At 32.1% G+C, this 71342-nt stretch overlaps 6 protein-coding genes across 13 annotated transcripts; 5 read left to right on the plus strand and 1 right to left on the minus strand.

Moving 5' to 3' along the window:
• Positions 1 to 3823: 3823 nt before the first annotated feature.
• Positions 3824 to 6772, plus strand: LOC107428299 (protein LAZY 1). Of its 2 annotated transcripts, none has more exons than XM_016038816.4 (5): positions 3824 to 4043; positions 4131 to 4197; positions 4709 to 5517; positions 5896 to 6184; positions 6471 to 6772. In XM_016038816.4, exons 1-5 carry the CDS (start codon positions 4038 to 4040, stop codon positions 6488 to 6490), a joined length of 1191 nt encoding a protein of 396 aa, XP_015894302.1. In that variant the 5' UTR covers positions 3824 to 4037; the 3' UTR covers positions 6491 to 6772. The 2 variants fall into 2 exon arrangements, with proteins under 2 accessions (XP_015894302.1, XP_015894303.1); XM_016038817.4 differs by having other exon boundaries at positions 3826 to 4043; positions 4733 to 5517.
• Positions 6773 to 8427: 1655 nt separating this feature from the next.
• LOC107428284 (sphingosine-1-phosphate lyase) lies at positions 8428 to 14045 on the minus strand. Of its 3 annotated transcripts, XM_016038795.4 has the most exons (15): positions 13689 to 14033; positions 13504 to 13549; positions 12644 to 12795; positions 12457 to 12516; positions 11736 to 11960; positions 11501 to 11642; positions 11250 to 11300; positions 11049 to 11140; positions 10715 to 10841; positions 10260 to 10275; positions 9634 to 9741; positions 9463 to 9517; positions 9209 to 9355; positions 8981 to 9059; positions 8428 to 8757 (listed from the first exon to the last, which is right to left on the minus strand). In XM_016038795.4, the coding sequence occupies exons 1-15, from the start codon at positions 13892 to 13894 to the stop codon at positions 8635 to 8637; spliced, it is 1629 nt and encodes a 542-aa protein (XP_015894281.1). In that variant the 5' UTR covers positions 13895 to 14033; the 3' UTR covers positions 8428 to 8634. The 3 variants fall into 3 exon arrangements, 2 of the variants coding, with proteins under 2 accessions (XP_015894281.1, XP_024934338.3); XR_003057626.3 differs by lacking the exon at positions 8428 to 8757 and having other exon boundaries at positions 8979 to 9059; positions 9463 to 9554; positions 13689 to 14038; XM_025078570.3 differs by lacking the exons at positions 8428 to 8757; positions 8981 to 9059 and having other exon boundaries at positions 9206 to 9355; positions 9463 to 9554; positions 13689 to 14045.
• A 17612-nt stretch (positions 14046 to 31657) lies between these two features.
• On the plus strand, positions 31658 to 34396 carry LOC107428282 (probable WRKY transcription factor 75). The gene is made up of 2 exons (XM_016038792.4): positions 31658 to 32126; positions 33746 to 34396. The coding sequence occupies exons 1-2, from the start codon at positions 31726 to 31728 to the stop codon at positions 33921 to 33923; spliced, it is 579 nt and encodes a 192-aa protein (XP_015894278.1). The 5' UTR covers positions 31658 to 31725; the 3' UTR covers positions 33924 to 34396.
• A 2172-nt stretch (positions 34397 to 36568) lies between these two features.
• Positions 36569 to 43816, plus strand: LOC107428322 (uncharacterized). 2 transcript variants are annotated; one of them, XM_016038845.4, is made up of 13 exons: positions 36569 to 36829; positions 37334 to 37398; positions 37942 to 38022; positions 38779 to 38860; positions 39363 to 39427; positions 39991 to 40092; positions 41202 to 41291; positions 41386 to 41460; positions 41572 to 41604; positions 41721 to 41801; positions 42029 to 42085; positions 42696 to 42758; positions 43221 to 43816. In XM_016038845.4, exons 1-13 carry the CDS (start codon positions 36787 to 36789, stop codon positions 43422 to 43424), a joined length of 1041 nt encoding a protein of 346 aa, XP_015894331.1. In that variant the 5' UTR covers positions 36569 to 36786; the 3' UTR covers positions 43425 to 43816. The 2 variants fall into 2 exon arrangements, with proteins under 2 accessions (XP_015894331.1, XP_048318745.1); XM_048462788.2 differs by lacking the exon at positions 37334 to 37398.
• A 645-nt stretch (positions 43817 to 44461) lies between these two features.
• Positions 44462 to 53667, plus strand: LOC107428297 (probable DNA primase large subunit). Of its 2 annotated transcripts, none has more exons than XM_060813244.1 (19): positions 44462 to 44792; positions 45261 to 45322; positions 45411 to 45514; positions 45648 to 45729; positions 45803 to 45862; positions 46014 to 46071; positions 46798 to 46817; positions 48299 to 48382; positions 48485 to 48549; positions 48635 to 48683; positions 48771 to 48818; positions 48908 to 48997; positions 49136 to 49195; positions 49579 to 49638; positions 50100 to 50174; positions 50454 to 50539; positions 50871 to 50964; positions 51076 to 51183; positions 53638 to 53667. In XM_060813244.1, the coding sequence occupies exons 1-19, from the start codon at positions 44657 to 44659 to the stop codon at positions 53650 to 53652; spliced, it is 1356 nt and encodes a 451-aa protein (XP_060669227.1). In that variant the 5' UTR covers positions 44462 to 44656; the 3' UTR covers positions 53653 to 53667. The 2 variants fall into 2 exon arrangements, with proteins under 2 accessions (XP_060669227.1, XP_015894300.1); XM_016038814.4 differs by lacking the exon at positions 53638 to 53667 and adding an exon at positions 52893 to 53076 and having other exon boundaries at positions 44465 to 44792.
• Positions 53668 to 54882: 1215 nt separating this feature from the next.
• On the plus strand, positions 54883 to 58480 carry LOC107428287 (squamosa promoter-binding-like protein 16). Of its 3 annotated transcripts, none has more exons than XM_060813092.1 (4): positions 54883 to 55791; positions 56472 to 57009; positions 57387 to 57523; positions 57670 to 58480. In XM_060813092.1, exons 2-4 carry the CDS (start codon positions 56711 to 56713, stop codon positions 58296 to 58298), a joined length of 1065 nt encoding a protein of 354 aa, XP_060669075.1. In that variant the 5' UTR covers positions 54883 to 55791; positions 56472 to 56710; the 3' UTR covers positions 58299 to 58480. The 3 variants fall into 3 exon arrangements, with proteins under 3 accessions (XP_060669075.1, XP_024933672.1, XP_015894287.1); XM_025077904.3 differs by having other exon boundaries at positions 56706 to 57009; XM_016038801.4 differs by having other exon boundaries at positions 54888 to 55791; positions 56718 to 57009.
• Positions 58481 to 71342: the final 12862 nt, after the last annotated feature.

The raw sequence follows: 71342 nt of genomic DNA on the forward strand, positions 1-71342 counted from the left end.
GGGTCACCTCCACATCCAGTGTAGCTTCCAACCGGGTGCATTAACATTTGGTAGTCGGTGATGTTAACCACTGCCTGTCCAAAATACATAATTTATCAAATCACAAAGGAAAGTAAACACAAATAAAGACCGTTGATCAATAAAATGGACCACATTGAAATCTGGGGTCCCCTGCATGACGTCCCATCGAATGGTGATGCTGCCATTTCGGTCACGAGAATTGTAGCTCTCGGCACAGGGGGATATTGCAGCCAATGAGAGTTAAAATCGTTAGCTTTCATTGTTTCACAGTCCTTTGTTTCCGAGTCACTTACCATTAAATGTACTAGCTGAACTTGACCTTTTACAATTGAGAAAATATATATATATATATATATATATATATTATTAAAAAACAGAAAGAAAAAAAAAAATCCTTCTAACAGACCAATAATGCAGATATTATGTAATTTCACAATGTCATATGTAATCAACAACATGTAATCCTCAAAAAAAAAAATTCTGAATTTTAATAAAATACACATGTATGATAGAATTTTTCAATATGCTTATATTAATTAATATATATCAATTAACGAACAATAAGTGTACCAATTTCAATTTGTGTACCAACTTTTTGGATATCAACTAATGTGATATTGTTTTATTGATTTATTTATTGTTAATTTATCTATAAATTTAGGTTATATTAATTTATCAACTATTTAATATATAAAAAGTTTTAATAGATGGAAAAGTTTGTACTGTAGCCTTACTTGATCGTTAGCAAATGTCACTTTGAACACGGTGTTGCATAGCGAGTTTGATTCCTCGCCTCACTTAATAAGTACTTATGATAAAAAATTTAAAAAAAAAAAAAAAAGGGGGGGAAAAAAAAAACGTACCATGTAATGTTCAATCAATGATAGACATATTCCAACCAAAAAAAAAAAAAACGTACCATATAATGTTCAATCAATGACAGACATATTCCATTATTATCAAAAAGAAAATAAAATTTGATAGACATATTCCATGAATTTGTCTAGTGCATATGTTTGGCTAATGAAGGTCGATGAAACCCCTGTGACAAGCAGCTATCAATGTTCGACCAGAATGATACTAAGTTGTCTAAGTTGTAAGTCTAAACATCCATAACCATAAAATTTGTGAGGTGGAAAACTAATATCAATTACTGCCCACAAAAGTGAAAGAAGAAGATGAAGAAAAAGGTCTCCTACTAGCTGCTAAGTTAAAACCGCATTATGATGACCAAACGACCAGCCGTCGATCCTACAATTAAGTGGAGAAAAAACAAGCCCCTACTAGATCTGAAATTGAAGGCATTGAGACAAACACAATGTGTAAAGAGGTATTAAAATCAAAGTGGGATTAAGGAGTTTTGTGTAATCTTTTAACGATGGGAAAAAAGTGCAAGTGGGGAAGAAGAACATAGCTTTATTAGTGTCTCCCAGAGAGTTGAATTCCCTCATGCTAGCAGCAAAAAACTGTGTTTTCAAATTTTCGTATTTTAGTTTCATGTTTTCTTCCAAAAAGAGGAGGCACAACATTTCAATTTGGACCCTACACTCTACAAAAAAATATATTACCTTTTTTCCACATATACGCTGACGTTTTTTTTTTTTTTTTTTTTCTTTCCTTCTGTCAGATTCAACTTCTAGTTTCTCAGCACCATCTTTGCACTTTCTCGGCGGCATATATGAATCTGAATCTGATTTTCCTCTCCATATCAACCGTAGTCTCTGTCTCAAGTTTCAACAGAGAAAATTATTTGGAAAGTGTTAAAATGAAACGGGCAGTAAGTATGAGTAAAAGTATATTTAAATTGTAACTCTCCATTTCAGAACTTATTGAACTAAAAGGACATAATCTACTTATAATGAATGTTTTTGAATCCATTTTGAGAATCCGTAATTTTCATGACTCAAATCATTTTCTATATGTCTTTATGGGCCATAAATTGACATGAAAAATTGTAAATAGATGATGCAGCTTTATGATAAACAGTCGGTAAGTAGATTGTATCCCAACGTTATCCAACTAATTTTGCTAGTCTTTTAAGCTTTAATTTATAAGTTCTTATTGGAAGAAACAAGTATCTAGCTCTCATCTTTAAGTTTTATGCAAGGTTTCATGGTATATGGCCCAGTTTTCATTGATCTGCTAGCTGGGAAAGTTAAATATCAATAAATCATGTCAATAAGAAAACAAAGCGATCTGTCAGCAGTACAATCATTTAGTACTGATAAAAGCTTATTTGTAAGCATCATTATCAAATCTTATAATTATTCTTCGTTTTTTGTGCATTAAGATTTTTGAAAATAGCAGACGTTAAATTCATAAAATCTTTATTGGTAGCAAAAAGCAACTCTCAAACAAAAACAAAAAATCCGCAGAAAAGAAAGATAATCAAGATACTGCTAGCCAGTCTTCAAGCTTTCTTCTCATTTATGAATGGATTTTGCTAAGTGACAAAAGAAGAAGTCTTAGCCAACTAAGGGCATGATAAACCTTGATACCTCTAGAGCTGCTGTTAGTTGGATCAACAATGAAAGAAGCTTAATTAAAGACTTTAAAATATGGTTTAGGTAGAAGACTGTATGTCCATAAATTTGGAGGAATCTCAAGACTGTTCAGTGAAGTGAAGGTACTGCATGAACAGTCTTTTCCTTACTTGTAATAAAGCTTGTAAAAGTATAGTTTTATTATCATTGTTATGTTTATATTAATAATATATATATATATATATATAGTCCTGTGTCTTTGTCTCTACACCTACAACCTTTTTCTCAACTCTCTTTTATTCAAAGAGATGCTCGTGGGGCATACTTGAAGGAAAATAACTAAGTCGTGGGGGCATACTTGAAGGAAAATAACTAAGTTTGCCAATGGCTCTTCTAACAGAAACACAATTTCTTTGATAATGATGGTTATAGAATATGAACATGAATGGCTAATAATGAGGAAGGATTACTTAATTCGGCATGGAAAGTTTGTTGTTGCACAGCAAAACGAGTGCTAGCACATTTTTGAAGTCATTAAGCTTCCTATTTCAGATTATTAAGCGACTCTGCTTGGACCTCTTTTCTCTTGATGTCTGCAATATGCTGGAACACAAATAGTAATAGACTAATAAATTTGCTCCTTAAACTATAACGAGGGGAAAGTAAACGGCAACACAAAGCTAAACATTATAATCTATGACCATATTTGTAGATATTTATCCAAAGAAATAAAAGAATTTATGCTGGTCTGCTTCGATTAAGGTCTTTTTAGGTTAGAAGTTCCTTCACCAGGGTAGTGGACCTACCAAAATACATAGAGAATACTAACTTTCAAGAGTCTTGAATGAGAAAGGATCTACTTCATTGTCCAATTATTCTTGACCCTATTGAGGTCTGACAAAATATTCCCTACTATTCCATGTGGGGTCTTCCAACCAGATAAATAGTGAGATAATAAAAACTTACAATAATGAAAACATACATCAGTATCCTGTGAAGAAAGTACATGTGCATGAACATGTTAAAGTGGAGAAGCCTAATAACACCTGACATGGGTATCTCTTCAACAATGAACGTGGTCAATTGCATAAAAAAAAAAACACAGTACCCATAAAACGTGACAAATATCAAGTGCTCTACACTATTCAACTAAATGTATAAATATATATATATATTATACGCATGGTGATCGACATTGAATTATGCAACAAATACAATTCATATCCTAAAATCAACTTTGCACATACAATCTGTGCATGACCGACGAATTGTCAAATTGGGAATGGGGAGGGTCCGGGGGTCAGGGGCTATCTTGCCATTTGGCCACTTGATTTGATCTTGACATGGAATAGCCAACCAAGTTTGTAACCATCTCCATGTATCGCTCTGCCAACCTCTTCTTAGAACAGCCTTTCATGAAATATTTGATATCTTTTTCATAAATAGCATTCTGAGAAACTCTGATAAGAAGCTAATTTCTCACCTTCTTCTCACAAACGAAGTGATCAAAGCTCAAATTGAGATATATTAAAGATGAAGGTAAAGTTCATGTTTTTGTTATACCTGGGAGAACCAAAACTTACACGATTCTAAATTTGTTGATCTTTTGCATGTCTTTATTTGCAGCTGCTAGGTTGGATGCATCGTAAGTTTCGCCAGAATAGCAACGAACCACTTAAAGATTTTGTCATCGGTAAGTCATGACTATCAGATGGTTTTTGCTCATATGTTCCATAAGGTGTACATTTCTAAAACAATGTCATCGAAATCATTGCTAAAACCATGCATGACCACATGATGCGCACTCTAGGTGCAGAGTCAACCATATACTTGTTTATGCATCTAGGATTGGACAATTGCGTAAATAATGTACTGTAAAACCTCTCGCTACTCAGGAATGACAGCACGAATACAATAAAAAGTTCATGATCTTAATAATGGAATTATGAACAGAAGAACTCTGCAAAAGATAGCACTTTCCACGCTGCATGCCTTCTTATAACTAAAAAACAAGATCACCAAAAGAAGCCCAACAAAAATCATATAGCCTAAGAACTGAATAGAAATTACTTAAAAGAGAAATCAATATTAGAAACAAAATTGAAGATTAACACCCCTGTGACATTCCCACAGATATTCAACAGTATTTCCTAGTTACTGGAAACCATCCAAGTCCTTTGTACATGTACTTTTTTTTGTGTCAGGGAATTCTTGTGCTTGTCTTTCAGGGCAGCCATCACTTGATGACCAACAGTACTACCCAAAACCAAATTATGGCTCTAAACCCTTCAAACAAACCCAGAGGGACCAAAATCTTCGAAAATCCTTCACTGGCCTAGAAGCAGTGAGGGTAGAAGAAGAAGACTATGAAGAGGAATCATCAGCTGAAATGTCTGAGCTCTTCCATGGCTTTCTTGCTATTGGTACTCTTGGCTCAGAACAAGTAATGGCAGATCCATCAACGCCAACCTTTGCCATATCAGTTGAAAATATAACTGAAAAAGAAACTGAGGTTACTGAGAACGAATTGAAGCTCATCAATGATGAGTTGGAGAAAGTGCTTGGAGCTGAAGCTAAGGATGATTGTTGCAATGAATCATCTGGAAGGAACAGTCATGTTAGCACTGGAAGAAGTAGTCATGGTAGCATCATTACTCTTAGTGGAAAGCCACTAGAAGGCTCAGACAATAACGGAAATGGAACCACAGTCTGCCCACTCCAGGGATATCTATTTGGGTCTGCAATTGAATTGTCTGAAACAACAGCAGTGGCAAAGAAGGAACATAGGACGTCTCTTGGTGAGCTGTTTCAGAGGAGCAAATTAACAGAAGAAAATGGCGGTGGGAAAAGTGAGCGGGAAGAGAAGCGACCAGACAAAGAAGCAGAAAAATCTGCTATGCATCTGATGAAAAAGAAGCTGAAGAAAAGAATACTCAATGCTGCTTCTCGTGGCTCAGCGGCAGCTGCTGGTGGACCTGTTGATTCTGCTTCAGCAGAAACAAAACTGCACAAGGTACATATACTACACACAGCTTCTATATTCGTAATACTTTACTTAATTTGTTATCCTGAGTTATCATGGAGAAATTTATGTTTCAATTAAATAAAAATAGATTCTAGGACAATCTGTCTTGTGTTCTTCCTTGAAATATGAACATTGAAAGACACTGATGACCATCACAATGTGGACAATAGAGGATCAACAGATAAAAACAATAATTTCTTATATTTAATGTAATTGTTCTTGTTCTTATGTCCATGCATAGTTAACATATAGATGTATGCTTCAAACTCTTGCCTGAACAGGGTAGTTTTCTAATAAGTTTCTTTGGGGTCTCATAGTCTTGGTCATGAACTTCTGGTTGAGTTTCTTTGATATTTTGTTTGGTAGATCCTTCAAATGTTCCACAGGAAAGTTCATCCGGAAAACTCTAAAGTTGCACAGAAGTCTGGGAAAGCTCAAAAGAATGAAAAACAAAAGAAAATTCCCCATGAGGGCAGTGGCAACAATATTGGAGATCAGGTCCTCCAAGATGAAGACATCATCTTATGTCCTCAACGAGCTCTTCTAAAGCAGAATATACGACGCTACAAGAGCCAATCTAACCCACCCCAATTCATGCTTAGCAGCATTGATTCAAATGGGAACAGAGAACACTGGATCAAAACAGATGCAGAGTGTAAGAATTTCTACAGAAAATTTTTTTTTTTTTCTTTTCTTTGTCTATCTGTTTTATTAAATTGGAAACCGGTCTAGTTGAGGTTCAATCTTGCATCTTATCCAGAAGTAAAAAAATGTGAACACTAATCCTTTCAGATTAATTCAAACCCTTGCTGAAAACGCTGCATCTAAAACAAACTTTTGACTCAAAAAAAAAATTTGATTCCAAACTATTTGAGTACTAATGCCAAACTTCTGTGCCTTAAACTATACTGATTTTCACTTGTGTTTGTGGTTTGTTGTAGACCTAGTGTTGGAGCTGTGAAAAAGCAGAGAAGCAAGTTGGTTGGGTTTGAAATGCAAGCTTGAATGAGTAACAAGTAAAAGTAATATTGTGTTTGTAAGATTTTCCTTAAATGGCTAATATTATTGGCGATTAGTATGCAGAGTTGTGGTTGTCAAAGAGCTAAAATGTGGTCCATTTGGAAGAATAAATAGAAAGAGGTACTCCTCTTCCTAAGCTATACCTGTGACTGTGAGTGGTTGGTTTATATGTAAATGCAAGGGTTTACATCCCATGCAGTACTGAAAGCTTTATTTCTATGGATTTTGAAATGTCGTTTTACAAACAAGTTTCTTTGAAACTTCATTTCCCAAAAAATTCTTTTACCGGGCAACCAAGAATCATCATGAACGACATGCAAAAGGGCAAAGAGTACATTTCACTAGTATAATTACTCTGTGCTCTAAATTTCTATAAACATCACTAGTATCATTTTCCTTCTTTGATTCTTTTTTTTTTTTTTTAATAAATTCAATATATATATATATATAAAAGTAAAAAATCAATGCAAAGTTGCAGAAATTAGATTTGACACTGTAATAAATTATTATACCTTTCGAATCCGCACACGGCCATGGTCCACAGGTCAACTTTGTCGTTTCCTCCCAAAAGCAACAATCAGTTCAGGGTTGGATGTAGCTTTTGTTAGGGTTGGATGTATACGTTGCATCGAGCTTCATGATGAAAAATTGTGAATAGATTTTAAATTTGCACAATCAGAATTCAGAAAACGATTTTCTTTTTTTTATCTTTTTTTTTTGGCTAAAACAGAAAACGAGAAGTTTGATTATGTATATACATATATATATATATATATATATATATATAAACGAAATTTTGTTGTTCGCTATATGTGACACATTATTTCTCCTAAATGCGTATATCCTTTCCACTTGTAGCATAGAAGCAAAATGCTAGAGAAAGACGACGTTTGGTTACTGAGAAAGTACAGGAAAGTAAGAGAAGAGTGCGAAAGTTAAATAATATTTAACACTGTTTCCTTTAAAAAAAAAAAAAAAGCTTAAATATAATATTTAGCTCCAAATTTATGTTCTCGATTGAAAAAGCAAAACTCATACAAAGATTTTATTTTATTTTATTTTTTCAAATTTACTTTTAAAAAGACATTTATCCAATAATGGATTCTAATATTTTTTTTATATACGTTGTTTCATGAGTTGAACCGAACGCAGTCAAAACACAATTAGGCGTGAAAAGAACCTTACGACATGAAACCTTTATCCCTATTTTGGAAGAAAATTGCCGGTACTAAACATAAGCAAGCAACCAAAGCAATAGATGACGATGATGATAATGATGATCTGGCTCAAACAAGTCAAATCAGCTTAAAATCCCATATGACCTCATTACTTTGAAAATCAGTGCCTTGGCGTATAAAGTTGGGGACGACTTATCCGCCTTCAAACCCAATATTTTTTTTCTCTCCTGTATACAGAAGCCTCCTATGCTGTGCTGGCCTAATTTATTTCAAGCAATCTATGCTTACCCTTACTTCCATTGTTTTCTTCATATGAAAAAATAATAATAAATCCAATAATTTAATCTAATTAAATAGTTCAGTCCAATCCAAACGAATCTTATGGTATTACAAATGGAGATTCGTTGCATAATATAATATATATATATATATATATATATAGATATTACCAAACTTTGTAATAAATTTAAGGCATTTATAAATATACATATAATATGAAAATGCATGGAATGAACACCAGCACAAATACAAACACATGCGTCCATAGATACATATTGACACACCAGACATTTGCACATTCATATGTAGGTATATATACTCGATAATAATAATAACAAAAACAAATAACACACACACCCTCACAGAAAAACACATTTAGGCATGTGTGCAGTGGCATAATCATATTATGGAATACAGTATGTCAGAGCTGATCACACATCCACTGATTTATTATATATTTTCGGGAAGGAAAAGAAATTAACAGGTTTATAAATCTTAATTAATAACAATGATTTAACAAAAAGGTTATATCTTTTACAACTTTGACCCAAGAATTTTGGTGTATGAACCAAAAGCAGATGTTTGAGAAATCAATCATAACCAAACCACAAGGAAACAGCACAAAGCACTAGCATGTGCCGTCCATGTAATTTACCAGCAGTTCCTGAACCATGCCTCTATCAGGAATCTTCCCTGCCGCACCATATATGGGAGCTAAACCTCCATCTTTTGGACCTGGATTTTCTTTCACCTAGAAGATAAAATAATTTAAAAATAAATAAATAAATAAATAGAACAGCTATAGCACAAATTGACATATGGAATAGATAACCCCAAAAAAAAAAAATTCTAAGCCTCCGACCAGTAATATGCCCTCAACAAAGCAATATAATCTAAACTTATTTATTAAAATCACACTCTGATCACGGGCAGAGATGCTCTCGTATTTCCATTATCTTGAAATGATCACTTACAGTTTTCACAGATTCCTTCATATCCCTAAGGAAGTCTTCAACAACTGGTACATGTTGAAGGGTTACGCATATATGAATGCTGATTCAGCCATAACAAGGAACAAATCAGGTTTTAGAAATAGATAACAGTCTGCTCAAGAAATGAAGTTATTTCCTGCTTTGCAAATGATATCTTGTTTTTTTTTTTTTTCGCACACACTTGTAAGAGAAGAAGAGAGATAGAGCCACCTGTTAGGTCTCTGCAATGCATTTAAATGCCAGCCTTTAGATGTCAATATATCATTAACTTCAAATATGTCCACTACGTTAGATCCAAATGCTACAATTGTCATATCTGGCCTTCCAACTATAAACAACTCTGGAATTTCCTTTATCCTGCGCACAGAATGGCAGAATACTCAAAAGTTGCATCTCCCTGACTCTGAAATAGAGGGTGAAAAAGCAACACTAAAAGAAATTAGACAAGTGAAAACAAATTATACCCTTTCTGTATTTGTTTTGACACATCCATAATTTGTTTGGTGTTTTCCAAGTACCCTGCAGAATGTCAGAATGCAATGGGAAAGATAATCACCTAAGTTGCCAAGCATTTAAATATAGTTAGGATTGCAATATATATGGGTACATTTGTAATTTGGTAAGCAACATTGCACCTTCTTCTCCCAAAGACATCATTGATGCCCAAGCTCCAGCTATTAAACCACCAGGCCTGCTTCCAGCAATGGTTGGAGACACATACAACCCACCCGACCACTCAGTAACTGCAACACGAATATAACATGATGGAACATCAAAGCCAGATCAAAAAAAAACTAGGAAGAAAACTGGTAGCAGAGTCTTTAAATTAATTTCAAACACCAAAGAAAGAAGCTTTCTACAAGCACTTATAGTTTATTCTCTTTAATTTATGATATTACATAATAAGATTTTCTTTCTCAAAATGAACATATACCTCGCACCAATTGTAACTTAATACTAAGTTTCTATACGTTCCTGAATGGATATGTGAAAAGCAACTCCATGCTCACAGGGTATATGAATCTATTCACAACATACAAAAAGGAACTAATAAGAAAGGAGTAAGGTGGTATTCAGAGAATCCATAAATTGCTCCTATGACTACAATATCCTAAAAATTAAGAAGGCTTCCATGGTTCAACGATTGATCCAATCAATATAATGCTCTGTAGAAGAAGAGTTCATCCGACTTAAGAAAAGATGCAACCATAATAAATACTAAAATGGTTAAAGAAATATAATAAGGAAAATGTAAGCTTACCAGCTACAAATTGATTCTGTTTATAAATAGAAAGCCAATTACCGCCCCCATCCAAAATGTCACAAATAGAAAAAGCACATTAGAAAAGGATTTACATAAAACTTAAAATAATAATAAGGCAATAACTAAATGAACAGTCCAAGAATCAGCTAGACAGAAACCAATCCAACATGCACATTGAAAAAAAATAAATAAATTATAGTTCTCCAAGTGGTCAATTAATTTAAAAAGCTTTGTCGCATTTCCTACGGTAATAGATTTGATACGGTAATAGATTTGAAAAGTACTACAGCTACAACACCACACATATAAGCAGACAGTAAGCTATAAGAGATGAGAAGTGGTAGTACAAGCATCTAAATTGGATTTTGAAAATATATGATCTTGCTGCATGCCAATCACCAGCTTAAAGATAAAACTAATGCCAAAAAAATCAACCAAAACCAAATGTTTACCTTTCTAATGTCATGATTTCGGTACAGAACCACACTCGTTCCTTTTGGAGCCAACCCATATTTATGCACATCCACTGATACTGAGGTCACTCCTTTCACAGAAAAATCAAATGGTGGAATAGGATACCTGAAGATAAAATTTACGAATTTGAATTTCAGCCTGACAAACTTATGAAAAAATACACACATGGCACCGGTTGCAGATATAAGTAGATATATTCTATACAAATACAATTAGCGAATGCACAGGCTTATGCTAAAAAAGGTAACATTAGAAAACATTGCATGAAACTTTATAACTAGATTCAAATAATAAAAATTCATGTAGACATACCCAAGCTTACGAGCAAAAGGTAACACAAAGCCACCAAGACAAAGGTCAACGTGAAGACATATTCCATATGTAGATGCTAATTCACCAAGCTCCTGTAAGGTAAAAGATAATGTCATATTTTCTTCAATCAAGGTAAATTAACTTGGTAAAAGGCCAAAAAAACACACATCAAAGATAAAAGAAACCAAAAAAAGACCACACCTCGATGGGGTCAATGATGCCATGAGGGAAACCAGGTGCTGATCCGACAATCTGCAGTGTCAGACAATCTAGAATGGTTCAACTGGTAAACTTAAATCTTAGTCGGGAAAGCTGCCATAATACACAAGAGAGGCCTAAATTTTCCCTTTTTTCAGAGGGACTGGAACCAAAAATGCTTATTTTCTTTAACAGAACCACATGGATCCAAAGATATATGAAGTATAGAGGAATAAACACTCTTCAATACATACCAAAATAGTATTTCGATTGATATATCTTCTAATTGCTTTGACATCTGCTTGAAACTCTTTATTTACAGGGACACGCCACAACTTAATGTTAAAATATTGTGCAGCCTTGTCATAAGCCGAATGAGCAGATACAGGTATTATCCTGAGCTTGAGAAGAAAATCTCTTACGTAATGAAGTGCTAAATAATAGAATACAAAACATATAATTAGTGAAATAAAGGTGAAAGGACAATACATTTCAGGTTTAGATATTCCTTTCATGGCTTTCATATAGTCACGTGATGATTTCATTGCTAATAATATGCTTTCAGTTCCGCCTGAGGTCATGTTTCCACATATTTGTCCTCCAGAAGACTTTTCCTTTCCTCCAAGCAGTGCAGCTGTCATTGCAACTACTTCTGCTTCATAACGTGCCACACTCTTGAATACATCCAAATGCAAGGGATTGGTATGTGCAAACCTGAATGAAGCTTCAAACATGAAATTCAGACAAGAGGTAAAGCCTGGCAACCACAATTGTGGATCACATAAAAAACCACTTTGGATTCACTGTCTTAACCGCACAAAATCATGATAATATCAACAAATCATGGTCCCAAACAGCATCTCAACAGACCACAAAATTTATTAATGTTGTCAATATGTTGTGAAATTCCAGGTATTTCGCAGTGGAAAATCCACAATCCAGGTTAGTACTTTCAAATTCTTAAACATCCTAAAAGCAGGCGCAAATTGAAAATTTTATGTTAATCCAAAAAGTTGATGCATGGTATTTGGGAATTTTTACATATCAAAGCAATAGGCAAAAAGTAACCCAATAAACCAGAAATACCCCAGTTAAAATGAATTAAAAAAATAAAATGAAAAACAACTTTTAGTTGAGAATCCCCAAGTAAATCCAGTTTATGCACAATCCGAAAAGTGAAAAATAATAGGAACATTAATATCTTACTGACATTGAACATGCCTCATTAATCACAGAAAAATGTCCTTCAGATTCGCTTCCTCCGATATAGCTGGGGTTAAAAAAAAAAAAAAAAAAAAAAAACTCAAAATTGTGAAGTTGAAGATAGTAGTAGGAAAATGTTTAATGTTGATCTGAAAACAAATATATAGTTTCAAACCTAACAATTATAGACATACACTGTACCAGAACATTTTCCTTGCCAACTCACGTCATTTCTTTTATCATCTTTCATTCTATCTAAGACTCCTGCACCTAACCCTGTGCTAGGCAACTCGGTCCTCCAACCTTCTCTTTTAGATTTACCACCAGATTGTAACTTATCCACAACCTGTTTGTCCCACAAAGAGGACGTCCACAAAACAGATACAATCTTTACTTTTCGATGAACTAAAATAAATAAATCAGGAAACATATATATTTTAAAGATATTGGAACAAAGATAGAGAGAGAGAGAGAGAGAGAGAGAGAGAGAGTTTTCGCACTCCAAATTTGGAGCAACCCCCAAAATAAGAAAAGAAAAGGTAGATTTTTAATTATGGTATTTGAAAACTTCAATAATTACCCTACCAAAGCCGCTGGGAGGCGGCAAAGCAATTTATTCAATAAAGTAGGGATCCCCAACCAAGTGCATGAATTTGATAAAGACCTAATTTGTCAGATATATCAAAGTGAAGGCGAACCCAGACTGTTTGATCATAGTCTTCCCACCATCATATTAAAAACCAAAAAAAAAAACCAAAAAAAATAAAATAAAATTTGATCCCTAATATTCCAAGCCCTTAAATTATTTAAATTTCGCTACAGGCTACACCCTCAACAATCTCTCAGTCTCTGACAAAACTACATTAAATGCTTTATCTCAGAAAAAAAAGAAAAGTGAAAATCTTCGTAATAAATGCATATTCTCATTCCAAACCCAATTCATATACAAATCGTACAATTGACATTCACAGCAGAAAATGAGCAAACACTTGGAATGCGAAAACATGAAGACAAAAAAATAATATTAATATAGCAAACGAATTTGAAATCAGACCTTCTGTTTTTCGGAATCGATGTAACGCTTGACGCCTGGAACTAATCTATTTCAAATGCAAACAAAAATGAACAATTTTAAAAGCAAAAAAATAAAAAATAAAAATCATTTTTCGGCAGAAATTAAAACCGATATTTATCCAAATCAGTCAGAAATGTAAGAGAGAAAAAAAAAAAAAAACTTACTTGATGGAGCTCATGACAAACCCTATGATGGTAGCTTTGAGACCTTTGTCGTGAAGAACATTAAGAAGCGATTGAACTATCCAAGCGACAAGGAGAGCAAAGAGAGGAGCTGAAACCAGAACCAGAGGCTCGTATTCCGACAAGAATGAATTGGCGGAATCTCTAGCGTGAAGCGTAAATGATTTCAGAGAGGAATAATAATCCATCGTTAACTCTCAGGCAACCAGACCAACAAGAACGACGACGATGAAGACGAACGCAAACGATACCAAATACAATATAATGGAAATAGAGGAAGATGAAGTGTCAGTTCAGAGATATTTATACATGGGTTTGTATATAAACTATGTAAATAAATATTTATATATAATTTTTATTTAAAAATTAAAATTAAAATTAAAAGAATTATTAATATAAATTTGTGGCTGTTGGTATAGCGTAGAAGTAATTGTCGTCGTTTTTGGCGGGATCGTGACTGATGAGTTGCGTTGCGTATCTTCAGCGACCTTCTCACTGAAATATTTTCACAGCTTTATTGTCTTCCATTTCGCGCAACAAAAACTACACAGTGTCCGGTGCAATTTTTTTTTTTAATTATTACGATTGAATCGCAAACGTTATTATAGCTTTGGATTATGAAGACAAATATATATATATATATATATATACATATTACATTCTATTTTCAGATTTTTAAACATTTTTAATATCTCTTCTCAAACCCCAAAAAAAAAAAAAAAAAAAAACATTATTAGAACATCATTAATAATAATAAATATGGATTGTTCTAAATTACATAAAATTAACTTTGATTTAAATCTGCAAAAACTTGTTCAAGTGCATTGCTTTTGAAAAACTGCAAGTTTAGAGATATAGGACTGTACACTTAAATGAAAATTTAGAAAATTAATGTTGTCAAAATCCCTAAAAACTATAAAAAGGTCCGAGTATGCGGTGGAATTTTTTATCTTTTACTCTCTTAATTTTTTTATAATTGGATTGCAAACGTAATAATTGTTTGACCACCCTTTGTTTGTTTCATGACTCTTTAGAAGTAGGACGACAAACAAAAATAAAATAAAATCACATTATCTGTATTTTACTATTTTTCTTCGGCCTCTGCATATATTTATATTTTCCAGTGATAAGTGATAAATGGTGATTCCTTATATGTGATATAAAATTAACATTATTTAAATTTAAATGACTTAAATATACAATTAATCATAAAATTGTTTAATTAATTAATTATATATTTTATTAATTTTTTGAAAAAAAATTAATTTTTAAGAAAAAATTTTGTTTTTTTGAAACTTTCCAATATATAAAGCGCCCTTGAAAATTGACATTTACATTGACAATACGCCATAACAATTTAACATTAATTTTATGCATTACAATTGAAGAGCAATTCTTTTAAAATATTATTTATATGGATGTAGCATATTTATTTTCACAACTTACAATTCTATTTGAAATATTCTTACTATTTCTCTTTTGCATTTTTTTTCTCTTTTTTTTTTTTTTTTAAACGCTTGCATTTTTTTCTTAGATGGAGAACTTTTGGTAAAAATATATTTATATATATATATATTTCATATATAGAAATTGTAAGTTTTCATTCAGGAAAATATATTTTAATTGAAAATATAAAATAAAAAAATGAGATGTTTATGAGGGCAATAGCGCCTTATTTTTTTATTTTTTTATTTTTCCCTTCTCGTTTTTTCTTCCTATTTTTTTACTTTTCAAATAGGTATTATCCATTTTTAGTTTTTGACGTCACACTCGATGAAAGCCCAATAGAAAAAAGCTTAATATTAATGAGTTGGGACCCATATGGCACTAGGCCATGGCATGGAATGGTCCAGTTAGTATTCATATTGGTCAACAAACAATGAGGCCCAGGATGTAATTAAGCATCGTTTTTTGTGTATACGGCATAAAATTTAAAAATATATTCAGTTTTTTCTTCTTTTTTTTTTTTAGAAGTGTTAATTACACTATCAAAATGAATTTCATATAAATCTATTATAAATTTATATTTTAATTTAAAATTATTATTAAAAATTTTTACTAATTAAATATATATGTGTTCAAAAATACAAGATTAAAAATTTCAAATATTTTTAGAAATATATAATTTAACTTATTAAATATATTTTAAAATATACAATTAAATATTTTTATATATGAATATCTCAGATGTATTGAAAAGTATGCAACTAAACATATCAAATACATTCAGAAATATGCGATTAAATGTCTTCAGATACGAACATTTTAAATAAGTTTAAAAATATACTGAACATTTTAAATGTATTCAGAAGTATACAATAAAATGTTTTTAGAGATATTCATAATTTTAAAATTGAATACTCCAGCGAAACATCTTCTCATTGCCCAAAAGAATTATAATTGGAAAGAAAATTTTGTGAAATTTGCATGACTATTAATTTTGTCCAAAAACATTATGAAAAATTTTCATAGATTGGTGTTTAATTTATAAGCAATTTAGGGGAAAAATATATTTTTCAACTTAATTAAGATTCTATGAATTGCGAATATTTTAGGTATTATAAATATTGTATAAAATTTATATTTTTAACTTAAAAATGTATTTTTCAATTTAATTAAGACTCTATGAATTACGAATGTTTTAGGTATTAAAAATATTGTATAAAATTTATATTTTTATATATTTAAATAGTAGTGTGTAAAAAATAATATTATGTAAAAAATTTTTAGAATTGTGAAAAGAACTTCTCTTTTCTTATAATGGATTTTTTTTTTTTTTAATTCAAACACGACACTTTTACAGTAAACATTTTTTTGAACAGTCGCTAGACATTTTTTATAATAATACTTATGATATCTCTAATGAGTTGTGGAATAATCCCTTATCCAAAAAGATATATATACATATATATATATATACACCTAATAACAACTAGTAATACTAAAAAAAAAAAAAAAAAGGGGCATCAACAAAAATATATACATATATATGGAACTATAAGTTAAAATTTACTTTTAAAAAGATAAGTTTCAGTATGTTTGCATATATGTACATGAAAAATTCTGTCAAGCATGGTAGTCTATTTTAGAGCAGAATTGTGGCCCTACAAAGTGTTGATTGCATGTAAACAACTTAGAAAAATTAAGCAAAAAATGGCTCTGCTTTGGTCAACCACAATTTTAGCTAGTGAGCAAAATCATGATCCTCTTTACATTGATCAAAGAAATTGGAAAATCTGTCTCAAGCACCATTACAAAGAGATTGTAATGCTACTGCTGATATCTTGATTAACCATCTAGTTGGAGATGGGTCACCACCCTTTTAAAGTCCCTCTTCAATGGTTTCCAAGTTTAATGAAAATTGAATTTGCCACACTACAATTCTACAAACAAACAAATCTCTGTTTTCCTTTAATGATAGCACTAATTTGTCATTGAATACCTGTTTTGTTATTTTACAATTATTTATCATTTTAAGATGTATTAAAACTTTGTTTAGAATAACTTTTGATTATGTTTCTTCACAATTTTTATTTTTTCAAAAGAGGTTTGCCATTTTGGTTTTAATTTTTTTTGGAAGCATAGAACTTTTGAAGAAAATTATTCAAATACTCATAAACTGTTTTTGAATTTTAGCCAAAACTAACATTTCCTAAATCATGGTATCAAACAATCACATAATTAACAGTCTTCACTGCGGAGTCCTAATGAGAAAGTGCTTTATCGTTAAAGCCGCACCAACCCCCCCCCCCCCCCCCCCCCAAAAAAAAAACAAAAAACAAACAAAAAATATATATATATAAAATAAAAAATCAATTGTATAATTCAACAAAAAGTGCTTGTTTATAATTTTTCGTTAAAAAAAAAAAAGAAAAAAACAGAGTGGAAATGTAACCCTACTCTTCTTGTCAAAATTTACTTATCCTTCCAAGTATCGTTCATGAAATAATAATAGCAAGAGGAGTAAAAGAAATAATAATAAAATAAGATAAAATTTTATTCACCTAATTTTAAATAATAAAAGCGAATAAAAAATTTACAAGAGTTTGAACTTTCAACAAGACCGTACCAAAATTTCTAATGTTGACCACCAACTACCCCTTCCACAATTAAGACCTTACGTGGTGGTTGGTTTTGATTTGACTGCCAACGTCAACCTCCCCTTTTCTTCTTCTTTGGTTTTTTTAACCCTTCAAGATTTGAAATTTCCAAGATTAATGTAAGCGATTGCGCATGCATAAACAATAGAAGACTAAAATATCATCTCCCTTTCAGTACTGATATATGTATATATGTGTGTATCATTCATCCCCAGCTACTCAGTAATTATCAATCTTCCAGAACTTTCAGAGTTTTCCGGCCGCCATGCCGGCTCAGCTCAGCCGCCAAGCCTGTGGATGTAATGAAAAATCCATGTTACAAGCTTTTCCATGGCGGCGCTCCATGGATTGGAAATTCTAACTTTATATTAATATTCATTGTTTTCTGGTCTCTTTCATACGACTGTCAGTAAAATCCATCATTTTCCCTTTTTTTTATTTTTTTTAAGTATTAAGTCTATATTCATAATTCCAAAAACCAATGAGTAAAAAAACAAAAAAAAATGTTAAATCACTTTGTAAGATTAAAAAAAAATATATATATATATACAGTTAGTATATATAAAAGAACAGCAAATACGACGACGTGCATACGGTGGTGAAAATGGTTAGGATCACGTAAACATCAAATGGCATGGCATCATTGGCATCATACACACAAGCGAGCCGCTGTCTCTCTCTCTTGGAGCTGATTTTGAAATTGAATTTGCAATTTTGTCAAATTGTTGACCAAAATATATTGGTTCCAATTAAGTTAGCCAAAAGAGGTACTCTGCTTTAATTTCATATATTTCGTATATCATACTTATGGTTAATTTCTTATCAAAACTACCAATCGACTGAAAATAGACTGAAATACACGCTGCCCATATGGAAAAAACAGAGCTGCTTTGGTTTTTGCTTGTAACAATTTTCTATCATGACTAATTAGAACCTAAAAAAGGACGATTCGACAGCTACAGGCTGAGGCCGGTCCCTAAATATTTGATATTGTGACAATATACAGCAGAAATCTTCACCACCAAGAATAGTTCTCTATCTATTTCTCTGTCAATGGTGATATTAATGTCCAATTGTTTACTAAGCCTTGCTAATGTAGTTGTTTTATTAACTAACATTGAGTTCACTGTATCTAGCTAGTTAATATCCATTTTTCAACCATTAAAGTTATAACATGCAATATTGCTATATCACTTAGTAATTAAGGATGGACTTGATAGTATTTTGTATTAACACTTAAATTTTCATTACATAATCAATGAGTTAATAAAGTTGATTCAATGGTATGCTCCTCACACTCTTTTATCTTTAAAAGTTAAAGATATGTTAAAATTGTATCATAATCTCGATAAAAAAAATCAATAAAATGTTTGGTTACATACAAATAAAAGTGCTTTTAAAGCTATTTTTGATATTTTGATTAATGTACTGTTTTTTTTTTTTTTTTTAATTTTGTCTTATCATTTTGTAGAATTTATCTGGAGAACCAATAGCCTTGGTGGAGTGCACATTTCTTATAAATAAAAAAAAAAATCATAATCTTTTTGTCAAACGTGTAGCCAAATTTTTTTTTCTTTTCAACAAATATTGGAATTCAAAAAACACTTTCCAACACTCAAGATAACATAATTTTCTATGTTAGCTTTGCGTCATCGAGCACGTGTGCATGCGTGTGTTACGGTATATATTCTGAAAATAGTTCTAATTTCCAAATACAAACAGGAGTAGGAGTCAAAAGAGAATATGAACATCGCACGTGCTAAGAAAAGGTTCTATTTAAATCCTGTTTTGTCTTTAAGTAGAAAAAATGACTCGTAGAATTTTAGAATCAGTCAATTCAAAGCTTATAAAACGTATACAAATGAAATCACATTCACATTGAAATTGTATGGAAGCAGTTAAATATATGTCATGTCTCGGATCAAACATAAAATGCCATATCTCATTGATTAACTAGACTGAATCAATATAAACAGTTCATTTATGGTGCGGACGGTCTTCATACGGACCACAGTATTGATGACGGTTTTTTATAGTATTAAGAAATCGTCATTAATACTATAAAAAACCGTCACTAATACTGCGGTACTCATGCGGACCATTCTTACCATAGAATATCCGTCAATATAAATATATATATATTCAACATAATCAATGAGAAAAAAAAGAAAAAGAAAAAACATAGTTACAATATATATAAACATATATAAAATGCATTCAATTACGATTTTAAATATTTATTTCACCAAAAAAATTGAAAAGATTTTATAGAATTTAAAAGTTTAAATTTATTCAATTTAAGTTTTTGAATATGGTATAAAAGTCATGAATAGGAATGTTCATCAGTTTAAAATTGATATAATTTGAAAATAATCAAATCAATCCAATTAGTAATAGATTATAACTTTTTCAATCCAAATTGATCTAATCAATACATGAACTCGATCAAAACCAATATTAGTTTTGAACTTAAGCATTATTTTTTTAAATAAGGCTCTTCTAAAAAAATTTTGGAATTTTGGAATTTTAATTTTGAATAGTAATCTTTAACTTTTGAACTTTTTCTTTATATAAAGTATTTAAAAATAATAATAATACATGAATATTAAAACAAAAAACAAAAAACATAAATTAAAGCATTGCATATTATATGACAATCATACAGTCGGTCAATAAAATTGCAGCTAATAACATGAAATTTAAATATATATATAATTTTATTATTTATATTGTTAATCGGTTTAATTTAAATCAATTTCATAAAATGCAAAAATTGTTTTATTATTATATTTTTTCTTTTCTTCTTCTTTTTTTTTAATAAAATGCAACAATTGTTTTTCTAATATATAAAAGTACCAAAGTGCCATAAATATATGATATGTTTTGGGCGCCCAAAAAAAAAAAATCATAAAAATATATTAAAATCCATATTAAATACATAGGATTTTATATGAATGGATTATATTGCCCATCTATTTGGTAGCCGACTATACGCAAATATTTTGTGGTTTCCCTTTTTTCTATAGAAGAAAATGAAATAAAAGTTAGATAATAAACATTTATTATATTCTCCAATGGAGAGTAATTTTAGTAAACTTATGTTTTGTTTTTGTGCTTCTTGCATGCGAGTAAGAATCTAAATACGAAAATGTTTACGAATACGAACAGAAGTGTGTCATCCAATTCTAAGTTCTCATTTGCAGCCGTCAAGATCAGGTTGGCCAGTTTTTTACCCTGTAAGAATATCCGCTCGTGAAGTCTCTCTTTGTCCCTCTCCCTCTTTTCACGCGTTATTTCTCTAAATAATGTCACAGATGGCAAATAAATCTGTCTAAGATGTTTGTTAATATATTTATATTTAATTGATTTTTATATGTTTAGTTATATTTATTTTTTAAAAATTTTATTTATCTATAGTTAATATTTCTGTTTTTATATTTAAAATGTTACGATTTAAATTTTTAAATTTCAATTTATTACATTTTGGTGTAATTGAATTTTTAACTAAATAATAGTTAACAGTTTAAAGTTATTAAAATGCAATTTGTTTTTGAAACTAAAAGGTTTAAATTGCAATTCAACACTACGCGAAAATTGATATCTAGCGACACTTATTTAGCGACGCTATGAAACAAACACGTCTGAAAAAACAAAACCGCGACTCTGAGGTTAATGCGTCAGTAAAAATTCAATAAATATACGACGTACTATATAGATTGTGCGTCGCCTGTTCTCTCCTCCACTTTTTTTTTTAGTTCTTTTAATTAATCTTAATTTAACAACAAATAATCCATAAAGATATTAGAGCAACATAACTGAGGTTGATTTTTTTTTTTTTTCGTTTTTGTTACACGTTTAACAGGCGACCCACAGGCGACGCACCAATAAGATTGTGCGTCGCCTGTTCTTTTTTTTTTTTCAATTTTTTTGTTTAAACATTTAAAAAAAAATCAAAATAGGACCATAACAAAAATTGAACCCAGGACCTCTTACACTCTCAAGAAATCACCACACCACTAGGCCAAATCACTTATATGTACTAATACAGCAAAAATTGGCTAATATAGTGTTAGGCGACGCATTATTCAAACAATGCGTCGCCAAATACAAGAACAGGCGACGCATTCTTCAACAAATGCGTCGCCTGTTCTTTTTTTTTTCAATTTTTTTGTTTAACCATTTAAAAAAAATAAAATCAAAATAAGACCAATTGAACCCAGGACCTCATTCACTCTCAGAAAATCACCACACCACTAGGTCAAATCACTTATATGTACTAATACAACAAAAATTGGCTAATAGAGTGTTAGGCGACGCATTATTGAAACAATGCGTCGCCAAATACAAAAACAGGGGACGTATTCCTCAACAAATGCGTCGCCTGTTCTTTTTTTTTTTTTCAATTTTTTTGTTTAAAGATTTAAAAAAAATAAAATCAAAATAGGACCATAACAAAAATTGAACCCAAGACCTCATACACTCTCAGGAAATAACCACACCACTAGGCCAAATCACTTATATGTACTAATACAGCAAAAATTGGCTAATATAGTGTTAGGCGACGCATTATTCAAACAATGCGTCGCCAAATACAAGAACAGGCGACGCATTCCTCAACAAATGCGTCGCCTGTTCTTTTTTTTTCCAATTTTTTTGTTTAAACATTTAAAAAAAATTAATGCGTCGCCTGTTCTTTTTTTTTCCAATTTTTTTGTTTAAACATTTAAAAAAAATAAAATCAAAATAAGACCATAACAAGAATTGAACCTAGGACCTCATTCACTCTCAAAAAATCACCACACCACTAGGCCAAATCACTTATATGTAATAATACAACAAAAATTGGCTAATAGAGTGTTAGGCGACGCATTATTGAAACAATGCGTCACCAAATACAAGAACAGGCGACGTATTCCTCAACAAATGCGTCGCCTGTTCTTTTTTTTTTTTCAATTTTTTTGTTTAAACATTTAAAAAAAATAAAATCAAAATAAGACCATAACAAAAATTGAACCCAAGACCTCATACACTCTTAGAAAATAACCACACCACTAGGCCAAATCACTTATATGTACTAATACAGCAAAAATTTGCTAATATAGTGTTAGGCGACGCATTATTGAATCAATGCGTCGCCAAATACAAGAACAGGCGACGCATTCCTCAACAAATGCGTCGCCTGTTCTTTTTTTTTTTTTTTCAATTTTTTTGTTTAAAGATTTAAAAAAAATAAAATCAAAATAGGACCATAACAAGAATTGAACCCAAGACCTCATACACTCTCAGGAAATAACCACACCATTAGGCCAAATCACTTATATGTACTAATACAGCAAAAATTGGCTAATATAGTGTTAGGCGACGCATTATTCAAACAATGCGTCGCCAAATACAAGAACAGGCGACGCATTCCTCAACAAATGCGTCGCCTGTTCTTTTTTTTTTCAAATTTTTTGTTTAAACATTTAAAAAAAATAAAATCAAAATAAGACCATAACAAGAATTGAACCCAGGACCTCATTCACTCTTAGAAAATCACCACACCACTAGGCCAAATCACTTATATGTAATAATACAACAAAAATTGGCTAATAGAGTGTTAGGCGACGCATTATTGAAACAATGCGTCGCCAAATATAAGAACAGGCGACGTATTCCTCAACAAATGCGTCGCCTGTTCTTTTTTTTTTTTCAATTTTTTTGTTTAAACATTTAAAAAAAATAAAATCAAAATAAGACCACAACAAGAATTGAACTCAAGACCTCATATACTCTCAGAAAATAACCACACCACTAGGCCAAATCACTTATATGTACTAATACAGCAAAAATTTGCTAATATAGTGTTAGGCGACGCATTATTGAATCAATGCGTCGCCAAATACAAGAACAGGCGACGCATTCCTCAATAAATGCGTCGCCTGTTCTTTTTTTTTTTTCAATTTTTTTGTTTAAACATTTAAAAAAAATAAAATCAAAATAGGACCATAACAAGAATTGAACCCAGAAACTCTTACACTCTCAAACAATCACCACACCACTAGGCCAAATCACTTATATGTACTAATACAGCAAAAATTGGCTAATATAGTGTTAGGTGACGCATTATTGAATCAATGCGTCGCCAAATACAAGAACAGGCGACGCATTCCTCAACAAATGCGTCGCCTGTTCTTTTTTTTTTTCAATTTTTTTTTTAAACATTTAAAAAAAAAAAAATCAAAATAGGACCATAACAACAATTGAACCCAGGACCTCTTACACTCTCAAGAAATCACCATACCACTAGGCCAAATCACTTATATGTACTAATACAGCAAAAATTGGCTAATATAGTGTTAGGCGACGCATTATTCAAACAATGCGTCGCCAAATACAAGAACAGGCGACGCATTCCTCAACAAATGCGTCGCCTGTTTTTTTTTTTTTTCAATTTTTTTGTTTAAACATTTAAAAAAAATAAAATCAAAATAAGACCATAACAAGAATTGAACCCAAAACCTCATTCACTCTCAGAAAATCACCACACCACTAGGCCAAATCACTTATATGTACTAATACAGCAAATATTTGCTAATATAGTGTTAGGCGACGCATTATTGAATCAATGCGTCGCCAAATACAAGAACAGGCGACGCATTCCTCAACAAATGCGTCGCCTGTTCTTTTTTTTTTTTCAATTTTTTTGTTTAAACATTTTTAAAAAAATCAAAATAGGACCATAACAAGAATTGAACCCAGGACCTCTTACACTCTCAAAAAATCACCACACCACTAGGCCAAATCACTTATATGTACTAATACAGCAAAAATTGGCTAATATAGTGTTAGGCGACGCATTATTCAAACAATGCGTCGCCAAATACAAGAACAGGCGACGCATTCCTCAACAAATGCGTCGCCTGTTTTTTTTTTTTTTTCAATTTTTTTGTTTAAACATTTAAAAAAAATAAAATCAAAATAAGACCATAACAAGAATTGAACCCAGAACCTCATTCACTCTCAGAAAATCACCACACCACTAGGCCAAATCACTTATATGTAATAATACAACAAAAATTGGCTAATAGAGTGTTAGGCGACGCATTATTGAAACAATGCGTCGCCAAATACAAGAACAGGCGACGTATTCCTCAACAAATGCGTCGCCTGTTCTTTTTTTTTTTTTCAATTTTTTTGTTTAAACATTTAAAAAAATAAAATCAAAATAAGACCATAACAAGAATTGAACCCAGGACCTCATTCACTCTCAGAAAATCACCACACCACTAGGCCAAATCACTTATATATACTAATACAACAAAAATTTGCTAATAGAGTGTTAGGCGACGCATTATTGAAACAATGCGTCGCCAAATACAAGAACAGGCGACGTATTCCTCAACTAATGCGTCTGTTCTTTTTTTTTTTTTCAATTTTTTTGTTTAAACATTTAAAAAAAATAAAATCAAAATAAGACCATAACAAGAATTGAACCCAGGACCTCATTCACTCTCAGAAAATCACCACACCACTAGGCCAAATCACTTATATATACTAATACAACAAAAATTGGCTAATAGAGTGTTAGGCGACGCATTATTGAAACAATGCGTCGCCAAATACAAGAACAGGCGACGTATTCCTCAACAAATGCGTCGCCTGTTCTTTTTTTTTTTTCAATTTTTTTGTTTAAACATTTAAAAAAAATAAAATCAAAATAGGACCATAACAAGAATTCAACCCAAGACCTCATACACTCTCAGGAAATAACCACACCACTAGGCCAAATCACTTATATGTACTAATACAGCAAAAATTGGCTAATATAATGTTAGGCGACGCATTATTCAAACAATGCGTCGCCAAATACAAGAACAGGCGACGCATTCCTCAACAAATGCGTCGCCTGTTCCTTTTTTTTTTTTTCAATTTTTTTGTTTAAACATTTAAAAAAAATAAAATCAAAATTGGACCATAACAAGAATTGAACCCATGACCTCATACACTCTCAGGAAATCACCACACCACTAGGCCAAATCACTTATATGTACTAATATAGCAAATATTGGCTAATATAGTGTTAGGCGACGCATTATTGAATCAATGCGTCGCCAAATACAAGAACAGGCGACGCATTCCTCAACAAATGCGTCGCCTATTCCTTTTTTTTTTAAAATTTTTTTTAAACATTTAAAAAAAATAAAATCAAAATAGGACCATAACAAGAATTGAACCCAAGACCTCCTACACTCTCAAGAAATCACCACACCACAGGCAATCCTTCTTGAAGAGAATACGTTGCCTATTCTCTCAATTAACAAAAACAAAAATTTTGAAAGACATGCAAATTTTATAATGAATAAAGGTGTACTTGAAAAACAGAAAAATAAACAGCAATCTTCGATATTTTGCTTCGCATTTTTAAGAAATATTTTCAGTTTTTATTTGTAGTTGAAAAATAAAAATATTAATCAAAGAAAAAAAATGCAATTGGGAGAAAAGGCGCGTTCTTGCCATTTTTTGAAAATTTTTGGCGCGTTTTTAAATTTTTACGCGCTCCTTTAAATCCATTTTTTCTTTTTTAAAACTACATCAAGTACACCACCTAATCGATATTAGATTTGGAAGCAATCTAAGAGAGACTTGAAGAGTGAGATATTCCAGGTTTCATTTTTCATTTGCCTACGTTGTCGTCGGCCGAGAAGCTAGATTTCTCTTTGTCGCCCTCGTGATTTTTTGGTTTTCTTCTTTCTTTATCTCCGTCGTTTAGGTGAGTTTCTTTTTTCTTAACATGAGGTGGGTTGTTTTTTTTTTTTTTTTTTTTTCATTTTAACTGCAGCTTAGGTTCATTGGGTTTTATTAATCTTGCTTTTTTAGAAATTATGTTTGTGATATTGCTTGACATTATTTTGCTAAGTTCAACAAGTATTTTGTGTTGAAGATTAACTTGAATCAAGATGGTCTATTGTTTTAACTTCACCACAACATCGTACGGTTGTTGAAGAAGATGTTCTTGGAGATACAAAGATGGCTCACAATCCATTTGTCATATAGTTGCTAAGTGTCGATGAAAATGATAATGAGGATGAATGTGAGAGTGACTATGTTTGTAATGACTATGAGGGGAGAAATGTGATTCGTTAAATCTTAAGAACAATGGTAATATTTTTTAAATTTTCATTTATACTAAATTACAAATTTAATAATGATTAATATTTTATTTATTTTGCATAAGTGCATGCTAATAACTTTTTTAATGTTTCCATATGCAGTATGAGGATGTAATATCGTCAACAAGAGGTCAACTTCCATCTCAATGAATATGCATTCATGGAAGTTTAATTAATATTAAATTTGTTATGAAAAATACAATAGCTTACAAATTATGTAAAAATATATCAATGAGATGATATTTAATTTATTTGATAATTAATTTGTTATGACAAAATATTTATTTAAAATTTTTGTATTCTATTTATTTTGGATGAAGCTAGTTTTCATTTTTTTGTATTTTAATTATTTTTATATTTTTACTATTTTAATCACTTTTCACAAAATTTAAAAAAATTAAAAAAAAAAGAAGGGGCGACGCATTAAGAAATAATGCGTCGCTAAAAGTGTCGATCCGTCGTTAAATAGGCGACTCTATTAATGCGTCTCTAAATAGGCAATTCTACTAATGCGTCGCTAAATAGTCAACTCTATTAATGCGTCACTAAATGGGCGACTCTATTAATGCGTCGCTAAATAGTCACTTTATTAATGCGTCGCTAAATAGACGACTCTACTAATGCGTCGCTAAATAGTAAAATGCGTCGCTAAATAGGCGACACTAATAATGCGTCTCTAAATAGTCAATGCGTCGCTAAATAGGCGACTCTATTAATGCGTCGCTAAAAGTAAATATGAGTCGCTAAAAAGTCAAAGATAGGCGACTCTTATAATGCGTCGCTTGTTGTCTTATAGATTTAGCGACAAGACATTAGGCGACACCGTGCGATACGTCGTTATTTATTTTGTGCGACGCATTTATTGCGTCAGTTATCAACGCGATTCTAGTAGTGCAATTAGACTAAATAGTAGTTAAACTTAAAAATTTAAATTGAAACATTTACTTTTTCATTTTGTATCATTCCAATAATTTCTAATAAAAGAAAAGAATATGGTGTTTCAAATACATTACTTTATAAATGGAAATGTAACTTTCACGAAACATTCTAAAATTGAAAGTAAAAATTATACCTAATTTTCTACTTAATTTTATTGGACAGCTTATGTTAGATTCCATCGTAGCTTATTACAAACATTAACATAAACTGATGTAACCTTCTCATTTGCAAAAGAATCCAAAAGAGATCGTCAAATTCATGGCTGGCTTGTCGACTTTGGAAACTAAAACAGGGTAATTAGTCATTAGAGAGGTCAAAGTTTTAGTTGTGTGTGTTATAAGATTTTTCACTGTGAAACGTATCCAAACAGAGGAAGTAGCTCCAGAATCCTGATGCTTTCATGGCAGGAAGGAAACTAGCGCAAGCTTGAAGATTACCGACAGATGAAACAAGTAGACGAAGTTGACACGTTTGTATTATTTGTTATAATGTATAAACCATGAAATATCCAAGCAATTAAGAGAGATAGAGATAGAGAGCGGGAAAGAGAGAGAGAGAGAGAGGTGGAGTACTATTATTGCTTTCTTGCACAGGAGGCTGCGCGCTGGGCTGCACAGTCACCACCTACCGTTTCAAACATTGTGCTGTCACGAGCTATGACTTTCTTTGCATGTTACAGAATATTCAAATCTAAACATAAAAATATACTAATTATTTGGCATGTGAGAGGAAGTTTAATTACTAAAATATAGCCATTTGGTCGAATCATGCAATTTAAAACTACCATGTTTCAATTTTCGGGAAAAAGAAACTATGACCAAAAAAACTTGTCAGATTAATCAAATCAATCAAAACGTTATAACAAATCTGCCGAACTAATTTTTTTGATTATTTAAATAATTAATGCTTCTTCACCTTACAATTTTGGCATAATTATTTTATTCTCTCTCTCTCTCTCTCTTTCTCTCTCTCTCTCTCTCTCTCTCTCTGTTTTTCTATGTGCATATGTTTAGTCAAACATCTTGGACTATGAATAGTTTCGGTTTCACACTTTTCCACAAATCCATTGAATCCTATTATTATTGAGATAAAGAAAATAATTACCTCAAATGTACAAATAAATAATATTTTTGCACTGCATAAAATACGTGAAAATTTAAAACTAAAAATATGAAATGTTCAATTCGTTACCATTTTCCAATTGGGTGTGGTCTGAATATAACTAATCTTCATTTGAACCAGTGAAAGACAATTCATGAGAAAGTCATTAATCATTTAGATAAGAAGTGTTTCAATAATTTTTATTTTGTGACAAACATTTTGGTTTCTAAAAGATTAAACTGACAAAGTCTCAACCACTTTTAATTGTTCTGTATATCGTTGTCTATATGATATGAAGATTGGAAATGTTATTTGCATTTGTGGTATTCAGTGAAGCTAATAGTTATTCTCGAATAATTTTATTTAAATTTTAATCAATTAATAATTCATTAGTTATTTTTTTTTTAAATAACTAAATATATATATATATATATATATATATATTATTTTATAAGCATAGTTCCCCCCTCCCCCTTGATAAGCGTGTCATCGAGTGTCATTGAATATTTACTCTCTAACATATTCCTCACCAGTAAACACTCCACATTGATATTTTATTTTCTTACCATCTTGACAGAATCTTTTTTTTTCTTTTTTTCTTTTTTTTTTTCGGTTGTGTTTTTAATGACTGTGTTTTTAATGTGGTAAAAAGTTTTTAACAATGGACTCTTATCATGTAAAAAAACAGAGAAAGTCCTGATGGTCAAGTAGATTCAATAACAAATAATGATTTCACTGGAATAGATATGTTTGGATTTAATGCTTTTTGCCGACAAAGGAAAAAAATCAACAATTATAATTATCTCATTGAACTGCGTTTTTCCCAATGGACTACGAGTTGAAGGGGATTTTGAGCAGAAAAACATTTAAAAAAAATAAAGAAAGAGAAGAATTTGTTTTACTTTTTTTTTTTTTTTTTTTTGATAAAACTGATCTAATTTTTACTCAACTATAACCAAGGAAAAAAAAAAAAAAGAGAGAAAAAAAAGAAAGAAAAAAGAGAGAGCTAGTTTCTTAATATGTAGAAATCCAATCCGTCTTTAATGTGAATGTATCTTATTCTCTTTCAGTCACTATTTCTTTTGCAATTTGTTTTCCCTTTATTGTAGAATTGATCTCCTCAACCATAGAACTTTTTATATGCTTTTTATTTTTTTATTTTTTCCTTCCTTTTTTTCTTCTTTATTTGTGGTCTATGGTGTTCAAATATAAAAGTCGAATACTATATATATATATATATATATATAGAAAACCATAGTAGACCATTTTCTCAGGTACCCAAGCCGGTAGTTGACTTGACCCTGGCCGAAAACTGCTAATCAAACCATCGATGGAGTTATTAAATATATTGCACTTGGATCGACGATCAAGTACGTACTAAATTGGGTTGTTACCAAAAAAACAAAAAGAAAACAATTAGAATCTAATTGCTTAAAGTATTCGACTAGAACTTGACCCCAAAGTCCAGTTTTTCAATTGCAAAAACTTAGCAAATCCCAACTCCTACATCTTCAGGATGAAGAATATGTAATTCTGATTTTTTTATTAAGGTCAATTATGTATAAGTTGGTCTAGCTTTTTCAGGCAATTGGCCAAACATGATAGATTTCGAATTGGCTGGATGGTTAATGAACAAATTAAATTGTAGGTTGAAAATGAGAAAGAAATTAATATGCAGAGTATGGTAGGGGAAAATGATAGATGTTGATTAGTTTTCAATGATTTAAGTCATAGTAGATTTTTTGATCTGGTTGAAGGTAGTATTTGATAATGTGAATGTTAAAGGTTTGCTATTAAATCAATATCATTTGACAAGTTCATTTCAGAGTGATAATTTATAAAAATAAATAAATAACAAAGAAAATGATATATACATAACTCGGTATATATGTATGGATACGGAAAATCGTATGTATACGGCCAAAATAGTAATATATAATTATTATTTTCAAAAAAAGAATAAAAAAAACAAATTCAAGTTGGCTATAATTTGAAAAGGATACACCACGTCATAATTTGAAAACACGTGTTTTAATAAGAAGACTACTAGACAAAACGCAGTCTCACATTCACAGCCCAAAACGCGGGGCTTAGTGACTTGCTAGTTGTTACGTGGCTTTTAGCCTACCATGTCAAAAAAAGAATATTTTATGTACATATAAAAAGAAGAAAAAGGACAGGGCGTATATCAATATCATATATCTATATTTATGTAATTATCCCGATATATATATATATTTCTTAAATTAAATGTATACCATCAAATATTCAACCTCTCAAAGAAAAGTATTTCCCGTACGAAATCTAAGTTTGGTCAAACTCAAACAAGATTTGTATTTCTTTTTCTAAAATAAATATAATATCAAATAGCTAATTGCAATTACTTTTCCAAACTTAATCATGAAGCCTAAGCTGCAAAATTTTTACCCTTTCTTTTGTCTCAATATAAAAATAAAAACCTTTGCTAAAAAAGGTACCAACTTTATCTAGTACCAATTGTCACTGTATACAATTTACGTGCCGTTTACGACTTCAAACATAGGATAAAGAAGGTGAAATGGTAGCCAATGGCCATCACGCCGCCTATCACTGTCTTGAATTTCAAACAAATTCCATATGCCCTTCAATTCAAAACCACATAAATAATCCATACACTCATAAATCTTGATCTTTCAGCATAGCACAATTTTAGGCACCGATCTATTCTCTCTCTCTCTAATAAGAGATATGGAAAACTATCAACCGTTTTTTCCTTTTCAATCTTCTTCATCACCATCTTCTTCCTTGTCACTTAACATGGTGAACATTAATCCTCATGCTGATAATACTCATGAACATCAATACCATCAAGTTTCTGGTAATAACAAGTCAAATGGGTTTTTGGGTTTGATGTCGGAGATGGAAGTTTCGGGTACTACTACTACTACTACCACCACCGCAAATACCAAGACTGTTTCTCACAGCTCGGAAAATGATTTGAAATTAGCGGGAGGGAAGAAAAAGGGAGAGAAGAAGGTAAGAAAACCGAGATATGCTTTTCAAACAAGAAGTCAAGTTGACATACTCGATGATGGTTATAGATGGAGGAAATATGGGCAAAAAGCAGTGAAGAACAACAAATTTCCCAGGTAAGTACTAAAATTCTCCTTCGTTTAGCTACTTATTCTTTTTCAATTACTCAGAATATTGCTTTATTTATAAGTCACAGAAAAGAAAGAATTTCTTATCTAATAAAATGCGATGCAAATTAAAATATAAAGCTTAACCTTTCTTAGCTTGTAATTGTGAGATGGCGATTAGATTCCACTCATGTGGTAATTCACTATGTAAGAACTATACACATATAAGATCCATCTGTATAGATATGATATCAATGAATCGATTATGATACTCTGGAAAATAGTATACAGCAGGTCTGTAAATTAATTTCAAATTTGATGGCCCAATAACTTAATTAATTCTAAGATTGAATTAATGTTGAATTAAGTATAGGTAGTTCATAATTTATAGGATAATCTTCTCTGTTAAATAATGAATGATCATGTAAAAATTCCACTCTTTCCCATGGTATATATATCATATGCTACGTGCTGAGCTAGCATGTACACTGAAATACTGAATGGCTATGATCAAAATTATACACTCAAATCAACAATTTCTTGATGCTAAGTGCTCAGAAGGAAATTAAAGACAAAAAAAATATATAAAGACAATGAATTATGACCATCCTCTCTCTCTGGTTGTACATATTTGACTGCGGCTCCTTTGCCACCCTTTTTCTATTATATATTAAATTTCACATGAATGCCGTGGAATGCATGACTACCAAAAGGGGAAATGAGCAGTAACATGTTATCAGACATTTTTCTCATGCATGTTTTTTTTTCTTTTTTTTTCTTTTTTTTTTTCCTCTCTTCTTTTTTCAAGCCAATCAGAAATTGTTTGAGCTTTTAGCCTTTTTAGGCAGTCCTCTGCATACGTAGACAGCGTTTTGGTAGTCAATAATCAATATTATACTGCAAAATTTTTGCGATAGGATTTGGTGGAGGAAGTGGACAAATGGTACACACTTTAATGGACAATTTATTTCCTTTTAGTACATGCCTTAAGTAATTCTCAATCGGTGGAAAAAAAAAAAAAGACTTTTCATTAAAACGTGGACCTGCATGCAAATGGTATAATATATATGGTTTTAGTTAATTCTCACGGTCCTTTTTATCATTTTCATATAAAAAAAAAGACAATAAAAAAATCTTTCATATTATTTGATTCCTTTGAAGTAGCCAAAGGAAGAAGGTGACATTTAATACTTGATGCAGAATGACATATATGGTTTGGATTATAGAGAAAACCAGAGATTATTAAATCCTTAAAGTCAACATAGAAAATAGTATAGAATCCCCCATATATTCACCTACCTGCAAAGATATTCTTTAATATATATATATATATATATACATGAAGAAGATCGGTTTTCTAATCACTTTGAACTGCGTAAATTTTCCATTGTCTGAAGTTTGAAGAAATCTATACATTATTGTCAAGAAAATATATTAAAAAAAAAAATTACTAATCTGGACACGGTTATTGGAAGAGTTGACCAAATACTACTGGACCCTGCTGATCTTCTAGAATTAGCTTGAATATGAGTTACATAAACATATTATTTATGTTTTAAACATATACATATGAAATTAATATTATGATATATTAATGCTAATATGTACATGTATATATGTATATGCAGAAGTTACTATAGGTGCACGCATCAAGGTTGCAACGTGAAAAAGCAAGTACAGAGGTTGACTAAAGACGAAGGAGTTGTAGTGACTACTTATGAAGGAATGCATTCTCATCCAATTGAGAAGTCCACTGATAACTTTGAGCATATCTTGAGCCAGATGCAAATTTACACTACCTTTTAACTCCTTCCCGGATATCCTTTTCAAAAACCATCTATCACTCTGTCCCATGCATGCAAAATCGGCCTTGCAGATTATAAAAGTACCCACAGAATCAATCGGACCTTGTAAATTATGTAGTTTTTTTTCTTCTTTTTTTTTAATAAAATCCCATCCAATTAAATAATAATTTGATGAAGTCGGTCTATGACAATACACAAGTCCACTTGATCGGTATTACATATACAAAGTTAATTTATATGTATGATTCTTTAATTTGGTATAGGGTGTGTAGAAATTTTATTTGTTTTATATATGTGATGTAGAAAGAGAAAGCTAAAACAAAATCTCGGTGGGTTTTTGCTTTAACTTATTTGTGATGGCAGTGTAATTTTTATTTTTATTTTTATATGCTTGTAGTTTCAAAGACGGAGATCTAGACTTTTATTTATGCAATATTAAATGTACTTAGTTAAAATATAAATTTCCTTTCTTCATTTTCTCAGTTTCTATAATGTTCTGCCGTTTTGGAAATTAAGTTTGTCTTTAATTAATTTACATTATTTTCTATTTAAGCCTCTTTATGCCAATTTCGCCCACTATCTCTCTATGTTTTCTCTCTAATCCACTTCCTTTAGTTTCTTCTTAGAATTCCACTTCCTAATGTTGGATGGAGTTATATTATGTATTCGTTTCACAAAATAAACATTATTATATTATTAACACATTTATTAATTAACTTAAAAAATAAAACTTGTATCTGCATATAGTTGCCTCGATGGTAAATAAAATGAAAGGTAATGATTGTCTCGGACAGATATGTATATTAATTCATTAAGAAAAAGAAAAGAAAAGATATGTATATTAATCATTTATCGATGGGAGATTAATTATCACCAAAATAAATATAATAGAATATGAAAAAAAAATTGAATTATCATTCGGGGAAGAAACACAACAGTAACAATAACGTAGGGGAAATGCTATTTTTTACCTATGATGATTCTTCATTAGTGTCGTTAAGAGGTTACTTTTAAAATTTCAAAATAAAAATTAAGAGAATTAAATATTTTGATTAATATTTATCAGATAAGATGTTGATCCATGCTAACAAAAAAACAAAACTTGTAATAAAAATTATTTATGTTTTTTAAAAAATAAAGAACATATTTTGTAGAATAAAAAATATCTTTATATTTAAAAAGTTATATTTTAAAATATTCTCCAACAATACTTTTTATATTATATTTTTATTTTTAATTTTTCAATAATATTTATTGTTATGTTTTTATTTTTTTATTTTTTGCCATAATTTTTTTTAATTATTTTGTTATTTTTTTTTATTATTCTTTATAGATCTAACCAAATAATTATATATATTAACATAATGATATTGAAATTTGATAATCATTAAATAATAAAAAATATTTTTAGCTTTCCAAATTTAAAAAATCATACTAATTTTATATTTTAAAAAATTAAAAAATAAAATAAATTACAGACTGTTTTTACCGATTAGTTCTTCGAAATAAATATATAAAAAATCTATTAAAAATGCTCTTAATGACCATTGACTAATGAGATCTGGGCACGCCATGCATTATGCATATGCGTGGACTCAAAATGCTTGTTGAAGGAAAACGTGTCTCATTCTGCTCCCACAATAACAATGACTGGTTGTCCAGCCCACAAAAAAGAGGAACATCAATTTTCATTAATTCCAAACAGTATATGTCATAATAATTCTAAGAACCCAAAAAGTAAACAAAGTAACATTATATTTTATTGTTTTATTTTTTAAATATAAAAATTAATACTGTCCAAGTATATAAAGATTTCTCCTTCTTCGTGATTAATGAGAATTCGTTTCTGTTAAAAAAAATAAAATAATACATTTAACAGTGATTTCAGTTTTAAAAGTGTTGCAAAGAGAATAAAAAGACTTCTTATAATGTTTGATAGAAAAATGGAAAAAAGTATTTTTTTTTAATGATTTTTGCTAAAAAAAAATTGTATATTTGATGATTTTTCAAAAATAATTTCTTAGAAAGGGTTTTTTTTTTTAAAATAAAAAGATGATTTTTAAAAAAATCACATATTATATGTTTCTTTTACATAAGTAAATTTTTTTAAAAAAAATGTGTTCAAAATTTTTGCCACGCATTAGATAAAGCGCTTTTAACTAGATAAAAGGGATTTTAGCAATTTTAAAATCACTTCCAAATCAGCCTTATAATTAGATGATTTTTTTTGGGAATCATTTTTGGAAAGAAAAGAATTTTTTTTCCCAAATAAGTAAAAATGACTTCTAAACGAGCTCTAAGTCAACCATGTGTGATTTGAGCATGACTTATTAAGATATGATTTTTCATGACTGCAAATTATATTGCAAATTGAGGTAAGTCCAAATTTTTGGCTGCTTTTTTTGAGGTTAATACCAAATTATTTTATTTTTACTTTTTTACATGTAGCTTTGCAAGAATAATATTTATAATGTACCCCGAAGAAAGTTAAAAGTAGGAGAAAAAGTAGAAAAATAAAAGGAAGAGGGCATTTGCGTAATTTAACACGAGGGAGAGCATATTCCATCAAACTGTGTAATATTGTTAGGGCTATCTCGTTATTTATATCAAAATTCAAGGTTCTTTTTATTCAGGTGCCCACGAATAGGGTTATTGCGTTTGCTGGAGCCGGGTGATTCTCTCAAAAGTATTTGTCACTAATCGCTATAAGGAGAGTGAGAGACTGACAGAGAGCCTTTCTTGGGCAACAATTTTCTCTGAACTCGGCGCCAACACTGCGATTTCTCATAGAGGTTCCGATGCCGTACGTCTGTGTGGATTAGTGTTGGCGAGGCGATATATATATCTAATTTATATCGCCGGCGATGGCTCTTCCTATTGGGAAGCTGACCATTCTGGTTGGTGCAGGTACGCAAAATCACCTCCATTTGATTTTTTTTTTTCCAAACCTAATCTATTTGTAATACGAGCTCGTTAGTTTCTGCTATTTTGTGTGTTCGAACCCTTTTGGAATTTAGTACTCGACTGGTTTTTGTATCTTCTTTGGTATTGTAGGGGCGGAAATTTAGGGTTTTGGATAAACCCTAGATCCCTAATTCCGCTTTGTATGTAAGACACGCAATTTGGATGCTTAATTTTGTGATAAAAAGGATATATAGAGTGGTTCTTATTATGATATAACTGATAGAATGCCAATTGGGTTATAAACCAGGGAGTTGGTAAGCATGGGATTGAACTATCCCATGTTTGAATTAACTTTGACACTGACAATAAAATATTCTTCGTTTTGAATTTATTTGCTAGCTTAGCTGTTATATATACTCTTACTGTCCGAGGACATTTTCAATTTGGGTTGCTAGCCATGAATGAGGTTTGTTTCTGATAAGCTGATTTATGTCGATGCTCTTTCAGGTATTTTAGGGTCGGTTCTTGCGAAAGAAGGGGGGATTTCTGATTTTGTCTCTGGTGCTTTTAAGGTGCTTTTCATGAAAAGAAATGGGTGCCTAAAGTTGCTTCCGTATGGTGATACTAGATATAAAAGTCCAAAATTGAAAGATTGAAATTGCTGGGAGCAGAAAATTATGAATAGTACCTTCATGTTCAGTAACATGATTAGTTATGATGACTAAATATATAACATAGCTTCTAAAGAACACTCGCATGTTTATTTGGATCAATTTTGACTTTAAATTTATTTAAGTTTGTTTCTTCAGCTCTCCTAGATTTTGTTTTGGACTAATTTATTATTCTGGTTATTGGAATGATTCTCTAGAAATTAGCAGTTGGCAAGTTCTGCCTTTTTGGTTGAATTTCTATCTGTAGATGACAGTAGATCTTATGAAGCCCTAATGGGTTAATGAATGTCATTTTGATCCTAATACCTTGATGGCCTTATTAGTGAGGTTTTGGGGTAGTCCATGAGATGCTAGTTTGTTCAGAGTATCTGCATATTGTTGATATATATATGAATTTTGCATTTTATTTCAAATAATAATATGTACCATTGCTTGTTATGACAGTTTGCTTTCAAGCAATTAAAAAAGCAAGATGATTCTAGCCCATCTGTAAGCAAGCCTCGCAATGACTCACTGATGGCCCAGGTTTTCAAATTTGCCTTATGATTTTAAATTTAATTACACATTTTCATATGTAAATGAAAAAGTTCTATAGTACAGTTGGGATGAGCTCCTAAGTTGGAAGGGCAATTTGTGCAAGTCATAATGCATTTGGACATTTTGAAGTTAACCTACACTTTTGTTGCTTATGAATTTGTATAAGCATCAATTTCTTTGGGGGATCTATGCTTCGAGACCAAACTTATTAACAAGTTGTTCTATCCTTTTTGTTTATTTTTAATCTCCAAAGTTTATCATTTTTGGATTTTCTTATTGTTCAGTTGTTCCTCTTATCATGTGTCCATGAGTTAAAATTAAAAATGCTGACTTGACAAAAATGTTTTTTTTTTCATGCCGACTCTTTTCCTTTATTGATCATAAAGGACCTAATATTTCTCAATATGTAAATTCCTTTATTTTGGCAGATTTACCCAACATGTGTTTATTTGAATTGTTTTTGGCAATTTAACAAATTTCATTTATTGTGGTTAATCATCTTTTTTGCATTTGATTCATTTTTCCCCTATAAATGCTCCTCTTTGAAAAGGTGAAGTTCTTTTTTTCTGATTCTATATTTTAATTTCCAAGTTCTTTCATAATTTTAAATTGTTTAATAATTACTTTTTATTTGTTTGTTTCTGCTATTGTCACTTTTATGGTTAGCATGTGCTACAAAAACTTGTGTGTTGAATATAAAAATGCTTATTGTGATCCAATTTTTTTGTTTGAAACATTTTACAGGTTAACAGCCTAAGGCAGGAGCTGCAAATCTTGGCATCAAATAGATCAATTACTATTGTAAATTCAAGTCGAACTGCTAGCGGTTAGATTCCTTCTCTTGCATATAAAACATAATTTTCCTATTTATTTATTCTAGTTAGTCCTTACCATATAACAGCTTTACGTAATTAACACAATTTTTTGATGATTTTGAAATTGTAAGCCTTGAAATACGCAAATAGAAGATGAAGTAATTAATGAGTATGGAATTGTGGATTTCCCTTATTTTTGGGGAAAAAACGAACAGAGGCTGACATTTTCCAATGCTATCTTTCTGATGACCGTTAACTTAAATTTTTTCAAGATAGGGAATACTATATGAACCATATCGTGACTATGATTATTGCATCAATTTCTTTTTTCTTCTCCTCAAATATTTTAACCAGCATTAGCATTTTCCTTTCATGTGGTTGTAAATTCATTTTTCTATTGTTGCTTTCGTAATGGTAAGGTCAATTTTCATAATATCTCCTGTTATGCTGTACGTTTTCCCCCTTTCTTACTTCCTAAGAATTCTTTACCTATATTTTATATGTTATCTCCAGGTGCTACCAAATATGGTGTTATTATTGTTGTAGTTGTGGTGGGTTATGGCTATGTTTGGTGGAAGGTAAGATCTTTATCTTCATATATTATCATGCCAGTTGATTAGTATGTTACAATATATGCATACACATACGAACTTATTTCTTCCCTAGGAGATGATCTCCCAAATTAGAGTGCAAGACATGGTGACGTCATAAATGCTATGGATTGCCACTTCAATGCATGATTATAAACTAAAATGGTTTGAAGAATATCGGTATAACAAGTTTCTTACAAACTATGTCTATTCAATATCCTAGTTCGTTTTTAGCAGGCAATTTGTATAATATGGTAGTTAAAAAAAACTTGTGGCCCTGGGTTATGCTTAATCGAGGTTCACTATGCTGAAGGTCATATTGCACGTTAATGTTACTCTATCTGTTTGTTTGGGTTAAGTGGTGAAATTCTTTTTAGAAGTACATTTTATCTTAAAACTTTTTGGACTTTTAGACTTTAATATCCTTTTGGGCATTGAAAGTGGATGTTTTTATTATCTCTTTCTCTTTTCTCTTGCATTAAAATAGTTGACGCTCTATTTGGGTGCAGTTAGGCTCTCACATATTATTTGCATCCGTTGTATGTTTTCAGGGTTGGAAACTTCCTGATATGATGTTTGCCACAAGGCGCAGTTTATCCGATGCTTGTACCTCTGTGTCCAAACAGCTTGAGAGAGTTTACTCATCTATTTCGGCAAGTTTTTTGCTTCCTATAGTACTCCTTTTAATCAACTACTTTTCTTTGTTTGATTATGTTAGATGCTTAGGTTTAGCTTCAGAAATTTAGTATCAACATAATTGTATAAGTTTGAAGGAGCTAAGTTGACTTTTTTAATTGTTTTGTGCTGTACAATGCGCCATTTACTGTTTATGTTGCTCAGAATTGTTTTCATCATCTCAGTGGATGATTTTGTTCATTGTACTATGGACTCCGGATGGAAATTAGGCTTTAAGTCATTCTTGTTTATTAAATTTTTGATCATGGTGATCTAGTTGCTCCCCTAGCATTGGAAGTGCTGTTCATTTTCCAGTTACCTTATACATAACATTGACTAGGCTTGTTCATTGTTTAAAAACTAGATGAAATATTATGCATATTTTGTTCATGTAAGCTAGATATTTTTACCATTGGGAGGCTGGAAAATTGCTGATGCATTTAGGTTTAGAGTATCAGGTTGTATTAGTAGTTATTGTATGTGAAACTATTGTGCTTTTACTGCTCTCTTTGAGAGGTATGTGTGCAATAGAGTTAATAGCAATTTTATCCATCTCTAGTACATTTGGTATTGTATATTGGAAATTATTATCTAGACTAAATAAACCTGTCGAATCTGATTTTGGAATGGGAAGGACATAGGGGTTCCTATTGATGTTAATTAGAATGAAGACATTATTTAGCGTATAACGGACATGAAAGTTCTTTTTTGGCTAACAATGTTCTTAATATAAAATAATAAGAATGATTCATCAATCTTCTGGCTAGTAGTTTATATGTGAAATACAAAATTGCGCTGCCTTGTCATGGGCTAGATATTGAACTTTAGCATATGCCTTAATATTGGTTATGCTTGTAATTAATTTCCTACCTCTTATACATGATATATACCTCTGCTGTTGCAAAAATTATCAGATGCAATATTCCATATTCTGTCTTTAGGTTACATGTCAAATAGCAGATTTCAATGAGTGTGGAGTTAATCTTGGCATCTTGATAATTTATGTTGCTTCAAAATCTTCATTTTACCAGTTGGATATTTTTTGGACATGGGTTTTCTCACTTTTAATGGTTCTTGTTGTTTCCAGGCCACCAACCGGAGGCTATCTTCTCAAATTGATGGTGTGGAACATAGTTTGGATGAGTCTCTTGAAAATGCTAATAAAACAAAGCAGGAGGTGGGGCGAGTAAAATATTAGCTACCACGTCAATTATTTGTATGGTTATGGTTTCTGATGCTTATTCATGTGGCATGTTTTTTTAATCATTTAGGTTTCTGAATTGCTTGGGAGAACGGGTGCAATTGGCATCGATGTTAGATCTGTTCATGAAACAGTCCAGAATCTGGTGATCCGTTTAATTCAAGTTCTTTTCTTTTCTTTGCAAGTTAATTTATGGATGTGCCTTGGATTGACTTGCTTCGTTCTATCCTCTTTTTCTTTTTTTTTTTTCCCCCAGAAAAATAAAATTGATACTATAGAAGAAAAGCAGGTATCGTCTTATGAACTTAGTAATTTATGCCTGCAATGATAAATGATTTATTTATATAATTATATTGCAAGGTATTGCTATATGGTGATTGCTATGGCTTTTGACCTTTTACTTAGGACTGGACAACTTTAGGAGTGATGGAGCTATGTTACTTTGCCCAGAGATCTGAAAATAGTAGAACCACAGAACAGATTAAGGCATGACTTGAACTTGTCCTTTAAAAATATGCTCTCTTCTTCACTTCTTTGCTTCATGCACGTGAGTTTACATTGTAAAATTATATAATTTTGCTGTGATGGGCATCAATGCCCACCAAAATGTAATTTGAGGTAATGTATCCCATGAATCACATGTAATTGGGTGCTGACGCCCAACATAGCCGGAGTGTATAGTTGTATGCTAACTTTGTTTCTGGAATACACAGGTAGAATCGTCCAGTCCGAGGCCAGCTCTTGATCTACCCCCAAAATCACCCTCAAGGGTAAACGTAGTTCTAAGCTGATACTGCTTCATTTTTGCAATTCTTTTAAAAAAATATGGGAATTTTTAAATTTATGGGGGCTTTAAAACTACATCATCTGAGAGTTTCTGTATCATCTGAAAATGGAACCTTCTACTATTTGCCCATTCTTTTCTTGCCCACATATGGTGATAATAACAGAGAAGTTGGAAGTAGTTGACAAATCCAAATGATTCATATCGTTATCAACTAAGAAAACATTTAGATCATAAACATTTAATTTTTTGTAGAATACTTTAAACCCAAATTTGCTTTGGTAAGATCTCTTGAAAATGAGTAACTCTTCTCACTACAGAAAAAGATATTTCTCCAATTTTGTATTATTTTTATACTCAAATAATTTTCTCCATTGGATGCTTTAAGTTATATTCTTTTTCTGTTGCTAACCCAAAAATGTCACTTGGAAACACCATTATGATACCAACTAGCCGTTGACTTGCCTTGCCAATTTTACTGTTCATGCAAATACTTTTTAGCCTCTCAATTTGCTATATGGAAAATACATTATAAATGGAAGTGTTTGTTGAAGTATGATATATTTTCCTTACTGGTTCTATTTGTGCTTAAGCAGACTGGATCTCTGCCTCCAATTTCGAGACCATTGCCTTTACCAGATTCCAGTGGATCTTACCAGGTTTGTTAAGTTTATAATTTTATATGTTTTGATTTAATCCTGAAGCAAAATCTAGATGAGAGGAATAGGTGATTAGGTTTCAAGGTTTATCTTGTTTTAGCTCAATCATAGGATTAAACAAACTATCAATTAGCCCATAAGAATACTAATTTGTCCAATAAGTTTTTACGAAGTGGATGATTGATCCCAATTTTTCCACGTCCCCCTTTTTTCTCACTTAGTTTCGGCATGTTATTTATATGAAACTTTAATGAGTAAAAACACTTTATTTATTTTTTCATTCTTGAAGTTTTTCCATACGATATCCACCCTTCATCTGAAAGTCAAATGTTTTCAATAGTTAGGTATTACCTTTAGAAACTGCACACACAAATAGCCTCTTCATATTTTGGATTCCTTTCCATGACACTGGATCAAAGGTAAGTACATGCAGAATTTTGATGGTGACTGATTGTTTTTCAGGAGGTTAATGGAATTTCAGAAGTTATTGGAGCATTAACTGGTGGTGATGGTTCTAATGGGATCGCCACTCCTGAAGTGACAAAAAGTGGGTCTTCAAGTTCTAGTCGGTTTGGGCTGGGTAGTGGCTTTACTGCTTCTTTTCTGACTAGAACTCGCAGCGCAACAAACGCATGGCTACAGCAAACGCGTTCAGCTAATCAATGATCTTGAGGATATTTTACATTCATCATCTTTAAAAGAAAATTTAGGTATCTATATAATGAAATTATTGAACTCTGCTAGGGGAAGAACGTTTTTTTGGAGATTAGTCTGGAGACACTTCCCAACATACATAAATATAGGATGGCGCCCAAAGCCAAATTTCTAAGAGGAGTGGGTACCGAATTTTGTAGAGCATTTATTTATCCTTATTATCTTTAATGAGGACCCATTTTTTTTTTTTTTTTCTTTATGTGTATCTAAAATAGGAACTTTTTGTTTTCTTCTGTCCATAGGAATAATGACTATTTTAATGGGGGAAAGGGCAAAAGTGGAAAGGTCTTTAAACAAAGATGTTCCATCCTTTCTAATCATATTTTGATACTCTATTTGCTGTACTTTGCCTTACAAAGTATATTGTATCATACTCACCTTTATCACAAAATCACAAATTATCCCTAAAAGAGCATCTCTAATGGCAAATAGTTGCCATTGCCATTTTCAAATTTTAGTATTAACATGTATACTTCAATGGTAAATGTCACAGTCAAATTCTCACATCTTATCTCCCTAATGGCATGTATCCAAAAATGGTAGAAAGAGTGTTCGGTTAGGTTCCATTTTCTTCAAATTTTAACGTGGATTTTACATATTTTATTGTTAAGATTCAACGTCAAAAATTCCAATTGTTTTTTTTATGTCAAATGTGGCATGAAAAGCACAAAAAGTACATCGATGCTGCATTTGCACAAAATTTGCGTGGCAGGCCTTAAACTCCGTTGGCAAAATTTGGGTCCTACGTATCTAGACTTAAGCCCAATTATATTTTTTTATTCGCATATAGAAAAAAGCCCAAATAAGTTTTTCTAATATATATATATATATATATATAAAGATATATTATACTGTATATATATATTTTTTATTATAACCGAATATTTTTATATTTTTTATAATTTTATGAAGGTATCTAGTTCTAATTAATTTTTGTTTTGAAAATAAACAGTATAATGTATCCTATATAAAATAAAAATATAGGTCTGAGGTGGAGATTTCTACATGTGAGACGCACCGTTTCCGGGTCGTCTTACGTGGAGGTGGAGTCCACCCAGTGGAGTTTCCCGCTATTTATCAGTCATCTTCCCAAATTTTGAGCGCGCGAAATCTCAGTTAGTGTTCCTTAGGGTTCATTTCTTGCTTTTTCACTGCGCTGTGCGGGACTCGGAGAGGAACAAAAAATGGAAACCGTTCGAACTCAGAGGAAACCTTTGTCGAAAGAGGTCGTCGTCCCAACTCTCCCACTTTATCGCTCTCCTCCTTCGCTCGAAGTCAGACTTGAGGATTTTGAGCTTTTCGCCATAGATCGCCTCCGAGGTACCCAAACTTTTCCTCATTTTTCTTTTTTTCAGAAATTCTGTCTTGCAAAATTTTTGGAAGAAAACTTGGTATAGGTTAGCTTTCTGTTAGATTCCTGTGAAAAAGAGATCCTCATGTACTTGGTTCGCACTTTAGAATTAGTTATTGGGGCTAATGAGTGCTCCGATTAATTACTAAGAAATGTAGGGAAACTAATTATATCTATATGAGATGTAATATTGTTTTGGATCTCAGAGAAATGGGGTTTATTCCTGAATTAAGCTTACTAAGTAGCCCTCTGTCTTTGTTTAAATGACATTGAGTTTTTGATAGGAAAAAAAAAATTTATAATTATTTATTTTATCTTGTTTCATCTTTTGTATTTTCTTTGGTTTTTCACAAATCGAAAAGTGCTAAAAGCATTTTCTATTGAAACTTTTACGCTTAACCATTGAAATTTTGGATGGCAATTGTTGCTTGTTCTAGTGCTCAAAGGGATTTCTGATGGATTATCCAGAGGAAAGAAACATGAAGAAATGGAGCAATTGGTAAAACTATTGCTTCAGGCTAAATTTGCTCCTTGACCATATTAGATTCTTTTAGCTTCTTAATTAGTAATTTGTGTGCTTTGTACAGGAAAAGGATCTATGGAATAAAAATATGAGGCATCCACAGGCATCTGAAATTGCCAACAAGGATATAATATCCCACTTTGTCTTGCGACTAGTGTACTGCAGAACGTAAGAATGTTCATTTTTTTTTTCTCCTTTTATTGTTATAAATTTTACTACATGGCTAAGAAATTTTTTATTGGCTTAACTTGTTGCTGATGTATTTTTTTATCTCCTTTCTGTCTTTGTTATCATGTCTTAGCGAGGAGTTGAGGAAATGGTTTCTTTCTATGGAAACTGCCCTATTTCGTTACCGTTTTCGGCAAGAAAGTGCTGAAGCTCAGGTAGGATTTGGTTATGCTATGTAGTGCTTTGGTTACAATCTAATCGGAAGATAAAGGTTTATATATTATACAGAGGGCCCTTATGGCGGAATTTGACCTTCCATACAAAGCAGTTGGCAGTGCTGAATTTGAGGTAACTATACTTATTTTGTTTCAAGTTCTTTGTACTCATTTATGCCTTACATGCATAGGTATTTCCAACTTTTTCTCATCATGGTCTGTTGCTGTATTCTGCAATTTGTAAATAAAATGCAATTACTTTATTGTTCTATCTTCCTCTGCAGAGTCTAAGAGACAAGCTTGGCCAAGTTTCACGTTCTATTGGTCAGCCTTTACCAACTGGTAGGAGTGGCTAATCTTTTCTGTTTATATTATTGAAAGAAGTTGTTGAACTTTGTTCCTTTATATAAGCCATATGTTATCGTTCATTGTCTGTGGCTTAACAGTACACTCCAGCACTTAGTTATGGTCCAGATAAGTTGTAGGTCTCACGAACTGAAGTACAATACCACAGTAGTAATTTTTGCTCTATATTTAACCCTCTATCAAGTAGAAGATAATCTCTTGCCTGGTACTAGATACTATAGCAATTTTTTAGAAGAAACATACTTGAAGTGAGCTTAGCTTTTTAACAGATAGGGTATGTTTTAGGTAGTCTCCTATTCTATGATGACAAATACTTGCCCAAGGCCTGAGTATGATCATCCAATGGACATCTTTTTACTGCTCTTAAAGATTAGCTATTCCTCAGTATTTACTTATCAGGTTATTGCTGCATTTTTCATCTTCTCTTTTCTCCCTTTAAACCATTAAGTCCATCATACTTACCTGCTAGTTTGAGAATGCATTTATTCATTTTGGCAACTTGGTGCCATCTATTGAAGCCACTGCAAATATTTGCTCGTCTATTTCTTTTTGAATACTGGTTGTTTCCTTTTTTAGCACTTTTTTTTTGGTTAGAAGAATGTAATATAGCAATGGTAATAATTTCTCATTATTTAGTTATATTCTAATTTATTTTCCTCTGTACTTTTTCCTGTTTCTTTTTTTTTTTTTTTTTGGGTGCAGCTGATGCCATATTTTATAAGGTATGCTTATCTTTTTTATTCTATTTGTCCAATGTGGTTCTTTGGGAAGAACTGATGCTTTTCTTGGTTTGAGGTTAAACAAAAATGGAAAGATTTGTAATCTTTAGGGATAGATGCACTTTAGTACCATCTATAATCACAAATGTTTCAATTGAGCCTTCTAAAATCAATTTTGATATACTGATACTTCTTATTTTCAAAATTATTTCAATGTAGTTCAATTGCGTTAACTTTAACGGATTCCGTCAAATTAGAGTCACGTGATCCCAAAAAGCATTTTTTTTTTTTAAATTCATTTGTTTATTTTATAGGAGTAAAAGAAAAAAAACACTCTAGTATCCTCTAAAATTATTGAATTTCATTTTGGGTATCTAAAATCAATTTTCACATATTGATAAAAAAATACTAAATGTTTAACAAAATCTAAGAGCTTAAAAAAAATTAGATACTAAAAAAATTTTAAGAATACAATAGAAATATCAGATAGTAAAAAAAAATTTCGACAGCCTCAAAAAAATACCAGATATTCAAAAAAATTTGATAATCCAAAAAAAAAAAACAAATAGTAAAAACTAAAAAAAATAAAAATTGAAAGTATGATAAAAAAATCACATATTCAAAAAAATTTCGTGAGTCTAATAAAAGTATTAGATATTCAAACAATTTTAAAAGTCAAAAAAAATACCAGCTCGTTAAAAATAATTTGAGTGTTTGAAAAGGATTCCAAACATTCAAAAAAAAATTCTTAGAATCCCAAAACAAAAAAAATAAAAATAAAAATAAATGTAGGCTTTTGGAATTTTTTTTTAATATCGAATATTTTTTATCATGCTTCCTAAATTTTTTTTACCATTTAGTATTTTTTTGGATTTTCAAATTTTTCTTGAGCATCTAATATTTTTTTGATGCTGTCAAATTTTTTTTATTATCTTGTATTTTTATTGCTTTTTCAAAATTTTTTTAGCATTTAATTTTTTTTAAGCTTTTAGATTTTGTTAAATATCTAGTATTTTTTTTGCAATATGAAAAAATTGATTTTAGAGATCCATAACAATATTTAGTGATTTCATAGAATATTAAAGTGTTTTTCTTTCTTTTACTATTTAAAAATAATAAAAAATAATTTTTGGGATCACATGAGGCGCACATGATCCTAATTTGATGGAATTCGTTAAAGTTAATATAATTGAACCACATTGAATTAATTTTGAAAATAAAGGGCATTGATATATCAAAATTAATTTTAGAGGCTCAATTAAAACATTTATGATTATAGAAAGTATTGAAGTGCATTTACCCCTAATCTTTAAATAAATTTTGAATTCAATTGTTGCCATTGGTTTCCTTGCCCTTTTTTTTTTTTTTTTTTTTTTTTTGGCGGTAGGAGGTTGGGGGTAGTGGGATGTAGGGGGCTTTCCTATCTCACGATATTTAAATTATGGTCTCAACTTTATATATTCCTCACTCTCTTCCTAATTAAGGTACCATTTGAAGAAGTTCCAGAACTTGTAGCTGGTCGAAGAGTATTCCTGCACAAGGGGCATGCATATATAGCTTCAAATCAGGTTAATGTTAATGCTTGCTTTTAAGTTTTGCAAACTTAACCTATAGACTGATATTATTCTTAATCTATTCAGTTTCTTTTTGTTGTTCCCTCCGTTGAATAGGTGGTTTCCTTGGTTGGTACGCAATTTCGTAGTCATCTGTCAAAGGCACTCATTTTGACAAACAGGTTTTTGTTTAAAAATATTTTTTTTTTTTTTTTTTTTTGGTGGTGCTGTCTTTCAGTTTCATATATATTTATTTTCTGCTTGCAGAAAATGGACATCTACTGTAAGAGAACAAGAGAAGGATCGCTTGACTCCTGTAAGGATTTGATTGTGAGCATTATCTGCTCATAATGGCCGTTTAAATCTAAGCATGATGCTTACCATTTGCTTTTATACTCTTTAGATTGTGGAAGCCCTATGCACAAGTTACCTGGGTCCTGACTATTCTCAAGTATGTTATTACAGTGAGTTAGCTTATCTATTACCCGCATATCACAGGTATATAAGTTAATATGGTGTATTGGTTGACTATTTCCATAGCCAAAAGGATTTGCTGAGATATCGGTGAAGGACATTAATGAATTAGCCAGGAGTTCATTTCCTCTTTGTATGCGTCACCTTTTTGAAAAGGTAAGGTGATTTGCTAATATATCAGGCTCCTCGTGTTTTCATGTCTCTTATAATCTTCACATTCTATTTTATTTTCTTAATAATGTAGCTTATTGCTACTTTTCCTTTCCTTTTGTTTTGTTGTGCCACTAACATCAGCTTAAAGAGGATCATCATCTAAAGCATGGAGGGCGAATGCAACTAGGTCTCTTTCTGAAGGTTGTATTATACTTCCAAATAAGCATATTTGTATCCTGTGTTAGTTTGTGTATAGGTTAGCATTTGGACAAGTTGATTTGATTTTGGACGAATCTAGTAGCACACTTGTTTTGCCATATTTTTCCATTTTAGACATGCTTTTGTTGTTTGAATTGTGATTTCCCATGCATGGGATATGTGCAGATAAAGTGGATAATGTTGTTCATCTGTTTATACTTAACAACATACTTATGTATATCTGTACTTGACACATACATACTTTAGTACAGTTATGCGTAGATATACAACATGTATTAATAGCCATAAGCATAAGCTTTACAGATGCGTTTTTTGGGCTTTTCGCAATACGTGTGTTCTCATTTGCATTTTTTGGGGTTCTGCAGGGTGTTGGCTTAAAGCTGGATGATGCACTTATGTTTTGGAAAGCTGAGTTCTCGCAGAAAGTGAGTTTTATACAGTATAGATATTGCCTGCATAAATTGTTTATCTACTATTGTTATTATTTTTCTGTTGTGTGTTTTTATTGCTGTTTGTTCTTCATATTTAACTTATTATCGTCGACCACATTTTGCAAAACACTATCGCCAATTTATTTATTTATTTTACTCCTACTAGGAAATAATTTTTTTTATTATCATTTTTTTAATTTTATTTTATACTCAAATCTGCATTATATGATAATAAATTTGCAGTGACAATTTAATTATAAATTGTTTTTTTTTTTTTTGAGTTCATTATTTGTAATTTTCATAGCAAAAAGATAAGGTTTCACCATACATGTACACATTCTCTCTTATCAATTTGCAAATACTCTAGGTGTGATATGAGGGCGTGATGTTTTGTTTAATTGTGCCTTGTTTGTTGCAAAATTACAACTGATGTGTACTGCTCAATCTTGTCGTAGGTTAGTGCTGAAAGGTTTGACAAAGAATATGCATATGGCATACGCCATAACTACGGAAGAGAAGGCAAAAGAACGGTATGACATCAGGGTGCATCTATATTTAATATTGTTTAAGATTTTAAAAACGATTAATGAATACTGGACTCATAAATTAGGTTTAGAAGAGGACCATGTGTCAGTTATAGTCATTTTAGTGGAAAATATAGATAAGAAAAGGAGTAGATATTGCTCTTAATGGAATATTTTTCCCTTGCATGTTATCCCTAGACATGCCGTAACTCATACATAATAGCTGTTGAAAACCTAAAAGTTCTTCTGATCGCATCCAAAATATTTTGTTCATGGATACTGCAGGATTATACACCTTATTCATGTCAAAAGATTATCTTATCTACTCCTGGCGTAGGAGATCATCACGGGTGCCCTTATCGACATTTCAGGTCATTTCTATAACTAAATTTCATTTATGACAGGCATAATTAAACATAGCTCCTAGAGTATATTGTTGTGATAGACAAAAGTATAGCTGTATAGGTAATGAACTCAATGTACTGGTATTGCAGGAATTTGTTTGCTCTTGTTTTTTGTCATGCCTGATACTTCAAGGCACAAAACATTAGTTTTTAAGTATTGAAGCTAGATGCTTTGTGGCCCTTATATTTAAAACTATGTTGTTCATGAATCACTCCACGTTTCGCATTCGCAGCTGCAAGTACTTGGGAAGATAATTTATTTTTCATCCCAATTGCTCATTATTTTTTTATATGACAGCGACGAGAATCTTAGAGCTGCTCTAAGTAAAATGGGAGTTAACAGCAGAGCCGTTGAAGATGTAATGGACAAAGTGCGAAATAGACATTATCAGGTCTCAGATCACCATCTATACATTCATGCTTTCAGCTACGTAAACTTTTATCTTAACATGGGCTTGATGTTAACAATCTTTTGTTGAAAAAATAAAAATAAAATTGGGCAGTTAGCATGCACCTTAACTTTTGAAGCTGTTCATGCCTCATCATGCGATTCCGGGATTAACCATCCAAATCAATATTTTAGCGACAGCCAAAAGCTCCTGCAACCAAAGGTAGAGTCTATTCTAAAACTTTCCTCAAATTGTCATTTTTTTCCTCAAATATGAATTGTTTCTTTTTCTGGTTTTGGTTTTTGAGTCTGAAATGGAACACGCACTATTTTGAACTTTATTTTAAGTATATGCTTTGCAATCGAATCTGACTACCAACCCAAGCAGGGTTCACGAGTTCATCTCGGGCTTAAATGTTAGGCCCAAGTATGCTAATTTTAGGGCAGACAGTAGGGCGGTAAGGCTGACTTTTGCCCAGTATTTTGGCATCTTTGCGTATATTCGCTCCTCCCTTGCTTGAAGTGGTAGTGATTCTTTAATTTTTATCTTTTTGGTTTCGGCTGTCACTATCTATAAATAATTTATTTATAGAGCAAATTGTGTCGCCCAATTTGAAGGACCTGCAACTAATAAAATAATAGAGCATCGAGCTGAACTGAACCTTCTTTTTCTACTTTTTTATGTTTTTATTTTTATTTAAGTTTTTCATCCACATCCTTTTGCATGAAGACTCTTGGCCTTTAAAGTTGCTATTCTTTGCTTTTAACTTAAAGTCCGCAAAAAGGGCATTTCTACTCTTGGAAATTAGCAAAGCTGCCCTATCTACCTCTCAAGAGCGCCTTTTAATATTGGCCCACAAGCCTACTACATTAGATGTATTTATTGTGCAATGTTTTTATATTCTGTTATACTTTAAAAGCACGTGGTTGTATATAAAATTCTTAAATCAAATTATTTATCCCCAAAAAAAAAAAAAAATCTCAAATCAAATTGTCATCCTTAGAAATTCACCCACCTTATAAAAGTATTAAATTAACGGTCGAATGCCTATCACATCTAGCATCACTTTGTGCTAAATAAAGGCTTGTATTCTTGAAAGGTAGTATGGCAGTTATATAGTGTTCATCAATCTGGCTGATTTTCACTATTTTTATTATATTTTACTTTGCTAAATTTAGATTTCATTAAAACACACTACCAAAAGAAGTGGTTGAGTATATTCCTGCCACCACGTAACACATCCAATAGAAAAGGAGACGGAGAGTGTCAAAAACAAACACAAAAAGTTTCCCATTTTGCTTTGTTTTTGGCTTAGTATATAGGTGACTTTTAGGGTTGATTAGTTGGGCTGTAAGTTGGTACTTGAAATAGGTTCACTAAAATTCAACCAAAAAAAAAAAAAAAAAAAAAAGAGAGAGAAAAATGAAAATAGGTTCACTATAATATGCATGTTCTCTATGCGTAGGAGCTGACATGTGTTATATCACTAATTGGTTTTCGCCACCGCCCTGAAATAAATTATAAAGTAACTTGGGAGGGATTGTATAGAGAAATGGACTAGTACAGAAGGGAACAAACCGCTTTGTTTTTCATGGTGTGGGGCTCTTGGAGTAATGAGCTCATTTACTGGGATTGAATATTAGTCACGATTTTTTTTTTTAATCTTTTTTATTAATATTTTATCAATTTTTTTGTACTGGTCCTGATCATCCTGAATGATGTTCTTTATTAATTTACTCGTTATTATTTTTTTTTTTTGGTTAAATTATTAATTGTTCATCTGCGAATGTTGAAGAATGGTAATAAGCATTCATTTGCGTCATTATTTATGTTAAAACAGGATGAAAAGCATATTGTTAGTGGGCATTTTTCAGATTTATTTAAGTATTGATTTTGTTTTTTTAATTGTTATAATATATTTTCCTGTTCAGGTGAACACGTAGAAGCATACAATCATTGATAAACCCATGAACCAAAAGTTTATTCTGTTGAATTTGGGGTTTACTGATGTATATTGTATATTTTAATGTTTCATAATATATTGTATACTTTAGCTACAAAATTGTTTTAAAAAAGACTCGGCATGGAAGTGTTGCCACTATCTTGTTTATGGTTTCAGATGTCTTATTTTATGCCTAATTAGGGAATCTTACAAGCTTAACCGAAGTAATCGCTTATAAGCTCTCATTTACAAGTACCAAGATTAGATTCTGTAGAATGCGTGGAAGGACAAACCTCTAAAACTACTGAATTATTAATTATTAATTCTGGGTACTTGAGAATCCTTTTAGCCATAAACGGCTAGCCTAATGAGTTCTAATAATGTTAATGGGGTTTAATCTTTTCATGGGGTTCATATCATTGCAGGGTCTATTGCTCCTCATTGGCTTCTTTTCTTTATTGAGGCCTACGAGGCATAATTATGAAGCATAAGCATAATGTAATAGAAAAATAGGTTAAAAAATAAAAATAAAAATATCGGAGGAATATTCCTTTGTAAAGGAAGGTGGCCGTGTGGCGCTATGATATCTATGAAGTGTAAATATATCAAAGACCAATTTCATTACCTGTTGCCTAATAGAGTGGGGGACCATTTAGCTTTTCGTAGAGATCTATAGGGGAGGACTTTGGGTATGGGTTTGGTTTTGATAAGCTTCTCTCAATTCTCATTTCCAGAGTACGCAATTCTGACGGGGAAAATAGATGGAATGGGACTAAGAAAGAAAAAGGAGTTGAAGAAAGAGTTTCTTTATGAACTGCTTTGGACTTTGTAAAGGCTTTGCTATGATGATGATGGACCATTTTTTTTTTTTTTGTTTCCATTTTTAGGTGAATATTGTTAGTATCTCTATCATGTAGTTTATTTTTGGACAAGCAGATAGCTGAAAGCTAGGCCTTGTGCACAAAGATGTAGGTTGGCAATTTTAATAGCATTTGGACAGAAAGATACTGGGACTTATCTTCTTCTCCATCGTGGGACTGGGGATGTAGTTTTTTTTTTTTTTTTTTTTTTTTTTTTCCCCACTAATGAAACTAGGTGGCACCATGACAATTCCTTTGGCAAACACGATGATTGAAAAGGAAACTTTCAAAAGCAAACACTTTAAAAGAATGATGGTTACATTCTCTATGACCACGTGATCTTGCCTCATATGGGAAGGAAGCCCTTTTTATTATTATTATTATTAGTTTTATTTTTATTTTTAGCCATTTTAACTTCTCAACTCCTTAACAAAAATAATAAATGATTAAGAACGGCTGAATCCTCTCCTTTTAAAAAGAAAAATTGCAATGTAATTTCTCGTTTGAATTAATTTTTTAATAAAGTTTTATAATTTGTTAAAATTACAATTACATGTTCTAATTTATAAGGTTTTTTTATTTATCAAAAATACAAGAGAAACTTACTAATTACAATTTTTTGAATAGTAAATGACTTATTATTAAAAAAAATATTATAAATTGGTGTATATTCAAAATAGAAAACAGAGTGATGCCGATCGATTTTAAAATTATTCTAAAGTAGGCTGAAAAGAAAGAAGAAAGAAAACCAAAATTGAAAAATATCAATTACTTTACCTTATAACCCACCAACCTCTTACTCTCTATCCTTAAGCGCAGAAAAAAAAAAAAAAAAAAAAAAACACCTCTTACTCTCTATCAAGAAACAGCTTGTAATGGGACGGGTGTTAGTTAAGTGTATCACTAACGATTCTAGTTACCATCTAGGGCATATATGAGAAAGAAATGGAAACCAAACTAGATTTGAAAATTTTAGGTGGCGTGAGAAATTCAAAGAGCTTGGTGATCATGGGGGGTCTTCTAGGTCCATTATATAAGTCTCAGACTTGAGAAGCAAATTAGTCTTTGAGGTCCCTTTGATTGGAAAAATGGTTGTAATTCATTGGACCAGCATTGTAGATGGAGGTTGACTTAAAAAAGTCCTTGGAGTTTGTTTTGTTCTGTCAATGTCTGTGTGAAAATGAATTGAATAAATGGGTCCAAACAAATTAAGGCGTGGCTTTGCAGGGGAAAGGAGTGGAGGTGGGGTTGTTTTACTTCCCACAATAATGCAGCTAGCTCAGTACCCAATGAGAAATCTTTGGACATCATGGAATGTGAAACACAAGAAACTCTATAATAGACTAATACTCTCTCTCTCTTTCTCTTTCCTTTTCCACTCATTTTTGTACTTTTTCCTTCTTTCTTTTCTTTTCCCCCTCGTTCTCTTGCATAAAAGTTGAAAGCAACCAACACTCTGTCTCTTTCCTTGCCATTCGTTTTCCGCTTTTGTTTTTCTTATAAAATTTTCCTTCCATTTTTCTCTCTTTAAAGTGTCAACTTTTTACATATTTTTCTTCTTCTCTAATTTCTAGCCTACAAAGCCTAAATAAAGGCAGGCAAACCACTTACCAAGGCCCATGCTCTTTCATTTCTCTCCCAGTCTCTCAGCTTGTCGTAGTTTATTAAACAATTATCCGTTGTGTTTATCTCTTTATCTATTTATTTTTTTTCCCCTTTCAATATTTCTTATATAACACATTTACTTGCTTTGTCCTGCTATTTAGTGGAACTGAACTGTCTGTCAGAAAACTAATGGTTGGAAAACCAGTGTGAAAGCTCACTCTTGCTTATCTTTTGCACTGTGCAATCTACATGTACTTGTCTAGCAGTTTGGTAATCCAATTTTTGTAGCTTTATATTATATTTTGCAGTTCTTTTCAAGTATCTTTTCGAGTGGTTTCTCTGCAATTAGACAGCTTTCAAGTTAAACAAACAAGATTTGCGCCACTTCCCTGTGCCTGTTTCTTTGGTCTCTCAGCTTTCAAGGTACCTATAATTCTGCTTTTTTTGGTCTTTTTACGACTTTCTTTTCTCTTCTTTTTAAGGCTGTAATTTTGTATATAATAGGTATGTATATATTAGCTTAGACTTAGAACGTATCTGCAATTCTCCAATACTAGCCATATAATATTTGAATTTTTTTTCTTTTTGCCAGTATTTGTTGAAATGAAAAGGATACATTCCACAATAATAGCTTTTTAAAATTTTACAATTACGAGAAGATATATCATTGCGCAATGGGTAGTAGTAAACAGCATATAACCGCTACAGCTTCAGAGAAAGAACAAAATTTTTCTCATCTAAAATCAACTGATTTAAGGAATCTAAGGAGATAGTTCATGAAAAGAATTTGAAAAATATATATATATATATATATATATATTTTTTTTTTTACTTGATAAATGAGAACAAATTATTTCGTCACGATAAGAGAAAAGTTTCATGTTAAACGGAAAAAAAAAAAAGAGAAAAATTGTCTGTGACATCATGGCTACCTGGAATTAGCTGGTTTTGAGGAATAATTTGGAAAAAAAAAAAAATTACAATTGTTAAGGTTACTTGTGTTTTGAGATAGAAGACACACTTTCCTATCATCTGGGTTGGAAATGATTTTGTTTAATGTATAATTTATTTGAATAAATGACAATTCTTGAATGGAACTTCAGGTTAAAAGAAATGAATCGCAGGAGCGCAGTTTAATTTTTTTTTTTTTCCCCCTTCCATTTTGATCGGTTCGTATTTTGATTCTTGGATTGAGTGATGAGTTGGAGAAGAAGCAATAAATTAACGGGAACAAACGAGAAGGAAAACCATAAAAATTTCAAACAAGAATGATATATGGACATTGTTTGCTGGTTCTAACAGCTTAAGAGTAATACTAGTTTCTGATAGCAAGGAAGATTTCATGACAGAATCAAAGCTTGGAAGGTTTTATGATATGGAGGATGGAATAAAAGCAAAGTTAGAGGATGCTGGTAATGAGTCATCTTCGTCAAAGTCATCCTCGTCAACGACGTTGTTAAAGAGAAGTAGAGCACCCAACAATGGAACCCAAGTCCCTTCATGCTTGGTTGATGGTTGCATTTCGGACCTAAGCAAATGCAGAGATTATTACCGACGACATAAAGTATGTGAGCTCCACTCTAAGACTCCAAAGGTTACTATTGGGGGTCACGAGCAGAGGTTCTGTCAACAGTGCAGCAGGTCAGATAGAATGCTAAAGTAGACCTAAAGAAATTAGTGTTTCCTTTATCTCTAGGCAGACAGAAAACTTCATTTTTTTGCTTTTTCATGCTATATACCTTTGTATACTTGTTACGATGAGAAAAAGATGGATCAACTGAGAAGATAAAAAATAATGATTAGAAACATTTGTTAATTAACATTTCTACTGTTATTGCTGCTAGTTTTGTTATAATTGGCTTGTCTTAATTAAGTTAGATTGTGCATAAATTGCTCTACCTTGAATATACATACTTGTTCAGTTACTTCCTATTCTAAATGCTTTGTTCTTCTTATGTATCCTTGATTGCCTTTTTAGCTTGAAATTTCAAACACTCTTTCTCGGATACATCCTTTAGGTTCCATTCATTGGAAGAGTTCGATGAAGGAAAACGAAGCTGCAGGAAACGTCTCGATGGACACAACCGACGACGAAGGAAGCCTCAGCCCGAATCTATGTCCATTAATTCAGGGAGATTTCTCTCCACTTACCAAGGTTTAAATTAATTGCTTTGGGGAAAAAAAAAATTTTTGATTTCTTTTGACTGATATTTGAAGGATATTCTAATGCCCTTTTCTTTTAATTACCATTGCCTAAACAACAATCTGTTCTAAGAACATGGAACTTTGTTTGTTCCATAGGTGCAAGAGTTTTACCCTTCTGTGGTTCACAAATATTTTCGAGTCATGCAATGAGCTCTGCTCTGGCTGGGGCTCGAGTTGGAGATGTCAAGATCGAGAACGAAACAATGCTTTTCGATAGCCATTCTCAGTTAGGTGGAAACAAAAAACAGTCATTTCCTGAATTTATGACTCAGATTTATAAAGGAGGAAAGCAATTATCATCCTTGCAAAGCACTAATTGCAATCCTACTCTACCTGAAGCTTCTGTCTGCAGCCAACAGCATCTTAATGCAAACTCTGCATTCTGGAATGCTGGCAACAATCAGAAAGTGTTCCCCAATTGGTTATATCGAGACAGCTCCGAGTCTGATTGTGCTCTCTCTCTTCTGTCATCCACACCAACTGATAATACTAAGGAGATTGGTTTGAGCCATTTTATGGGGTCCAATCCCATTCCTCAGGCTCAGCCCTTGATCCCTAGTATGCACTACAATGGTTTAGAAATGGTGGGTGAACCAGCAACTTCTATTTTGTTTACTGATGGAAGTGACAGTGCCAACTTCCATTGCCAAGAGATGCATAAGATTAGGCCTGATGGATCATCTTCAAGTGGGCCTCATCAGAAACTCTCTTTCTCATGGGATTAGTACACGCTGTGTTTGTAAAACTGAGAAAACCAAAATGTTATTCTTTTTACGTATTTTCAGTGTGTTTGTTGCTGTATTTACATCAATACCCTACCTGAAAGAGCATAGCCGAAGTGGAGTTTCCACAATACCACTTGTATGTGAGAATTCTGTGTCAATAATAATATCATATTTCCTTAAAATCTCTCTGTTGATTAGACCAGTCTCTATGTTTTTTTTGGCCTTCCTGTTCTGCATAATTCATTCTGTTGAAAAAGCACTCGGTAATGAACTTTCACGTCGACTGAAAACAGAATAAAGTAATATATATATATATATATCTCCAAAGATGTGAATGATATTTTTAGATGCTGAGGCATGGAAATTCGTCTTGCTTTGATGGAGACCTGCTAGGGTGACTCGACACAGAGAATATAATCCAAGACAACGGTAAAAAAGAAAGGGCAACGTGTTTCATAGAGTGATTTTATACCCATATCAATACATATTTTATGAAATATTATTCATATATACAATTGGAAAATCTTCTTTCTTCACATTCTTGTGAAAACAAACTCAAAGTTTAACCTATCACATCTTAGTATCGACCATTTATTCGATAGCAGTGGCAAGAATGCCATGGCTAGCTTCCAATCTATAGCAACCAAATGATCCAAGTAAAAACCAAAAAAAATTTTGGCCAATTGAGAGTGGTTAATATTCATCTAGCAAGAATGCTTATTTCCATTGATAATCTATACATTTAGTCAGGGAAAAAAGGAAAAAGCGGGTGGTTGTCTATTTAATGTAGCAAACATACATAAGACCTTCATGAATAAGGAAGAATAAAGCCTAGAAAGGACGATAGTTTTCTTTCGGTTAAAAAGGTACATGGTCGGCGTTGTCGTTGTTATTTTATTCTGTTAATAACCAGCTAGATTTTTCATCAATTTGTGTGTGGAAAATAGTATTTTCAATGGAATCTGATGTTGGGGCTCTCTGAAAGTGAAAAACTCATCGGGTGGTGCGTGAACTTTCCCACTGAATAGCAGGATATGTATATGTTGCATGTGAAATCCACCAAGGACCAATTCTTATGCTCTTATGCTTAAAAAATGAGTCAAAAAGTTTTAGAGCCCAAAATTTCAAATTTCTTAGCAACTAGCGAGGATAGGTACAGAGATCAAGTACCAATTAAGAAAGCTCAAAATATCTTTTTGAAAGTGTGGTGGCAAGATTAAGATGTCTCATAAATCTTAAAGAAAAACAAAATAAATAAATAAAAAGAAACCTCCATTTCTCTTTATGGTTGGCTATGAAAATATTCTCACTTTCTCAGTCTTTCACCAAGTGATCTCCATTATTTATATCTTGCAAAAATAGCTTATGTTTATGCGAATCTACCTTACCCAATTATGCAGGACTCAATAAAAAATCTAGGACTAAAAGAATGTTTTAAGTTTATCAAAACCTACAGTGTAACTTATCCCTTTTGCTCAAAGATTTGATCCAATTCACAATATTATTATTAACCATTCATTCAATTTCCAATTACAAGGCTCCAGCTCACCAATATTGAAGGGTAAATCTGCCATTTTAAGTGCTGGCAAGCACTCCTATATAGGGCATGTCTAGCTTAGCTCTTCGAATAACTAGATATTTCAACAAGGTTTTTAATTTTCTTTGCTAATATAAAGAAATGGAAGCAGAACACAAAAGAAGATCAGGGTTCATGAAAAGCCTCTATAAAGCGGCCAAGCCAGGTTCACAAGCTTGGTATAGCAGTAAAGTTAAGCCAAATCCAACTGCAACAAATGGCTCTCTAGGCGTTAAGATGCAGAAGAACTTTTCTACAATTAGTCAAACACTGTCGTCTGCTAAGCCATATGGTTTTGTACACTCAGAGGCAGAGGTTCATGTTTACAATCACAGCCATGGCGATTATGGTGGAGATGAAAATGTAGATTCCAAAGCTTCAACATATATTTCATATGTTCGTGAGCGTTTCAAAGTGGAAAGAACTGATTCCAATGTAAGAATGCATAAAGATATGTGCTAACTAATAGCTAGCTTTAGCTACTGCTCTTCTAACTCAGAAGGAGTGCTCACAATACTCGTTAGCAGGCAGACATGTAATATCTTTTCGTCTTTTTCTCATGCAATTTTGCATTATCTTTTTTTTTTTTTTTAATAATTTCTCTTTGTAGTTTAATGTATGTTTATGGAATAAAAATTAATGTTGAGTAAATAAAGGTTTATATATATATATATATATATATAAATATATATTTTGTCTCTATTTACTTTTTTTACTTTGCTCCTGCATCCCTTCTCTTCCACCATTCCATTATTCCATTATACCAGATAAAGCCTTTAAATTAGCTCTTTATGAGGAAAGTTTATTGGGTTATTAAGATGACAATAATTACAAACGATAATCTAATTTTGTTAGGATAATTCAAATGATAATAACCAAATTTGGTGCCCAAATTCTCCTTCTCACTCAAGGCACTTCAATATTTGGTCGTTAATGTATATATATATACACACACAAAAACTCAAAAGTATCCAATATTATTATTTTTTTTATTGTTTTATTTTATGTTATTTTATATGATAAAATTCAGAATAGGACGATATTTTTTAAAAATCAGATCTTAAATATGATCTTTGATTTGTTACATTTTACCTTTATTTTATTTATTTACTGTTTTATCCTATGTTATTTTATAGGATAAAATTCAAATTAGAACAATTTAACTATTTTAAAATCAGATCTTAGATCTAGATTTTTAATTTATTATATTTTACATTTGAACCAAATTTTACCATTTTTATAATTCAATTAAAAAAATCAAAAATCAAAATTTAAAATGATTTTAAAAACTAAATCGCTTTAAGATATATATACATATATACATATATCAATATTTTGAAATGAAACTTCTGATTTTAAAAACTAAATCGCTTTAAGATAGATATACATATATACATATATCAATATTTTGAAATGAAACTTCTTTTTTTTTTTTTTTTTTCCCTTTTTTATATGGATATTATCGGTTTAGAAATTATTTGAGTAAGAATACCATTAATCGGTTTGGAATTCAAATTCAACAACATACAGCTTTCGTATCCCTTTTCGCCATAAAGATTATTAGCATATTAGTCCTTCGGCTTTTCCACTCGCTCCACCACCTGTTGAAAAAGAATTTTTGTTATGTTTGAATATGTTCTTATTCTTTATTAAAAAAGAATATCCATAACAAGATGCAGGGCATGTGGGTCCCAATTAACCACGCTCCTTCTAGTTAACAATATCCACTTGCATTGTTCGAGTTTGCTAGTGGATCCTAACTAACAACGCTCCTTCATAGACCACTTAAAAGAATAAGTGGGCTGTGGAAATTTATTCTGGCCTACCAAAGATGTACCTGGGCCTAATCTGGGCTATTTGCTTTCAATACCCGATTAAAGTAGAAATTGGGACGTCTTGGAAGCATAGTTGTTTTCTGGCCGATGAAAGGTTCTCTCTTATATATGCGAAATGAACTACTTTTCTACCAAGAGGATTTACAAGTAAATATAGATTTGATTATATTATTCGCTTCTATTTAATACATTTATCCTTTAAAGGGTCTAATCTTTAATCAGAGAAACAACAGGTCTTGTTGTACAACAAACAACTCAGAGTTTGAAGTATATGGTGGTCTTGATGTAAAAAACTACCTTATGGTTCATCAAATTACAGTTAGAAGTTTCAATCCATCAACTTCTCTGAAAACCAAATTGGAAAGAAATTAATAACAACAACAACAACAACAACAACAACAACAATAACAATAATAATAATTGAGAGATGTAGATGTAAATATACACAGGCTGCTTAGACTGGGCTCTTTCTACAATGCTTCATATGCGTCAGACAAACGGTGTATTTGAATCTCTACTGTATAAACCGGCCCTTACAAAGGATTTTCATAGATTACGTGTAAAGTTGTAGACTACAAGTAATGGATTTTGGTGTATTTTTCCAGCGGATAATGCATATTGGTAGGGGATAAAATTTTCTGAAGAAAAAACCTGTTGTTATTTCGTATTGTATTTTGAGGGGGTTTGTGGAGTCCTTCCTGATTTTATTTGCTTGGTTTATTGGAATATGAACCCCTTGCCTTTGCTTTCAATCACAGAAGAGCTTGAGAGTGACATCCATATATGTACAGGAATATGACATACTCATATGCTTTCCATGTGATTGGCTACTGCTCCTCATCAGCATCTCTCAGATTTTATGCACCAAGCCAATCTCTCTCTCTCTCTCTCTCCCCATCACTCTCTCTCTCTTCTATTCTCTTATGAAATTCACTTCCTCCTACAACTGCGAATATATATATATATATATATATATATTTTCTTTTTCCTGATAAATTAGAATTGTGAGCATGTGTTACTGTAAATAATCAGTTTGACATTTTCACCCAAAAAAGTTTGATATATCTACCAAATTCTTTAGTTGAAAGTTGAATATATATGGATGAGGAAGTTTGTGGTCGATTAAATTTGTTATTGCGTGGATCTTTATATAAAACTCAAAACTTAAGATTTATATGGTAATCCAAGATTTACTTGCTTCTTGTTTGAAAGTTGAATAGAAAAACATTATCCAACATACTCAATTCGTATTTCAACAAATCCTCTCTCTAATTTGCAAATTTTCTACAGTTTTTGAAAAGAGATTCCAATGATTAGCCAATGGAATCTCTCTCTGGGTGCTCAGATGCAAACATGTCACCTGCCTGGAAGCTCACTTGCATGGTCATATGGAAATTAATGATGCAGGCAGATCAATAACATTCACTAAGGGTGGTTTTTATATAAAATATTAATTCATATAATTATTTTCACACCCAAATTGTTTAACCTTGAAGACATATCGCAAAATTAATTTGTGCCAAGTCATATCCAGTCCAGGTTTTGAGTCAAGCATATCCTTTGAAAAGTGCATAACATTAATAAATATGGTCACCCACTTTACTTAAGTTGGTAATCAACAGCTAGCTTTGCGTTGGCAAAATACAGCAGTATTTAACTACATAATATAATTATTAAAAAATATATATATATCATATTTCATTTTCAAGCATCTAATCCTTCTAGCTATATAAACCCATTGTAACTTAGGATTAGACATAGCATGTTTACTTGTTTAGCATGTTGTGGACCCTTTATTGTGGCAATAATATTCTACATAATATATATATATATTATATTATATATACCCTGAGAGAAACACTCTGCCAAAAGAAAGAATAAAAGAGTTGATCAAAGTTATCTAATTTGTACTACAATAATAGAGCTACATATAATGGGGAATATTTGCGAGGCTGTTTGGTTACTGCTTTTCCCAGTTGTGGTGTTTGAACATTATCTAATAGAAGTAGGCTTTTTTTTATTTTTTTTTTCTATTTTTTTTTTCTGGTGAAGGAAAGTAAACCAAAGTTATTTCCCTTATCACATTTTATTAAAAATAAAAGCTCTCCAAATTTTTTTAACCATAAGGTGCAATTCACCTGTACATAAGCCCCCAATTAGCAAATGTTTTCCCCAGGGGAGGTGTTGTTTTTCTATAACAATTGCTCATAACGTGCTTGTAATCATGCTTATTTATTTATAGTGGCTGCAGACATAAAACTATTTAAACCCACTAAGATTTTGCATACATTCCTCCCACATTATAAGCCTTTCAAATTTACCAATATCCAAATCAAGACACACACATATGATAACACCTAGTTGTTTTTTTTTTTTAATTTCTTTTATATCTTAAATTCTATGTGGGTTATTGCATATGTTAAATTTGCGATTCAAACATCAAAAACTTTCCTTTAACTTCTCTTTTGGGAGGACACGGTAATGACAAAATTACTGTTTATTAGACAAAGATCATGAGAATTTCCACAATTTATTTTTGTGTTGGATTGTTGTTGGGTTTAATCATGTAGACCACCCCACCATCAAGGCCTTTTTTTTTTCTTTTTTTTTTTTTTGGGTGAAGACCACCATCAAGGTCTAGGTCTATGAATTTCATAAGGCAAAGAGGGTGAGTTTGAAATATAGAGTGGGGGCACTTAATATAGAAGAAGAAGAAAGTGACGTTGGGCGTGAAGAGAAGGACAAGTGGGGACAAAGAAATGGGATCAGTGTTTTTATTGTTGATAGGAGAACCCACTTAGACGTGACTTCCTTAAAGAGAATTTCCTAAATTAGAATGAGGTCCACGTGTCATTATTTTGACATTGACGGTGTCCGTCCTATAATGGAAAGTAATCTGACATTGCTAAGTACTGTGGGGTCCACCTTCATTTGATTGTAGCCGTTCGATTATCATCAAAAAAAAAAAAAAAAAAAAAAGCTTTTTGAAGTTCGCTTTCCTGGTCCCCTACACCGTCTATCGAGGCATTTAAAAAACTTTTGGGTCTTAGCTTTGGAATTTCCTTTTCTCTTTTTTTTTTTTTTTTTTTTTTTTCCTCTTTTCATTTTTCATTTTCATATTATTTGTGAAATACGAAAACGTAAAAAAAAACTGGCAGTAATGAAGTTTACATTACATTACATATGTCATGTGTGACATGAATTCCTTTATCTTGTACTAGATCTAGACTTTAGACACGGTTTCTAAATCGGGCAACGAAAAGTTTGGTCTTCATTAATATATTTGACGCAGAAAAAATATCCTACAAAACCCTAACTAAGCTTTACATAAATTTATTCCAATTAAAAAATAATATATTAATTACAAATTTGATTAAATTTTGATTTAATGGATTTTTATAAATTCCTTCTTGTATAATTGGAAACATACAATAGTTTTGAAGCTACAAAAATGCCTTATAAATATGTAATTGACATCCACATCATTATTTGCTTCATTTTATCTGAAAATTTTAGTTTTCTTCTTAGATACAACAACGACGTAAACATTATCCTATGTATTTTACAACATTTGATATTTTTATGTAATTTTTTTTTCCCAGCTCACAAATGGGTTTCACATTTGGAGAATTTGAATTGTATATTTATCAACCATAAGATAGCAGCTAAAATTGATTGAAAGCCATCTTGGGGGGGGGGGGGGGGGGGGGGGGGGGGGGGCGCGCGCCCTTAAATGTAAATATGTAAGGTATGATCACACAACCAAAGACCAAGTCGTTGATTAATTGGCATCAAGAAAACGGTGGTCTTAATCCAAGAATATATTGATTATTGTCAACCTGCAATTAAATACAATTCAGATATATTGGTGTCGGTGGCAAAAGAATGGAACAAATGACGGCCAGAAATTTTACTGCAAAACTACCTCTCCAATGTGGAGGACTAGTATTTCTTTTTCTTCTTCTTATTATATATATATATTTTACATTCCTTGATTTCACTAAAGAAGCAAAAGGTTCATGTAGACAGACAAAAAACACATTCCACAATGGTCTTGAGCTGCTTAAAACCCTTATATCAATTCTTTTTGGTGAATCCCCTCATATCAATTATACACACGTACTATATATATATTACCAAGGAGAGAGCTAGCAAATTTGGTTAAAAAAGTGAGTTAAAATTTGGAAAATATGGAAATTATTCCAAAGAAATTGACTTCTCAATGTTCTTCTTCCTCTCAATCCCCTCTATGGCTCATACATATATATGATGCAGCTTTTGTGTATATATATATATATATATATATTTTTTTTTTATGTGTTTATTTTTTTCCTTTTATTGTGCTTTTGATAGAATGACAAAAACCATCTGTACAGTGGCCCCCACTTTGATTGATGATGTGAGAGGCGGAAATAAAGGCATGAAGGTGGTGGTGGTCGGTTGTCACAATCAAATAGGCTTGTGATAAAATGCTCCTCCTCTCTGCGTACAGTGTTTATAGAGTTGCTAAACCCACATACGTATAAATATATTTTATGTGTGTGTGTGTGTGTGTGTGTGTGTGTGTATTCCTGCTGATCAAATCCTACTTTTTTCTGCCTCACCGAAGCGTCATAAATCTTTTTCTAGTACTTATATATGAGTAATGCGTTGGAGGAAACAGATATTGCTCATTGTGGTTTTAATTTTGCGTGTCTATCTATACGTACAGTGGGATTTTCTATAGTAGGTTTGGAATAACTGTAAGATCTATAATATTAGATTATAAATTGTGTAACATAATTTATAGACATATAATATTAGAATATAAAATAAATAACATTTCAAAATTTGAAATGCTACTCATTTTATAGATAATATTATTATTTTATGGATCATATTACATAATTTATGATCTAATATTATCAATTTTACTATACATCCGATCTTATGTTAGAAATTTTCTTTATATATATATGCTATGAAAAACACCAAAATATAGCTTACGTCGCACCTAATTTGTGAAATATATTATCCAAATTATATATAATCAAATGCTACAAATTCAAAATAAACATTGTCCATCATAGCAAAACTGTATAAAGATATACACAACAAGTTCCTTTTAATTATATCTCCAATATTTTACAGACAAAATAATATTTAATTAAATTATCTAAAACATTATGCATATACATATACATAAAAGAGAAGAAAAGGCCGGCAAGGCAGTAGGCGGCCAAGTCTCACAGTTGCAGCTAACAAGAGGAAAAGAGAGAGAGAGAGAGAGAGAGAGAGAGAGAGAGAGAGAGAGAGAGAGAGAGAGAGAGAGAATAGATTTCATCCAAAAGAGAGAGAGAGAGAGAGAGAGAGAGAGAGAGAGAGAGAGAGAGAGAAAAGAGAAGGTGAATGAATGAGTAGATGGTACCGAGAGAAGGCTATCAAACTGGTTATAGAGAACAAAAAGTAGATGAAAAAGGGGTTGTAGCTGGTGAGGAAAGGAAATAAAAGGAATTATAGTCATTTTTCCAAACTCATCCACAGGTACGGTAGTTTTTAGATTAAACCCCCACCTAGATAAAAGGGTATATAGTCTTTTTTTTTTTTTTTTTTTTGAACAAAAAGAATAGAAAACCTTGGACGTCTCATGAATGTTGTTGTTGTAGCTATAAGGCTTTTTGCATACCAACTGATCGATTTTAGCAGATAGGGCATTGATTGGCCAATTTTTCCAAAGGTCCACCAGCCAATTTCGTTCTCTGTAATATTTGGACCACAACACAATGTGTGTTTTCGAAACTTATCTTTCTCAAGAGGGAGCGATGTGGTGTCAATTTTGTCTCAATGCACTTGATAGCCTTTAGGTATATCTTTTGTAAGACAATTCTATAGTGCGGACATCCGTATTTTTTTATCATGTGAATGTTTATAAAAACGATAATTTTTGAAGAATCATCGTCATTATCTTTATGTAATAGTATTGATAATAATTTTTTCAAAAATCATCGTCTTTGCGGATATACGTATGATAAAAATATATGGACGTCTTGAAAAAATCATCATCATCATCATCTTTGTGTAGTAATATTGATGATAATTTTTTCAAAGAATATCATTTTTATAACATACGCACGATAAAAATATACGGATATCTAACCCATATGTCAGGACCCGTCCAGAATTCCTTCCCCGGAACCCTAGACAGCCCTGATCCCAGGGAAACCCTACCGAACCCTCCAACGGAAAATCCGACAGAGCCTCCCCTAAGGGATTTACTTACCACAATTTACCTGCACTGAAAACACACTTCTAAAAACATCCCCTTATTCTTCCCACATTACTACAGATTGATTCCACAAAATACAGCACTCCAAAATAAATACAGTAATCCAGTGCATAATAAATACAACAAGAGTGAAAGAAATATTACAACTGCAATAAAAGAATAAACGGGTACTGCCGAACTAAAACAGCGAGGAAGATCAAGTCCGCTCCGAATGAACACCGACAACCTGGTACCTAGAGGAACGGAATTTAAGAGTGTGAGATGCTAATCATCTCAGTGAGCGACCCTACTACTATACCATATAATATCACAGTAATAAGTATAAATAATAATTATTTGGAAATAATATTTTCTCTCAAAACCCTTACAATTCTCTCAGTTGGAAAGGTTCCCCTTTTAAAACAATTTCACAAAACCCTTTATCCATATTCCCCGAAAACCAAGACATCAATTAAATACCAGAAGCGGTAACAATTATATTTTTAATTCCAATTCAGTTTCCAAACATTTTATTTTTAAAACACAGTTCTGAAAATCATTTGATGCACCCACTATATACCAGTGGCGCCAACAGTACCCAGCGTCCCAAGGTACCGCCAGACAGGAGGTTATAGAAAGAAACCGGCATACGGTCGCGTGGCGTCCCACAGCGCCGCTGCTAACCTGGTGTCCCGGCCATGGGGGGTGGCCGCCCTCTCCGATGGCATCCACAGGACACCCTCATAATATCAACCGCGCGCTACTCACACCCACCTGCGCGCTCATCACAACCGTGTGCACACTAACCATATCACATAATCAGAACACCAGTACGTGCACGGTGCATCTAAAAATTATAAAATCCATAAATTTAAATCATAAAACAAATTTCACATTTTTCATAAGCATAGCGGGCATAATCCATCCGCTTGAACCGGGAAATTCTCCACAATTTCCTTATAATCCATACCAAAAATTCCATGATTTTCAAATCCACCAACTCCCAAATCCATCAATTCAAATATCCACATTTTTTTCCAAGCATAAATAATTTCTCGAAATATCATAATCAAATCCCATAATATTTTATGGGCATATTTCATAAAAATTGAAATCACCAACATAACCAAATATTTTCCTTGAAATATTTGAAAATCAAATCGTGCCCAATTTACCATTAAAACCACACCAATTTCAAAATCCTCAAAACCATAAAATAATTCCACATGGCATAAATTGTAGAATTCGCATTTTCTTAAATCCAATAAATTCATAAATAATTCTACAATAAATTCAATAAATATTTGGCACATAGAAATTAAATTCCAAATATTTAATTCACACATAATATATTCATCAATTAAATTCCCCAAAATTAATTTGAAGGTGGGTCACTCACCTTGTGCACGTATCTCAATCAAGATTCTCCGCAGGATCGACTCCGCTACTTGCACGTGCACCTAAAACATCCACAGTACCAAAACCACAAATATTAATATTTTATTCGGGTAATCCCCAAATGGGTACCCGGGGAGCGAACACCAAACGATAACTAAAATTTACGAATTATATACCGAATCGAAGCTCGAGTGATGCTAATCACAGATCCGGTCTTAATTTCCGATGATAGTACCCGACGGGGTCGGAATTTTATCGGGAAGCTTTTCGGGTTTCGGCTCCGCAATTCTCCCAAACCGTCGCGAATTGGTGGAAACGGAAGTCGGATTTGGGTACAGGAGGTCGAACACTGCGGACTGGAGCTGGCCGGAATTTTCGGGGTACTCGCCGGAACAGTAATTTCCGGCGGGCCGCCACGTCACCGGCAACCGTCGCCGGAACAGTAATTTCCGACGGTGGCCGTTTGCTGTGAAATTTTGCAGATTTGTAGATCGTGAGGAGAGCAATCCAACGGGACCGACGGTGAGCAAAACGGAGGTCGGACGGCGGAGAAATCACCGTTTGAAGATTTTCGACCCCTCGCCGGAAAACGCTCCGATCCCGGCGCGTCGGTGGTCCGATGGCCGTGATTTTTGGTGGGTAGGCCGGACTTGAGGAGAGGATGCTGGGTGTATGGCGCGTGTACTGTATATCGGCCGGAATAGTGCCGATTCGCGGTGGCCGGCGGTGGAGGGGAAAAATCGCCGCCAAACTTCGGACGTCCGATCCGGGCGCGTCCGGCGGCCGTTCGCCGTGAAATTTGGAGGTTTTGCCGGAAATGAGGTGGGCAAGCTTTCTGTCCGGCGTGTGTACAGTAACTCGGCCGGAACAGTGGCAAAATCCGGTGGCCGGCGGTGGCTCTCTCTCTCTCTCTCTTTCTCTCTCCTCTCTCTCTCTTTCTCTCTCTTCCCCGAGTGTTTTAACAAATAAAACCCCTGCGTGACACTGTTCATGCCACGTGGACCAATCAGAAACTGACACGTGGCGTTTCACTATTCACCGACCCAAAAAAAATATTAAAATAATACGGTATCCGGTAAACTTCAAACGTCCATAACTTTTTAACCGGATGTCCGTTTTGAGCGTGCCGCTAGTCTGTGAACTCGTATCGACGAGCACTTCACAACCATGCATGAGTCAAAGCTCAATTCCCCATAAACAAAAAGTCAACTCCGGCACCCCTTGGACAGTTTGGACCGCAACTTGTTTCGTCCATAACTTTCAAACCGTAGCTCCATTTTCGACGTGCTACCAGTCTACGAACTCGTGGCATCGTGCACTTCGCCACGGTACCCTAGTCAACTCAAAATTCTCACCGAGTCAAAAAGTCAACTTTTGACCCCCTTCGGTCAACGGTCAACGGTCAACCTCGGTCAACGTGCACGGATTCCGGTGCGATTTGGGACGGGGTGTTACACATATCTTGTGTGTGTGTGTTTATTATATATATATATATATATGTAATATAATATTTTATATATTATTGGGCCCCACTAGCTCTCACCTATTGGAATAGTACGTTGGATTTCATGGTATTTTATTACCTTCTCTCCTTGAATATTATTTTATTTTATTTTTGTAAAAAAAAAAAAAAATTTGCCATTAACAATGAAATAATATTTAGCTTTACGTCAAGTTCATTATGCTACATATATATATATATATATATATTCAAAGATATTATCGCATTTGTCGAGTTAAATCTACTTACTACTAGATCAACCTCATTTGTCATGTATTTGTTTAGTTTATTTAGACATTTTAATTGTTTGTTTTTGGTTAATTATTCTAAATTTTGAATCCTGTACTCTAATGTCGAAAAGAAAAAAAAAAATTGGCTTTGTTAATTTTGTGGACATAAAACCAATTATGTCGTTGTGTTCTGTTTGAGATGTATTACATATTACAAATTTATCTGGTCGTCACTAAATCATAGCGATTTAATTCAATTA

Source organism: Ziziphus jujuba, chromosome 12, assembly GCF_031755915.1.
Source record: "Ziziphus jujuba cultivar Dongzao chromosome 12, ASM3175591v1".
NCBI lineage: Eukaryota > Viridiplantae > Streptophyta > Magnoliopsida > Rosales > Rhamnaceae > Ziziphus > Ziziphus jujuba.

Bases quoted from the DNA above. Each gene is read 5' to 3' on its own strand.
- LOC107428299 (XM_016038816.4), top strand. The intron at 4,198-4,708 runs GTAAGTCATGAC...TTTTTGTGTCAG, and splicing joins ACTTAAAGATTTTGTCATCG to GGAATTCTTGTGCTTGTCTT. The intron at 5,518-5,895 runs GTACATATACTA...TTTGTTTGGTAG, and splicing joins CAGAAACAAAACTGCACAAG to ATCCTTCAAATGTTCCACAG.
- LOC107428284 (XM_016038795.4), bottom strand. From the start codon at position 13,894: ATGGATTATTATTCCTCTCTGAAATCATTTACGCTTCACGCTAGAGAT. The intron at 9,518-9,633 runs GTGCAATGTTGC...GACATTCTGCAG, and splicing joins GATGTCTTTGGGAGAAGAAG to GGTACTTGGAAAACACCAAA. The intron at 9,356-9,462 runs GTATAATTTGTT...TTCTGTGCGCAG, and splicing joins TCAAAACAAATACAGAAAGG to GATAAAGGAAATTCCAGAGT.
- LOC107428282 (XM_016038792.4), top strand. From the start codon at position 31,726: ATGGAAAACTATCAACCGTTTTTTCCTTTTCAATCTTCTTCATCACCA. The intron at 32,127-33,745 runs GTAAGTACTAAA...ATGTATATGCAG, and splicing joins AAGAACAACAAATTTCCCAG to AAGTTACTATAGGTGCACGC.
- LOC107428322 (XM_016038845.4), top strand. From the start codon at position 36,787: ATGGCTCTTCCTATTGGGAAGCTGACCATTCTGGTTGGTGCAG. The intron at 38,861-39,362 runs GTTAGATTCCTT...TGTTATCTCCAG, and splicing joins TTCAAGTCGAACTGCTAGCG to GTGCTACCAAATATGGTGTT. The intron at 42,086-42,695 runs GTAAACGTAGTT...GTGCTTAAGCAG, and splicing joins CCCCAAAATCACCCTCAAGG to ACTGGATCTCTGCCTCCAAT.
- LOC107428297 (XM_060813244.1), top strand. From the start codon at position 44,657: ATGGAAACCGTTCGAACTCAGAGGAAACCTTTGTCGAAAGAGGTCGTC. The intron at 46,072-46,797 runs GTAGGAGTGGCT...TTTTGGGTGCAG, and splicing joins TGGTCAGCCTTTACCAACTG to CTGATGCCATATTTTATAAG. The intron at 50,175-50,453 runs GTATGACATCAG...TGGATACTGCAG, and splicing joins GAAGAGAAGGCAAAAGAACG to GATTATACACCTTATTCATG.
- LOC107428287 (XM_060813092.1), top strand. From the start codon at position 56,711: ATGACAGAATCAAAGCTTGGAAGGTTTTATGATATGGAGGATGGAATA. The intron at 57,010-57,386 runs GTCAGATAGAAT...TACATCCTTTAG, and splicing joins TTCTGTCAACAGTGCAGCAG to GTTCCATTCATTGGAAGAGT. The intron at 57,524-57,669 runs GTTTAAATTAAT...TTTGTTCCATAG, and splicing joins ATTTCTCTCCACTTACCAAG to GTGCAAGAGTTTTACCCTTC.